Genomic DNA, 72,089 nt, shown 5'->3' with positions numbered 1-72,089 from the left:
CAGGAATTTAAACAAGGAACATTCTTGCTGGGAAGACAGTGCCAATCACTGCACCACCATGCAGCCCTCAGACCAAGATGATGGAGCGAAAACATGAAAGGCTCTTTCCCCAAAGGCAGAGCAAGTCAGAGGAATTTCATTCATGATGAATCTGTGAGCACAGAGGTTACAGCTACTGGAGGTTTTTCACTGGAGAGCATCAATGAGAACAGTTCATTTCAAAAGCTGGTCATATTGTTTGAGGATAAAGTGGGTAAAATGTCAATCTTTCCCTCTGATGGCTGTAAATAAGTATCTCTGTGAGGTCATGCCAGGTTAACAGGAAGATGCTTTGTTTTTATGTTGAAATATGTTTGAATTAGGAATCAGGTGATCAATCTCAACATCAAGCATCATTGAAAAGAAACTCTTGTGGTCCTTGAATCCAATCTGCTGAATACCAGTGGGTTGAAGTCACTCAGAAATGAGTTTTCCCTGCTCACGCTGGTGTTAATGGGAATATTACACCTTTTGATTGCTAGTTGGACAATTAAAGACATTAAAAAGTTATCTGGAGTCTAAGAAATTGGCATTTTTTTCTGCTGTTTTGACATTTTATTGAAAAAAAAAGTCTGTGAAAAAAATAATTAAAGTAATTGTAAGTCAATTCTTTTCTTTAGCACTGTTTATTAATTCTGGAGCAAAAATACTTCGAATATTGTTTGTGTGTATCTGGACATGTCTTCAAGTGATAAATGACAATAGAGGCAAAAGATTCATAAATACATTCTATATACCCCAGCCTTTAAAAACAATACTTCCACCTCTTTCCAGAAAAGAAAACCAGAGCAACTTTTGTTTAATGTGTTGCACTGTTTGTTGTTATAGCGGAAGGACATTTTAAGACTCAATCTGGTGCTGGAGTTCTAGTCAAAGCAAAGATGGTAGAATCAAGATTACACTGGCATCACCACAAGTGATGAACTTAGACTATGCAGCTGGGTCCAAAACCTCCCTAGCAACCACAGATGGCATTGTCACGCAGATCCATGGGCTGTAGACAAAAAAAGGTTTATCACATAACAAGCCAGGCAAAGGAACAGGAGTGAACTGCAAACAGATGTGATGTGGGTGCTCTTGTTAGGCTCTATATAGCAACACAAGAATGCAGAGCTATCTCAAGTTTCAGTTGCTCAGCTTCATATCTGTCTAACTTACTGAGAGTCGCTGAAAGGATCTTTGTGCATAGTTTGTATAGTTAGCTGATTGGGAAGCTTATGCTGTACAAACTATGAGTATGTTATTTTTACAGTTCAATTTGATGTAGGCTGCATTGTAAATGTCTTTAGTGATTACTTTCTTTAAAAAAACTCACATCAGCTTCTCTAATTGGATCTTTGTCTTTAATAACAATGTTCTTAAAGCCGCACCAGTTGCAAAAATCAGGGCCAATACACCACTATGTATTATTATGTATATAACAACACAAAAAGTGAGGAAATTGGTGTTTGGTAGATTACTCCTTTGTTGTAACAATGCTTCTTGGCAATACATCTTATACTGTTAGAAAGCCTGTTTATTTGACTTTTAAATGGAGCTGACTATGTGGGTTGTGCCCATGAAAAATTTTCCAAATCTTTTCTCTCAATGCCAAACAGCTTATTCTGCCATTGACTTTTATTTGTTGTTGTTTGGCTGTTTAGATGATTGAAATTTGAAGAAACAAGACATACTGGCAATTTAACAATTTATTCATTTATCAAGCAGGAGCTTCAGTAGTGTGTGGAAGAACCATACACAGCCACAACAGCCTGGCATCTCCTCCTCATGCTGGTCATCAGCCTGGTCACACACTGCTGTGGGATGGCATCACATTATTCAGTCAGCATTTGTCACAAGCCAGCCATTGTGGTTGTGTTGGTCACTCTGGCATTCCCAAGCTGATCTCACAAGTGTTCAATGGGGTTGAGGTCAGGGGTGGTGGCAGGCCATTCCATCCTCTCCACTCCCAAATTCTGGAGGTCAACTTTGATAAACTCCACTCTGTTGGGAAGAGCATTGTCATCTTGGAGGATGGTGATCTGCCCCAGACTGTTGCGGGATGGGATTGCCGCGGGTTGCAGAATCTCATCTCGATATCTCTCTGCATTGAGATTGCCTCCAATGATGACAAGCCTCATTTTTCTAGAGTGGGAGATGCTGTCCTGCAACATCACACTGTCTCCACCAAAAGATGTTTCTCTATTGGTGCAGCAATCAGCATAGCGTTCTTTGCATCTTCCATACACTTTGACCCTATATGAGTCTGCATGAGTACTGCCAAACCATCCTGCAAACCTTGAGTGAAAATCTACAGAAGACAGCCTACGGTTCCTAAGTGCTGGCAGGGTGAGGAAGTTGTCTTCTTGGGATGCCTACTTCACAGTGTGTCTCTGATATTCCCTGTTAAATGGAACTTGGCTTTCAGTTTGGAGATGGTACTAGGGCTAACTCCACTTAATGCCACATCTTGGTTTTGCTAAACACCATCATGAAGTTGCTCTATCGCCTGGGCCCTATTTAGATCAGTCAAACATGGCATGACAATTCTTGGAAGAGACACCTACTGACCACTGTAGCAGGGCTCATGCTCACAGGAGCTGACAATCAGGTCTGATAAGCACCTGATTGCAAGCTCCTGGGGTTTTCAGAGGCTCAAAACAAGAGTCAATAGCAACAGCAGAATCAGCTGTTTGGCATTAGCAGAGAAGCTCTGGCAAATTTTTCATGGGCACAACCCACACACTCAGCTCTGCTGCTCATCCCACAAATGCATGGTCCTTACAAATGTAGTGCCAAAGATCTACCACTACCAGCTATTGGAAGAATCCTGGCTGTGCCAAATTTCTTCCATTAGAGAATTATGGAGGCCCCTGTGCTCTTGGGAACCTTCAGTGCAGCAGAATTCTCTCTGTAGCCTTCCCAAGATCTGTGCCTTGAAAAAATCATGTCTCTGAGCTCTTCAGGCAGTTCATCTGACCTCATGGTTAGTTTTTGCTCTGATATGTATTGCCAGCTGTATGGCCTTCGATAGAGAGGTACAATACAAGGTGGACTTCAGTCAAGGTGTAGAAACATTTCAGCAAGAGAAATAGAAAACACCTGAGCTAAGTTTAAAGTGTTTTTGCAAAGAGTCAGAATACTTATGTAAGTGTGACATTTCAGTTTTTCATTATTAATTAGTTTGCAAACAAGAATTAAATTCTGTTTTTATTTTGTCATGATGGGATGCTGAGTGTTGACTACTGAGAATAAAGATGGGTTTTTTGCCTTCAGCATCAACTGCAACAAAACAAAATTGAACAATTGACGGGGGTCTGAATACTTTCTGAATGCACTGTACATAATGTATGTAAGAAAAATAGGAGAGCAGAATTGCCAGGAAATGCAAATGTCAGATGAGAACTGACAGAATTGCTGTTGAAATGTTGATGTGATTTAAACATTAAAAAAAAAAAAAATGCATACCATCTGAAGTAGGAGTGGCGTCCTGTGTTTTTCTGTCTTGATATTTTGGTGAAAGAAACATCCAGTTAGTTTTCTTCTCTGTTCAGGAGACATTCATTTTCTTTTATGCATGGAAGAATGTGGCATTCAAGAGAATTCAAAGAAAACTCAGACACTGGAATCTGTTATGTCAAAGCAGGAAACAGCAGGCAACAACAACATGATGAAATTCACATTTTTATGTGTGTGAACAATAACACACTGAATATAGCTTCCCTCAAAGTTGTTCTGAATGTTTTTCCCTTAAGCAAATCCTTGAAACATAAATCATTCATTTCTCCTCAATTACATAGCAAAGTGATGCTCTTCTGAGGCTATTATGCATTCCTTTGCCTACACATGACACTAATTATTAGTGTTTATATGAGTTTGTGTATCGTCATCCAGAGTGGTTTTAGGTATATTTTCTCAAGGCTAAGAGCAGGTATACTGTAGATGGAGGTGGATCAGGGATGATTCATTGTTGAGAGTCCTGGAGGTGTTGTTCTGTACGTGCCTTACCAAATACAACACTTGTTACAGGAGATGCCCACTTGATGCCCACAACACCACACTTGCACTCACACTTTTTAACCTCTATGCAGAGGTTTATCCGAGAACTGTATTCCTTCGAGTGTCTTTTACAAAGAGCACATACTATTATTTGCCAAGCCTGGCTATCCTTTGCAATCATGTATTATCCAGTTTCTACCTTTAATTTAGTTATGAAATATCCCACATTTGGTAGTGATCAAGTCTCTCTTTGTATGATTCACATGGACTGGCACATTCTCTCCTAACCCAGACACTTAGCCTCTCGTGGACATACAGCCTTCAGATCTCACAAATGTGTCATCTGAGTTCGCATGCATTCAGCCCTGTAGTCCTGAGTCCACACAATGGGATTCAGCCTTGGTGTGAGTGACTCATTCCTCATCTCTCTGCAAACTCAACCGACTGCAACTGCTCAGCTTTATTTTGTGGACCCAGAAGCAATAGCAGTGACTGAGAATTGTACTTTTGGGGTTTAAGGGGCAGCTTTTGTTAATAATATGATTTTTAGAATCAATTACTGAATCCTATATGAAAAGTCACTCCAACCAAGAAGAAAATCATTACAGCATCAACTTCAAAACATGCAGATTAAGCCTATAATTCTGTATAAAGGTGGGTGTAATGGTTTTATCTGCCATAAGCAGAAGTCATTATTTCCGTGTGTGCTTCAATGAGCTGAAAATTGACAGTGAGTCATACATCAAGTAAAGCTACAGCTATGCACATGTTTATCCGCTGCTGAGGCACCACAGCCACAAAAGATTGTAACTGCAGCTATGAAACCCAGTGTGATAAGTAAGGCTCTCCATATTAAAATTCATGCATTCTTGTAAACAGCACCACAGAAACAGGCACACTCATTTGTCTCATGTTGTAAAAGCATTAATCGTATATCAACAACCACATGCCCTGCAGTGCAGACACGAAACCACCGACACGCTAAACTGTAGATACAGCAGTCTGAGCTTACCAAAATGATTAAATAATTCCCCACCTGCAAATCAGTGATAAAAAAAGATTAACACAGCTATATATAGCATATAGGCTAAACTACAGGCTATCCTTCTGTTCTCATTGGCTGAGTCATTTCATTTGCTACTGGGACTGCTAGGCCCTGTTTTTCATATCTGAGAGTGGGTGTAGGGAGGCAGATGATCAGAGGCAGTATGTGTGAGGTCAGTAGTTAGTATCAGCTGATTACAAGTCTTACAGATTTATGTGTTATCCTACATATTATCTATTACAAAATAACTTATGTAAGGACAAATGTCATCAACAGAAGTTTTTTATATATTAAATAAAATGTTATTAATATATATTATATAGAAATATTCATGAGCCAAATAAAAAATAAACCGTGTTTAACTAGGGCTCTTTTGATACTCAACTAGTCACCGATCAATAAACTCTTACTTAACTGTTGGCTTTAATATTTACAATGCTCTTTGTTACTCAAAATATGCAGTTAAAGGTCTTAATTCATGCAATATTTCTGTCTTGAATTCAACTATATACTGTGAAACCCAATTAATAGACCTAACTTAAAAAAAATCATGCAAACTGATTGCCTTAAAAAATACAAGTAAACACTTTTTGAACTCATTAAAGTAAACCAGATACTGTGTTGCATTTACATTAGCTTTTATTGTGTTGTGCACTTGCACTTCAATTTAAGTAACTTAAGATAATTTGTAGTAAGCTGAACCTATGACTAAGTGAAAAGTACTAATAATACTAATCTTATACTTGTTTGCAGTTTCAAATAAATTCGGCTACATGTTCTTCATCCAGTGCAATGTTACCTTGAAGGTCACATGTTTTACACTTTAAAGACGAGTTTAAATTGGTCTCAGAAATCCCCAAAACATGCCTGTGAAGTATGTTGCTGAAAAAAACTCCAGCATATGATTTTTGTATGTCTAAAAACCCCTCTAGCCCTGCTCAGAATGAGCTGTTTCTGTCTGTAGCTTTAAATGTTACTGAGCTGCCTGACTCCACCCTTCTCATACCATCATGAGGGGAAAATCTGAGAACGGCTTGTTTTAGCACACATGTACTTTTCCATCATGTTCAGTATACCATCTTAAGTATATTATAGCTGCTCCCCATAGGTGTGACTTCTCTAACTGAGTAATGGACTTCACTGATGGTGCAAAACTGTCTAATACTCAAAGGAATTCTGGGAAAGCTCTTCAGGATTAAGATAACTGCCAAATAATTTTTAGCACAATTATATAAAAAAAGAAATACTTAAAGTGATTTTGTACTGTTAACTTAAAATCAAAAATATGTTTAGTAAATTTAGAAAGATAGAACAGATTCAGCCTTTTTTAATTTTGAAGTCAACATAAGTTAATTTGATCAGAGCACCTTTCAACATGAGTCTTAGAGTGGGAAATTAATCCAGAGAGTGCCAAGTTCCTTCAAGTTTTTCCAAGTTCAGTACATTTTCCTTGCATTATTTCCTTCGCCAAGGAGGTTATGTGATCGGGTGGGTTTGTGTGTTTGTTCGTTAGTTTGTTTGTTAGTTTGTTAGCAACATAACTCAAAAAGTTATGGACAGATTTTGATGAAATTTTCAGGAAATGTCAGAAATGGCATAAGGAAGAACTGATTAGATTTTGGGAGTGATCTGGATCACCGTCTGGATCCAGCAATTTTTTTTAAGGATTCTGCACTACTGGGAGATAGGGCTAATGATGGAAGTCTGCACTCTTACCACTTTACACCAGGAGATGGTGGACATGAGTAACTTCAATCCCAGCAGCAGTTTTTGGGTGTGTTTCTATTCAAAGTTTTGGAGTTTATAGAGTTTGAAAGACGCACACCTGGTCGAGGAGACGAATCGGGGCGTAACAGAGAGAAAGACAGTGAATTGTAGCGAGAATACTCACAATGCTGGGAGGAATAGAGGAATATTCACCCTCTGCCATGACTTCCAGTCGTCCAGTGAGACCATGGATGCATCTGTTGGCACACTTAGTGAAGCCAATGCTTTGCCTCACCGTGTTTCCACCCCACCGGGGAGGGAGTGATCAGCGAATGCTGTGGTGGGGGGTAAATGGGGACGGATCCAGGAATTTTTTGAAGGGTTCTTCACTATTGGGAGATAGGGCTAAGGAGCAGAAATAATAACTGTATGACTAACTTTGGGCCTCGCTGGCAATCTCTTTTCAGGAGTTTGTTTGGTTATAGCTCAGTGTGCAAGTGTGGTAGTGAGGACTTACACTGAAGGTACGTACATGTGGAAGCGAGAATGTGTAACTCCTTTATTTGCAACTTTGAGGCTGAAATGCTCAGGATTTATAAGTTTTATGCCCAGTGGTGTTACATCAGCCACGGCCATTAGGATATGTTTTGATTTGTTGCTTCAGAGTTGCTGCTTGCTTACACGAGCCATAGCAGCATAGTGAGAATGCTTCAACTCTTCTTTGGAGAATCATGATATGTCAACATACAAAAAAAAGTAAAACCGTACCTTTTTTAAAAGTAGTAAACCAACACAAAGTGAACAAATGGAGGAAAGAGGCGGATTTTCTAGACAGCTAAAGCCACCTTGTAACACAGCCTGTGTTCCTGGATATGAAAGACTGTGAATGTAATAGAATAACTGCAGCAACATGACAGCCATCATATATTTGCAGAAAAAAATCTGTGTGGTTTTATGTCAAAGGCAAAGTGAGAAGGCAGTAGCAATAATAATACTGTACAAATTATCACCTGCGCTACTTACAGACATTAGATGACAGAGAAGGGCATGTTGTCATGGACTTTTGACTGTGGTGCATTACCAATAAAAGCCTCTGGCATTTTAATTTCAAAAGCCATCTGAAGCTATTATTTTCATTGTCAACAAAGTCTCCTGGAAGCAATTGGGACCCTGTTTGACACCTCTTAAATATACTCCAGAGGTAGAGCAGTCATCTTTGCTGACATGGACAATCATTGCGTTTCGATTGAGACTACAATTACTGCAGTGTTCACCCTTCTATTAACACACGCAGAACTCTGAGTCAACCCTGCTGTAATTGCTATGCACATGAAAGTCTTGGATTTCTCACATACATCTGACAGTTTGCATACTGGTACATGTTGAGTTACACATTACACTGAGTACACACTGACTCACAGTTGTAACACAAAGGCTTCACATGCATGCAGCAACGAGACTGTGAGCATTGTGCTGTGAAAATATAGGCCATACACATCCGTCTCTAAAAATACAGCTAGACTTGATGTCAGAAAACAAATAGTAAGCTATCATTTCATACTGTTTCTCATTCATTCTCTCTCTGCAGTTGGGTTGTATGTATAATACAAAGGGCTGTCACTCCACTGCAGAAAACATACACTGTGATGGACCCTGGATGTCCGATTTACTTTGAACTTCATGCAACATGCTGGTGGTGTCCTACGCAGACCTCAGCACCCCAGATGAATGTAAACTAGCTTGGAGCATAGTGTTGATACAGCACACATTTCAGGGCTAAAACACTGTAAACACCACTGCCTAAGAGGAAGGGGGATGCAGGCCAGCAGGTTGCACAGTATGATGACACTCTACTAGCATTAGTGTTTATGTTTTACTCTGTGTGTCTTTGTGTATGACCTTTGTTTGAGCAATTCTGTCCAAATGTCAGCAAACAGCTCCTTTTCATATTAGAGTTTTTTCCATCTGTGTTTACCTTATATGTTATACAGCTTTATGAGAAATAAACAGCAGTTCTTGTAAAAAGCAAAATTAACTTTCAATTCATATCATGGAAATTAAAGCAGAATTCTCTTAGCAATAGAGGTGGGCATTTAATTTACGTAAATGCTTGACCAGTTTTCTTATGAACTGTGCCCGAGTGGTGCAGGGGCAGAGGTGCATCTGAACCCCTACACTCTTGGATAATGGGTCAGGTGAGAGGGCCTGCAAACTGTGGAGTGCCATTTCGTTGCTGTTGACACTGTGATCCTTGCAGAGACTGTAGATGTCCTTGTGGTGGCTCTTAACTTGCTGAGTGAGGAGGCTGAAATGTTGGCAATGCACCTCTCCTGGGCCAAAAGCACAATCCAGACATTTGGGGATGCCGTGGATGCTGCCATTGAATCTGTGTCTGTGACTGGTGATAATGTGGAAGTTGTAGAACAGTTCACCTACCTTGGCAGGCTTAGATCAACCGAAGACTTGGACTTGCACTGGCTGATGGGTTCCTTGAGTAAGACAGTGTGGCATTCCGAGTATCTGAACATGAGGACGAAAGTAGGAGTCTTTTGATCCTCCCTGTCCTACTATACTCTTGTGAGGCCTAGGCTTAGACTGATTGCCAAAGGTGCCAGCTGGACTCCTTTATGACAACATCTCTTTGGGTATCATTGGCAAAACCATGTGTCTAATGCTGACATGCTCAGGAGAGGCTGAGAAGGGTCAGCTACTCTTTGACAGGTACCTGCTATGCTTTCCTGGGCCTGATTCAGCTTACCCCATACTGGCTGCCCAGACCCTGACTGGCTGGTCCAGGTGCCATGGGCGTCATGTAGGGTACAGCTAAGAGGATACCTGGAGGGATGTTTGTTAGCCATCATGCCAGAGTAATACAGGACCAAGGCTGACACACTGATGTGCCAAACCAGCATATGTTCCCATACCTGACCTTACCTGAGCTGCTGGTGGTCCACTTTAATGTTATTCTTTATCACTTCAAATCCAAGATCTAAATGATGTAAGCTGTGATGGTAATGTTACCATGACTTAGTGGATGCACCTAAATTATAACCTTGCAAAGCAGATGGATACGCCCATTTCCTTGTTTCTCACTGGCGAATCCATCTTGCAAAGCTCCAGTCAGAACCATTTGGGCCCGGTAAAAAAGTGACAGGACCAATCAGCATAGAGGGGCAGTACTTTCAGTCGCAACAGAGTCGTGATGTAAGCAAGCAGCAACAAAAGGCCGGTGCAGTTATGGCAGAAGAGCTTAGCGTGGATGCTGCTCAAGCACCAGTTTAATCAGAACTTGATGACATTTCTTCGTTAAAAGAAGAACAAAGAACAGCAGTGAGTTGATTTCTTTTCAAAAATGACAAAAGTCATGTACTGACATGTCTATAGTCGCCATGGTTTGCGTTATTTCCTCAGTAGCTGTGCACGTGCACCTTGGTAGTGGCTACTTCACATGTTTTGTTGTTCTGATTGGCCCGTAAAGATGTGACAGACAGAACATTCATCCAATCACACTCTGAGTTTTTTTCAAAGCCTCTGCCCTCTCCCAAATGCTTAGTATTGAAGGTTTTCCAAATGTATGTGTGAAACAAATCCATCTGACGTGTCGGGTTACCTAAATTATATAAATATAAAAAAAAAAAATCCTGACAAAGCTCTAGTAGAGCTGGACGATGTATCATCTTTCAATCACGAGGGCATGTGAGCATGTGCAATGTTCACATTGCAAAAGCAAACGATATTAGTCCGTTGACCTGAAACCCGTAATGTTGCCACTTCTGTACTTTTGGATTTTAGCCGAAACTGTGGGTTTTCTCATTTCCCTGTCTAACCTACATTAAAGTCTGCCTTGAATCACCATCAGAAGCCAGAGAACAAATTATTGTAGATGCACAGTGTGAGTCTCCTGCATGTACTTCAGGCTACAGATGACGCTGCTGCCGTCACTACACCAGTCTGATGCTTCGGGCAGATGCTTAATTAGCAAGGCTTATCTTAGGTTTCCTGTTTGACGGCACCTCGTCCTGGTGCTCACTAATTCATGTTCCATTGTTTATTTTACACCTTCAATGTGTGGGCTGCAGTGAATGACGCTCACAGCAGATCAACCCTGTGAGCATCAGCCATACTAATGGGCCTGACTAAATGTAACTTTGAATGTCATAGAATGACATTTAAGGAACACAGTGGTGGGTTAATGACACAAGGTAGTGGAGGACCTAAAAACAGATTCAAACACAGAAGATGAGCTGAAAAAACTTTACTGAAGAAATTCAAAAATAGAACAGAACTGGATGCAGCCAGCCCTAAAAGTAACTTCTTGAACTTCTTGATTCAAGATCTTCATCAGGTGTGCTGCATCAACCAGCTGATTGGAGGCAGGAGTGCTGCCAGGGTAGTCAGGCTGGAATTGTGACACTTTATTTGTAAAGTTCATGGAAATAAAAAAAAAAAAAATCAAGTCGCTCCATTCACCTGCCCTGTGTGTACTTTCCTTCATCCTCCTTGTCTGTGTGTGTTACCGTCAGAGGGGCTGCAAAGTGTGATTTTTTTAAATAAAATATAGAACAAACAATAAAGGTCTAATTCTTGATTTGAATTTAATAAATTTACATTCAAAGGCATTTCATTTATCTGGTTTAATTTCCTTTTTTAATTGAAAAAAAAATGCAATTAAATCACATAGAGGAAAAAACGATTTCAAAGTCTGTTTTTTTCCATATTGTTCAGCCCTTCTCCGTATATGAAAGAGACACTGGAAGCACTAGGAAGAATGAGTGAGTCCTTATATGAAAATGAAAGCATATGCAGTTCGCCTTTTGTGATTTATGATGAAAGTTTGATAGGGACCTGAAGACAGGTTTGTACAACTTTACGAAAGCTTGCAATAATGAAACAGCTACACCAGAGGTGTACTGTACCTTGCATTCTTACCAGGCAGGTGCTTAAATCTGCCCCGGCACATGCTGGTTTCAGTCTCTCTGTACCTCATAGAGCATTGGTTCCCAACTTATTTTCCTTAGGGGCCCCCGTTTTATATCTAAGAAAAGCTAAGCCCCCCAAGACCCATTTAGAAAAGTTACACATTAGTTTAATAGTTTTCACTGACAGGATCCCAACAAAATACTCCTACAGTACATACACCTGTTCTTGACGAAAGAACTATATATAAACTATCCATTATCACACTCTGATAGAAAATAATAGAGGATCTGTTAATTTTAAAGAAGAAACTGTGCATTTTACTTTAAAAGTTAAAAAGTCAAAAATCCAATGTTTTCAGTTTGGTTATTTGTAAATTTTTGACTTCACACTGTTGTAAATGTACAATTTTGATAAACTTAAAATTTTAGAGTTTCTAGTGTAAAATTAATGGCTTTTTTTTAAACCTGAATTTTGCTATTTTTTTCTCATACATTTTCAAATTTTTGAAATTTCGAGTAGGTTTTCTTGTAAATTTGCAACTTTACAATCTATGAAAAAAAGAAAGTTTTTTTACCCCCAAAATGAGACTTTTTCCTCTCAAATATTAATTTACATCTTTATTTTTCTAATGGTTCAAGTTTGCCCTAATATGCCGTCGTTCATTATACTTCTAATCATGATTTTTTAAAAATAGATGGACGTCTCATTTTGACAGCATCAAAACAGACAAGGTCCTGGGTCCCCCCTGAGATCTTTGGCGCCCCCTCCTGGGTGCCTGGACCCCAGGTTGGGAATCACTGTCATAGGGAATAAATGCTCTTTCTGGCCCTTCAGACTAAGCTGCTCATTAATCATTTATAAATCAAAATGTTTCATTCACTTTTCACCACTAATATGGACACATTCAGGCCCAATACTGTGAGCACTTGCTGTGCTTTAAGCAGTGGTTCTCAACTGGTGGGCCAGGACCCAAAAGTGGGTCGCAGAGCACTTTTCTGTGGGTCACAAAGATGTTCCTGGAAGCAAAAGTTGCACCAAAAAGCACATAAAACTCATTCAAACATGCTTATTCCTCTGATGTGTCAACTAAAACAATGTTTTTCAAATCAGACTTAAATGAGCATTTCTAACTAGTGGCAATACAAAATACTTCACATTTATGCAGCCAATTTAAGTGTTATATTTTTTCCATGCTGAGCTGTGATGCTGGCTGTGTCTGCTATGTTAAATACAGCAAGCCAAACAAAGTTACTGTTTAAAATGTGTTTCTTTACATCCTTCTGGCTGATTTATGTATATTTACAGAAATGATTGTCTCCATGAGAAATAAACTGAGTCATATAGACTTTACATCGGCACAAATTACTGCAAAAGTTCTAACAAATATCTGAAGCGGGTTATCTTTTCTATTTTACATAACCATTAGAGATTTGTTTGTGTGTTTTTGTCCTTGATGCAAGCCCACAGTTAATCTGCTCAGCTAACTTTCCTGAGTCGGCTGCCACCCGCACCTCCTTGTACGGGGCTCAGTTTGCATTGCCCGTCTCAGCCAGTGAAAGGATCAACACAGGCTGGGCGGGATAATCCCCATTGTGCTAATCTGAGAGACGAGCCCCTGGGATGCCACAAAATTAACTTGCTGAAAAAGGTGAGCTTTGCTGCTCAGCATGAACCCTCCTGACCACAAAACATAAACAAACAGGCTTTTAGTTATCTTGCCATTCAAAATGCCCTCACTTCACCTCAGCAGCTGTGATCCAAATTGAAAGGGACAACCTTAGGCCTGGAAATAGGTGAGTCATTTAGGTTTTGTCTGTATTCTTCCCTCAAGGTATCAACATGACACACTAGCTTTAAGAAACATTAAGCTCACAAAAATAACTTCAGGAGGAGAGAATGCTTGAGAGAAGGGTCATGAATTTACTGCAGCACATTAGTGTGTTGATTTGATTTTGGCAGATGAAAATAATCTGCAGCAGAGAAAGATTTAGACAGGTTGCTTACAAAATTATTCATATGCAACAAACTTACATAACCTTAGCAAGAATGCAAGCTGAATAATTGTCCTATCCAGACAACTTTGTTTCTTGATGTGACTGAATATGTGCCTATGGCTGCAGGCAGGACCATTTCTTGCTTTGTGATGATGTTATTCATAAATTCAAGGGTCTTGCTTATTTTGCATTAATTAACACGCAGCAGAAAACTGCACCACCACAAAATAATCATGACCTAAAAATAAGAACAGACTGTAATTTTGTTTTTGGCACTGCACAGCAAACTAGACTGCATTACAATTTTAACATGGCTCCCAACACCCAAGTGTGAGCACTCAGTAATCCTTCATTATCACTCTGGTTCTTAACAACACTCAATTAACGAAGGGAGACTTTATTTTACAACAATTCAGGGGGTCTTTACAGGGGTCCATGGGAGGTTCATAGCCTCACACATGCTGCCCTGCACAGTCAGCAGATACATTTTCACGAGGAGGCTTTTTATCTGCTTTTGACACTATGATGAAGCCAAAGCACATCATTTTCTGCTCAGCAGCATTTAGTGATGAACTTCTGGAAAAAAGATGATTAAAACATGGCCTCATATATGTACAGTATTCTTCTTTTAATTCTGTTGTTGGGTTTTGATTTAACTTTCTTTTTTGATATTTGTTTTTTTTTGGATGGTTTACTCTTCTATTGATTTTATGAATCAATTATGGTCAGTATAATTTGTTTTCCCCAGAAATATCTATTTACTGTCAAAGAGAAAACATATTTCTAAAAAGTAATGTCAATTAAACAAAAATATGTAAGGTAAAATAAGTGACTGCAAATATTTACCGCCTTAACAAATGACTGACCTAATTCAACACAGTTCCAGCCAATTGATGCCAATAGTCTCACAATTAGTAAAACGGGGATCACCTGAGTGCAGTGAATGTGTCTCAAGTAATTGAAGTATAAAGACACCTGTGTCTGGAAGGTCCAGTCACTGGTTAATCAGTATTCCTGGCTACCATTACACCACTAAGACAAAAGAACACTCAGCAATTTATAGAAAAGGTTTTTGAAAAGTATAAGTCAGGAGATGCATACAGATAATTTTCAAAAGACACTGAACATCCCCCAGAATTCAATTTAATCCATCATCCAGAAATCGAAGGGAAATGGCACATGTGTAATTCTAACATTGAAAGAAAGAGACTGATGAAAGAGACCACCAGGACACCAATGACAACCCTAAAGAAGGAGTTACAAGCTTCAGCAACTGAGATGGGAGAGACTCTGCATACAACAACTGTTGTACTGGTTCTTCACCAGTCAAAGCTTTATGGGAGAGTGGCAAAGAAAGACACTGTTGAAGAAAAATCAGATCAAATCTTGACTACATTCCTCCATAAAGCATGTGAGAGACTCTATGGTCAAGCTAAAGAAAGTTCTTTAGTCGGATGAGACCAAAATGGTGCTTTTTGACCATCAGAAATGACACTGTTTGGAGGGAACCAAACACTGCACATAACAACAAACACATCCCAACTGTGCAGCACGGTGGTGGCAGCATCATGCTGTGGGGATGCTTCTAAGCAGCCAGCCCTGGAAGGGTTGTAAAGGGAGAGGATAAAATGAATGTAGCAAAATCTAAAAACAATCCTGGAGGACAATCTTATTCAGTCCGCAAGAGAACTAAAGCTTGGGAGAAGATTAATTCTCCAGCAACACAATGACCTAAAGCATACAGCGAAAGCTACACAGAACATTCTGGAGTGGCCAAGTCAAAGCCCAGACCTCAATCCAAAAGAGAATTTGTGAGCCCTGAATGTTTTGAATATATTTCCAAATGTTAACAAACTGCTGACTACTTTTCTGCTTCTCTTTCAGCACCACCTGACTCAGCCTCTCTTTGCACAGGACACATTTGCTGTTCTTCACAATAAAAATGGTGTGCATATACCAGGATCAGTAGCCTATTTGGTATCCGCTAATATGAGCTTGGAAATATCAGGATATCAGATAACGGCAAAAATCCAACACCATGCATCCCTTGATAATTTGTAAGCACCTAGGTTTAAATTAGGGCAAGGCAATTAATCAAAAATTGCTGCAATTTTCAAATCGCAGAGGGTGCAATATTTCTTTGACCTGTAATTTACGTCAAAATACCAGTTTAAAACTTGTGTTTTGCAGCAGAGATGTTATACATTACATAATCATGCAATCATACATGTGCTTTTTTTAGAATGGTCTACGAAAAATCCTACTTTCTTAATTTTTATACTTTTTTCTCATTTAATATGAGAATGACAATACAACAATACATATCCAGTTTGCAATGCAAGTCAGAATCATCACAATTAGGTATTTTTTTTCAAAATTGTTCAGCCCTGGTTTGGTTTATCATGTTGATTATAATATAGAATGATTTATTGCTTGTGTTTGTTTAAAAATACGTAAGATGGGGAGCTTAAGGAATAATTGCATTTCAAATCGCAATTACAACACTGGGTAAAATAATCCCAATTAGACTATTTTTCCAAATTGTTCAGCCCTATTTTAAATAATGGCAAAATAGATAATGCATCCATATTTTAGTGCTTTACCAGAAGATCTACTGTAATTGAAGCCATTTGTAATCCTGAAACAACTGGAAAGCAAGTGTTCCTGCTATTTTATGTCTAATTTTGCACATAAAATTGAAAATACAGTGTTCCCTTCAATCTCTTAATAGTATGGGTTATAGACAAAACGAAAATAGATCTGTTAAATATGCTGACATTTGTATCATTTCCTTATCTTTAACCCTTAATGATTTAAGAGACACTTAAAAGGGCCACTCTGAATGAAAATACTATTATGTCCTCTACAGGTTCAGATCTTCTCTTAGCAGAGTTTCATGCTGTTTCAGTTACTGTTCAGTGAATTTGTGCCACTATTGTTTGGCCAGAGACCTAAAAATCAAGTCCAATGTGCTTTTCTTGGTCTAAATATTTCTTTTGAGCCAGACTTTGCCACATAGAAAAAGCTGCTCCTTGTATCAGGAAACAGTTGGTGGTGTCCCACAGGAAGATGATTGTTTGAAGAGGTTGAGAGGTTTTTGACTTTTTGATGCAGAAAGGCATTCCCCATAAGACTGGATGTTGGGAACACACTTTGCTGCAGGTCCCACATGCCAGCCAATCATTTGACTACCACAGCATCCTACCTTAAATCAATAACAACAAAATAGTGAATCTCTGGCATCAAATATTCCGCCTATCTGGGGAAAAAGAAAATCAAATTCACAATATCTCAAAAAGCTTTTAAGCTGCTAGTTTCTCTCCAGAGGTGAAAAGACAGCAGGTGGTTTCTGCAGTATAAACAAAATCCATGCAGAGATCTAAATTCAAAATTAGGAATGAAACAAGTTTGTCTTTGTTAGAAAGCACAGTAAGGTGCCTTACCACTGGCAGGAATAGAGGCATACATCATTATTCATCCCCTTATTTGAATCCTCCAGATAAGCACTGACAAGAAAGAGGTATCAATTATGTTTAAGCCGAGACTCTGGTCGCTAAAGGTGTTAGATCAGTCTGGATAATGTAAGTGCAATACTGCAAACACACAGTTCTGAAACCAACTCATTTTCACCCTGAGACTGGGCATCCCACATTCAGCCGATGATTGGATTTGTGACATGCTCTCCACTTAGGTAAAAGGACTGTAATTATGGGCTTGACCTTTAGGGGCATTTTCAGTATTGAATCCTCTTAACAGCATTCAAAATTGAGAGTAAAGCTGTGATTGGTCAAGTTTTGTACATTACATGGGCTGCACTTCTATTTCCCAGGGTTAACTTGTCTTAGGCTGGTGAACAAGAGCACTTGAAGGGTTTTTTTGTTAAATGAAGCATTTATTTTTAGATCAGTTGAGACCTGGGATGAGACAGTTGTTATTATCTGCAGGTTTTTACATAAAATGAGAGAACGACAGATGGTCTAACAGATGAATCATGCTTCCCAAACTTCATTTTCTGACTCCAACTACATTTATTATGACTATTATAATATTATCATTATATATTATTATTTCAAGTCTTATAGTACGTTTAACAACTGTTCAACTTGGATTGCTATTATCACCTTTGCTTTTATGTCTCTCTTCACTGCCTATATTTTCAGTTAATGCTAGTATTACAATGATTAATGCTTCATCTATTAAAATCATCCTTCTATTATAATTAAAAGATTTGTTAATTCAATCTAAGAGCAACAGTACTCTACTGCTATATCTCACTACTATAATTGGCGGCATGTCTGTCCGTCTGTGTTGATTTGCACACCACACCATTGCTCCAAATGTCCTTGAAACCTCTCAGAAGACTTCCTGGGTGAACTGGTTCAAAGCTGGAGCCATGAAAAAATCATAAATATTTACAGATTTTCTATAAAATCCTAAAATGTTGCACCTAGTCATCAACTGGGAACAGCTGTTGCATTCCATTCACCTCAGAAGTTGGATGTTGGAGCTGGGAATGACATCTGTTACGCCCTGACATAACATAAAAGAGACCGATTTCACCCATCTCTCAAGCAGCCACAGGACTAAGTTCCAAGGTTTTAACAAAGAAACAATTTATTTACATAGGAGTTTTAAAAAACAACGAATGATAACGTGCAATTGAAGATAACCAAACTAGAAAAGGAGAGAGGTTCAACCTTGTCTGTAAAAACTAAAGGGTCTCTCTGTGTAGCAGTGAACCTGCTTTACCTATTAACACAACTCCACAAATAAACACTGGTTAAATTTAACAATAGGTGAGCTGAACTCTACAAGGTGGGAGGTGAATGGAACGGGGTTCGTCACATCCCCTCCTTATATTAAGGCTGAGCTCCACAGCAGCCTACCACCAGTCCGCATGCTATGGCACTCCTAATTAAGCAGATGGACAGGTAGCAAGCTTGCCACACTTATCAAGCACACACACACACACACAGCAGGCACAACCAACTCGAATGAAACAAAGATACAATATATACAACAAAAAAAACACACATTACGACCGCGGTCATAACATCACACCCAAGTTAAAAGTGTTCCATTTGATTTGAGCTAAAACAAGTAAGTGACAGAGCCAGTAGTCCCTATCTGCAGGCTCGCAGGGAGCAGTTTCATGACTGCAGATTCATTCAAATTGCTTGAGTTTACAAGACTTTGATAGGCAGGAATTTAAATTTAACTTGAAGTACTTTTTCGTGATGTTTTTTTTTTCATTTTATACAACTGTTTTACACCATTAAATTCTCTAACTCCTTTTCCAAACGTTTCTTTATTTTCCACTAAATACAACACAGAAACAACACTCTGTTTATCTCCCATCGCTGTTGTGAATGGTAGCAATAGCAGTAATTAGCAATCTGTGTTTAAATAAATGCTCATCAACAACGCACATGTGCACAAGCAGGATCCTATTTCTATGGTCCTGAAAGTGCTGCCTGCGAGCCTGCAGATACACCCTTCTAAACAGAGCCGGTGTTTTGTGCTACCTATCAAGATGTGCTACTTTGCCTTTGTGCACATTAGATTGGACTCAGCTATCGTTTTGTGCTGCTGTAGCAATTTTCGACAAAGCAGGAGAAATAGAACGCTGGAAAACACTTTGTTGAAACAGGCCAACAAGGAAACGTGTTGGGATGAGATGATACACCTGCCTGATTAAAGTAAGCTCTCTTTAAAGCAATTCTACATGCTCATATCAACACATGCTAATACAGGAAATGTGCCACACATTGCTGTTAGAATCCTTCTCTGAATGTAACAGTTTAATTGCTGCTTGGTCTTGGCTGAAATTGCTGATGCTTTATAAACATTTTTTAATGTAGGTCTGTCTTCATGTAGCCAGCATCACATGTCAGTTGGGCCATGTGATGCTTTGTTTAAGCTCCACAATAAAGTGCATGCAAAAACACCCCTTTCCATGCGTATTGCATTAAGGATCTCATGATGAGGATGGTAAAAGCATGGCATAACTAGAGTAAAGATCAGCCTACTGATGGAAGAGCTGATGAAAGAGCGGTACAGTTTTTATGATGCACAAACTTTCCAGAGATCAGGAAAATTTTCACCTCACTGCTTAGTAAAGCAATGTCAAAATAATAATTTACTGACCTTATTTGCATATCATTTGTTTTAAATCAAAATTTACAGAGATGCCGTTGCAGTCTAACTTACACTCATACAAAACTAACCGCTGAATTGTTCAATGGCAAGATTTTCTAAATAGAATACTGAGTGAAAAAAAATTTTCTTCTCTTTCTAAAAGATGGGCATTGTAGAAGTAGATAACACTTTACATTGTATTCTCCAAATTAGACTAATTTGAAGCTGATGAAGATGTCTGCAGCTGTTTTTCATCAAAATTATTTAATTAGTGCCAAAAAAGTTGTTGCAGTGATATTCAAAGCTTCTACTGAAACAATTTGTGCAACAAGCAGAGCCTATCACACACTGGCTTTACAAGAGAGAGGCCTGACTGAGTGATGGTTTATTGTTTACGGCAACTCAGCCCTTGAATTTTCTTTTCACGGTGCACTATTTACTGGAAAGCTGGGCATACACATTCACAAAGCACTGTGATGAGATTTGTGGCACTATTATTACCCGTGTAAATGAATTTTTCATGTTTAATCAACTAAACAGATTCAAACTAAAAAGAACCTGGCGCCTTTACAAGCAGCTGCTAGAGGGATACTGAATCAATGTGGTTAAGGATTTCAGTTATCAGGGGAGGATGAAGTTGCATGCAGAGAGCATTCGACTCACAGAGGCAGGCAGGCGGCAGACATCATTTAAGTGTAAAGTGTCTCTTTCTATGACAGTCTTTTTTCTGGGGGGGCCTGTTGGCAGGGGTCACTGTCCTCCCTGTGCACCACACTCACTGCCTGCGTGACTGATTCTGAGCTGCGGATCTGCACGGAAAGCTGTTTGGATATCTGTCAGCTCTCCCTCTCTCTCAGTGCTATCAAAGATGAAGGGTCATTTTTCTCCATCTCACCGTGACTTCCCTCAAGACATCTCCCTCCAAAATGTAGAGGGATGGCTTCCTCGCCTCCCTCCCGCCGGCTCAGAATAGATGGCTCATTTTTGACTCACAGTGGAAACAGTGTTTAGATTGTATATATGTATGCTATTTGTGTTGAATAGACAACAAAAGCGCTGAAACCCTGTTCTTGTTTGAGCCACAGTTTTATTATATTAAAGTAAAGTAAACTGAATAAATTCAAGGCCTTTTTATATAATTCCTCTTTACGTGTGTACCCGCCTGACGTAGATTTCTTTTCCTGCAATGCCTGGATGTGCAAACAGCTCGATGCTAAATCCCTCTGCATAAGCAGCGGAGCAGACATTGAGGATTTTATAGCTGTGCCCGCTGGCTTGTGAACATACTGAAACTTGTCTCCAACGTGGAGTTACAGAGCGCCCCAGACAATGCCAAATATTATAGCAGCTTCCTCTCCTCCAGTTGCCAGCATTCATCATCCTCAGCCACAGGACTCCTAAGCGTCTCTCCCTTTGGGTGAGAGATTGATGATGACCTCAGCTCAGTTTATTGAGTGTCCACCTACTCTTCTTGCCTTGTGAACACTAACCACGCAGCCTGACTCTCCTCCAGTCCGCCTCCTTCCTTTGGATGCTGTGAGGCGGACAGGTTTCTGCTGCTTGGACAGGTAGCCCACACCATGATGATATGAAAATGTGTCAGCTCCCAGGATGCACCGTGTGACTGTAAGCACCTGACGGACAGTGTGATGGGACCCTGTCTGATATACTCTGGTGATCTGTTTGTCTCAGAAACCATCATTTCAAATCCACAGTGAAAGGGTTCCCAGCCCCTCTGTCAGAATGAAGGCGCCAAAGGCAGAAAACTGCTACACACTTAAAGTTCCTATGAATTTAAAATAGTTCATTTAGCACTGATTGTCATCTATACGTCACCGTAGACAAAGTCAAGACAAAGAAGTGGTCTTAAAGGTATTATTGATAACATTTTTTCAAAGTATGCATCAAATATGTCAGCCTCAACTATCAGGGAAAAGTCAGCAATATTCTTGACTACCATGAACAAGCGGCTAAAAGTTAATCACTGTATGATGAAGACCGAACAATAATAACACAGCATGGTAGCGACTGAATTCTTTTCAGAGGGTGACAGATACCTGTCTCTTAAACTGGCCATGCTGAAATAATATTTAGTTAAACAGTTGTCTTTTTTTCTTTTTTAAGGATTCATTTTTGTGCCTGTATTTGATAGAAGAAGACAGTGGATAGAGTCGGAAACAGGGACGAGAGTGGAGGAGAGACATGTGTCAAAGGGCCTCAGGCCAGATTCAAACTGGGGCCGTCCATGTACATGGGGAGCCCCTTAAACCACTAGGCCACCTGCACCACACAGTTGTCATGTTAGTTAAAATTAAAATTATTTTGGAATTATTTTGCTCACATGTCAAACTATGCTGTAAAGGGCACTTAAACATTAAAGCAAATAGAGATAGAGATCATTGATTTTTATTGCTTATGATACCCTTATCGATATACCCTCTTTATCTTCTGAGTCCTTATTGATACCACTAACCATTCCTCTTAATTGTTTGTTGGGAAAGATAAATGACAAAACTTTTGTAAAACAGTGCCTGTAACAATATTCACTCTCTTGGATATTTTACCCTTTTATTGATTTTATAAATCAGTCGTGGTCAATATAATTTGGCTTTTTTACATAAATGTCAAGGCAAAAACATATTTCTACAAAGTGATATCAATTAAATAAAAACAAGTATGGTAAAATAACTGATTGCAAAAATATTCACCCCCTTTAAAGTGACCTAATTCAACAAAGAAATTCACAGAAATTGGTGCCAGTCTTCTCACAATAAGTGAAATAGGGATCACCTGAGTGCAGTGAATGTGTCTCAAGTGCTTGTAGTATAAAGGCATCTGTGTCTGGAAGGTCCCAACACTGGTTAATCAGTATCCTGGATACCATTACACCATGAAGACAAAACAACACTCCAAGCAACTCTGAGAAAAGGTTACTCAAAAGTATGTCAGGTGATGGATACAAAAAAATTCTGAGGCACTGAGCTTTCCCCGGAGTTAAGCTGTTTCCATAATCAAGAAATGGAGGGAATATGGCACATGTGTAAATCTGCCTAGATCAGTCCATCCTCACAAACTGAGTGACCGTGCAAGAAGGAGACAAGTGAGAGAGACCACCAAGACACCATGAATACTCTGAAGGAGTTACAAGCTTCTGCTGTTGAAATGGGAGAGACTCTGCACACAACCACTGTTGCCTGGGTTCTCCAGTCAAAGCGTTTGGAGAGTAGGATGTTGGGGATAAGTCATAGCAAATATTACCTAGAGTTTGCCAAAAGGCATGTGGGAGACTCTATAGTCAAGAAGAAGATGAGACCAGAATGGTGCTTTATGGCCATCAGACAAGACGCTATGTTTGGCAGACACCAAAAACTGCACAACGCCACAACCACACCATCCCCACTGTGAAGCATGGTGGTGACGGCATCATGGGAGAAGATTTATTTTCCAGCACGACAATGATCTGACGCATACAGCAAAAGCTACACAGAAATGGTTTAAAGACAAACAAGGCAAATGTTCTGGAGTAGTCGAGTCAAACCCAGACCTCAATCCAGTTGAGAATTTGTGACTGGACTTGAAAAGGGCTGTTCATGCCTGATCCCCATGCAACCTGACAGAGCTTGAGCAGTTTTGCAAAGAAGAATGGAGTAAAATTAGAGAATCCAGACGTGCAGACTGATTGAAACCTATCCACACAGACTCAGTGTTGTGATTGCAGCCAAAGGGGCATCTACTAAATACTGACTTCAACGGGATAAATATTTATGCAGTCACTAAGTTTGCCTTATGTATTTTTATTTTATGATATTGTTGTATAAATCTGTTTTCACTTTGACATTAAAGAGGCGTTTTGTAAAGAAAATAAAAGCCAAAGAAAAGCTAAATTAGATTGACCATGATTGATTTATAAAATCATTTAAAGGGTAAAACATTGAAGGGAGTGAATACTTTTCACAGGCCTTGTTAAGGTAGTATAAGCTGAGAAGAGCCCAAGTTAAAAAGTTAAAAGCATCAAGAAAAAGTGTTATGTCACAGAACCCACGAGACTCAGTGACGGTATCTTTAAGCTGCCTCAAGCTGCCTCTTGAGGAGTTTCAATACTTAAAAAAAATACATAAAAAAAAAACACTTACACTTAATTTCTTAGTCCTGAAGGTTACCACTTGGCTACCATTGACCCTGGCCAACAGAACCATTTATTCATACCTAGTCTCTTGCTTTTACTGCAAAACTCCTAACAAATGTGTAATCAAAAAGCACTTTGCGGGGAGTTTTAAAGGGCTTTTCCATCAAGCGTATTTTTTCTCTATTATATTCCACAAAGCACACATTCATTAATAAAAACATCATCAAATCTCACAGCAATGTCTTTTCTATGTTGCTTCATTTGTGAGAATGTCATGTTTGCACTCGGCTTATAGAAAATCAGCCTCAATAGAAACCCACCTGAAACAATCACACAAGTCAGCTTTACTGACATGGAATGATTGATTTCTTAAACAGACGTTATTGATCCTTATCTGGCATGTAAATGAAAGCCTCCTTGACATCGCACCTGACAGCCTGCACTGCTTCTGTAAGGGAGATGAGAGGGAATGTGCGGAAAAATGAAGGCCATCTGTCATGATGGTGCCATGTCCTCTGTATGCTGTGTCTGATGTAAACAACTCAATTCGTCAAGATATGACAAACCTTGGACTGTCGCAGCAGGCACAACACCCACTGAGACCCCCAGACTCCACAAAACAATACCTCTGACTGGCTCATGCTCAGTCAAATCTTTGTGCAGGCTTCACACATCTCTTCTGCCCTGATTGCTCTCAGGAAACAGAAGTTCAAAAGGCCAATGGACTCCGACTTCACAAATTACTTAGGCAGAGTGGCTGATACTTGACTTCAAGTATCCGTTCAGTTTATAATATCCTACTTTAGAGTGTGGTGAGAATAAATAAATGAGCCCTTATTATCCAACTTTGACCAGCATCGAAACTCCTCCTTCGCACATACACACAGACTGCAGGCATTCATCTCTTCTATCAAGTGTCCACAATCTAAATCAGGTACAAAAGCCATCAGGTGTGCTAAGAAAATATTTGCACAATTATTAATTTTTCAATGACTTGGACACAGAAAATATAGTCTTCTAGAAGAGGTTCACTACAGAGCAATAGACATGGCAAAGTCAACACATAGCTAAGCCACTGAAAAAATGGCTGGATAATTATGGGAGAAGCCAGAAAAAGCACTGGGCTTTATTTCAGTAACTCATATTTATTCTAATCTGCTTATCCAGTTCTCATGAAGGGAGTCGTCTCCAGTTCAGTCAGACAGCTCACATAAGGGATGCTTCAAATGTTTATTGCAGCAGCAGAACATAGTTTGTGTTTGGCGTCTAGACCCCAACTTTATTACTGCTAGTTGATTTATTTACATGCAGAATTTGAGGAATGACTGTTAAGTGTGCACTGTGTGTTAATGTATAAAAATTAAACAGTTCCCAATCACTTAAAGAGGGGGTATTATACTTTTCAGATTTTTAAAACATGAATATAAAGTCACAATGTTGGGTATCCATCCTCCACGTATGCAAATTTTCAAACAGCAAGATATACGTATGTGGCAGTAATCTTGGAATTAGAGTTAGGGTAGACTGTAAACTGATGAAAACGGTTCACTGGGAATCTCTCCGAGATCTTCCTGAGACGAGATTTCAATGGAGCAAACTGATGAGGTCATCACAATAGGATCTCCTGACTGGTTCGTCCGTGCTGCCGGCCTTGTACCACCCCCACAAGGCCTTTAAGCCATTTAGTAACACAGTAATTAAACACTAACCAAACAAATAGGTCCTGCTCTAGCCTAGCCCTGGGGTGTGTGTGTGTGTGTTAAAGAGACAGCAGCGTAAATGTAGCATTTCAGATGGAGGTTAGAATAAGGGTTTTTCAGGACGCCAGTGTGAGGAGTTTTTGGAGCTGTAAACCATGTGAAGCTACTAAAAAGGCTTTTTCACCATGAGTGAAGTTGTCCACTCATTTAGAGAAGTCCCGCTTGTACTACTGTACTACTGGTAAGATAATATCTCAACTCCCCTTATTGGAGCCTGCAGGCAGATGTTAGGGTGGCGTTGGTGTTAAAAGCAAAAGCACAGTACTAAGGCACAGCAGAGCTAGCAGTAACAGAGCAGAAGGAGAGACCAGAAATCATGCAGCCTTAAAGGACTACCAACTGGAAGGAGGTGGCTTACAGGGCTCATAGAAGACACAAATCTTTTAGGTTCATAAGAAGTAGTGTTTTAGAAGTGTTACGATCATTGCATAGAGAAAAAGATGATAAACAAATGAACCTTACTGGTCTGAATGTAAAAATCTTACAATTTTAGCCAAATTGACCTTTTTTTAATAACAAATATCAAGTTGTACACTCACTTGCGTACTTCTTAACATTGTGCTAAATTTGAACTTTTTTCTGCATTTTCATACATAAATATATTTTGCTCTGCAGAACCTTTTAGGCATGTTTGGGCCAAAAAATTGAAGCTGAAGTAAGCTGTAGATGTTGGGAGTAACCATCAGACGGGAAGAAGAACACAACCCTGGTCATGCTCTGGATGTCCTTGCATAGTTCCAGAGGCATGGGAAAATAATCTTTGTAAACCCACACCTTTAGGCCACAGTAAGGGATGGATGTGGCAAGTATGCAAGGCCTAGGGTAGGAATACCGCAGGTAGACTCCAGGTGTATTACCAGGGGTGAAAAAGGCCTGGACAAAAGATGCCATGGAGCTTGACCTTTGTTGCCCAGCAATACACGTGTGTGTCAACTTGTGTCAAGCTTAACACTGCCCCCCTCTTACAGCCCTGAGTTGTGGCCCATCGGGCCCCATGATGAATCCTTAGCACCCTACATACCTAAAACCAGAGGGGGAAAAAGTACCCGACTACTGTACTCAAGTAACAGTACAGTTCTGCTGGTTAAAATTTACCCAAGTAGAAGTTAAAGTACTGGTCTTAAATCTACTCAAGTAAAGGTAAAAAGTAGGTCACTTAAATTGTGCTCTAAGTACTGAGTACTGAGAAGCTACTTTTGATACCCAAGGGGCTTTTCACAGTAAAACATGACCTGTCCTTAATGTGCAAAACAAGAAAATATGGACCTCCAACCAGGTTATTTATTATAAGGTTTGACCTAATCTAAAGCACAGTGCAACCGGTGTTTTGGGAAGAAATATGGAATCAGTCTCTTGCTATGTGCATGTACTGCCCGTCATGTGTTGTGAAAGTGTGTTACTGGTCATTTTTAGGTTGTTGGTAGAAAGCTTGGACCTCCTTGTTGTGGCTTTTAGTGTTTTTTTTTTCACTTAGTACTTGATGCTTTTGAAGTATAATTAAATACAATACACTCAAAATATACTTAAGTAAAAGTAAAAGTAGAGATTTTAAAAACTACTCTAAATTCAAGAACACAAAGAAGCAACTCAATTATAGTAATTTGAGTAAATGTAGTTTGTTACTTTCTGCCCCTGCCTATAATTCATATACACGACTGCATTTCCAAAACCACACAACTTGCTTTTCATGTTCCCCTCCAAGCTCCAATTTAAAATGTTCATAGTTAATTCCTTTGTCTGTTGTATAACTGGCTCAAAATGATTACTTCTTTTCAGGTGGAAATGTTTTATTTCTTACCCAAATGATGTGGATTTCTTAACCTTCTAAATCCACATTTGTAATCCACAGTGTATTTTGACTATGCCTGATAAGAAGGCATGTCTCTGGATCGTCCTAAGCCCTAGATATCTAACTCTCCTGGCTCCACCCCTAGTCACGTGATTGGATAAGGACACATGCCCATGGGCGTGACATGGGGGGAAAAGGGCACTGATTACCTGAGCCTGCAGTAGGAAGGGGCTATTGGGAAGCCTGCAATGAAAAGTGTGTTTTTATTTGTTTTTTTTCTCATATTAATTAGTGCCATTATTGAATCAAAAGCAACTAAATGAATTGGTCAACAGGCAGAAATTTGTATCAAATAGAGTGAAATAAATGCTGGGGGGGGGGGGGGCTGCTGTGTCCAAACGGTATAGTCCAGCGATCTGAAATAATGCAAGTAAATTTAATTTAATATTGTAAAAATCTTGCTCTTAAATCCAGAAATTATGGTTCAAAAATGCATCTAAATGCACAGATATTTGTAAAAATGATGCAACATTCGTTGCTTGGCTACCCGGTTTAGGGGAGCCCTGTGTAATATTTTTTCCCGGGGCCCAAAATCCAAAGCTACGTCCCTGCACATGCTAAGTGTAAAATCTGCACAACTTGAGATGCATGAACTAGCTCACAGAGGTCGCTCCATATCATGGCAGATACCAATAAACCATGGAAAAACTCTGCCACAGTATCATTTTCACTGAGAAGATCCAATCCATCACTGCTGCTTTACTGTCCCTTATTCATCCAGTTCTATTCAATGTGTGAACAAATGTGTGTTGCTGGTTTAAAAGTCAAGTCACCTTCAGTGAAAGTCATCCAAAAAGCACAAGTAGTGGAGCAGATAGAGTTTATATATTTAGATCTGAGCACACGTATGCAAGAGATTTGGGAAGTAACAATAAAATTTAAACCCTCTACCCCATGTCATAATGTTTAAAAAACTGCTATAATATTCCACTTTAATTGCCAACAACAAACTTTCCACTTTTACTGGTCCCCTTAAACTCTTCATTTATTGCCTGTCTTTGTCTTCTCAACAAACTCTCTACATCAGGGAAAATATGAGGATGATTCAATGAGCAATTAACTTCACTTGATGGTACAGTTATTTACCTCGACAGATGGAGGAAGATATTTTTGTATCTTTAACAACTCAAATTTATCTTAAGGCTTTCATTCACTAGGTGAAATCCTTCAAGCGCTTTTTATGTAAAAATAAAGCGTTTCATGATGATAACACACTAAAAATGGACAGACTTTATGTGGCACTTTATGTACTGACTTGAAGTGTATTACCCTGTTGTTCTCTAAAGCTTTACTGTGTTTAGGAAATAGAAAACTTAACATGTTTCCTGATATCTTCACTGATGTTCTGTGAGTCACACAGTGTATACACTCAGTATCACAGGGGTAATTATACACATTTTCATGATGACATACTTATGGTGTTTCACAGACATAATTCAGTGAGCCAGAATTCTATGTGAAAACAGATTCCATATTTTATTTTTAATCTGCTCAGGCAGCTCATGTTAGACCTGGAAGTGAACTACATCTCCATACAGATTACATCTAAAACTGTCCTTTGCATGATACAGCATCAGGCACACTGACTGGCTGCTGTCTGCACCCAGATTGTTTATAGCTCATGCTTATGGACTATTAGCATAGGTCAGCCAACACATTCGAATGAATGGGGACATCTCTGGTGACTGAAACCCCTCCATCATAGCTGAAATGTCCAATCAAAAACAGCAAGGGAGCCGTGTAAAAGATGGGCTTGTTTTAACTGCCTGTAGATAAACTGTGCCACTGCAATGCATTATTTGGCTCTCCTTCACATAAAACTAATTCTGATCGATAATTCTTTGAGTCATAACCTGAAATTAAAATATTCCTCTCTGTACAATGGGGATGTGCAAGTTTTGTCAACTAATTATAAAATGTTTTCACCCTCGTTTGTCAGCACCAGGAGTCTGTTAAATCCATCCATCCATGGTTTGCTGGGCAAATCAACCCAGGCATTTCTCTCCACAGCAGCACTTTCCAGCTCCTTCTAGGGGATCAAGAGGCGTTGCCAGACCAGACAGGATATATAATCCCACCGGTGCATTCTGGGTCTTCCCTGTGGTCTCCTCCCAGCTGGACGTGCCTTGAAGACTTCCAAAGGGAGGCGTCCAAGAGACATCCTGGTCAGATGCCCAGACCACCTCAACCAGCTCCTTTCAGTGTAAAGGAACAGCAGCTCTACTCCTTGTTCTCTCTGGATGTCTGAACTCCTCACCCTATCAAGCCATCCTCCACAGAAAATTGATCTCTGTGTCCGGGATTGTATTCTTTCCGTCATTACCCAGAGTTCATTACCATAGGTGAGGCTTGGGAGGTAGATTGACCAGTAAACCAAAAGCTTCTTCATCACAATGGACCAACACAACTCCCACAGTATGCAGTACTGCTGATGCTGCACCAATCCACCTGTCAATCTCCCTCTCCCTTTAACCCTCACTTGTAACAAGACGGGCCGTAGACCTGTTTAATCATCATTCATCTTGTATGAACATTTCTACCAGTACTGCAATCAAGAAAATGTAGATTGTATGTAGGCCAGAGACCTGCTTACCTCCCAGTGCAGATGGATCGACCAGACTCCATGGCTGTCATCAGGTGATCCATTTTGCAAAGCTCCAATCCAAGAAATTTGTGCTGAACTGAAAACAATTTGAACCATTTCAGGGGAATACTGTAATGCGGTAGCTGGAGGGGTCCTGGGTGCTGAACTGGCCTGCCTGTAGTCCAGACCTTTCCTGGAAAACATTTGGAGCATCATCAATGAAAATCCACCAAAGAAGACCTAGGACTGTTGAGCAGCTAGAGTCCTACATCAGAGAAGAATGAGGCAACATTCCTCTCCCAAAACTCCAGCAGCTGGTCTCCTCACTTTACAGACATTTACAGACTGTTAAAGGGGACATATTTTACCCTTTAAAGACAAGTTTATATTGGTCTCAGAGGTCCCATAAAATGCCTGTGAAGTTTGTTTCTGAAAAACACTGCAGTATTGGAATTTTGCATGGTTGAAAACCACTCTGTTTCAGCCCTGCTCAGAATGAGCTGTTTCTGTGGCTTTAAATGTTACTGATCCGTCTGACTCCACCCCTATCAGGAAATGGATGTGGCACTCCTGATGTTACAATGTTACAGATGCTTCCATCCAAAGTTAAGGATCTGACCAGGATTTGAACCATCAATCTCCCAGAACAAAATCAGCAGGGTAACCCACTGAGCTATCCAGCATCTCAGCTGGAAGCTGAGAGGAAGACCAGGAGAAGAGGGTGGGACTTTCTTCCTAGCGGGGAGGACCAACTGAACCTGGGGGTGGTGCTAACTCCCCACATGACATCATGAAGTGAAAATCTGAAAACGGCTTGTTTCTGCACACATTTTCTGAAAGGTGGAGAAAGAGAAGGGGGAAGGAAAGGGATTTTTCTGGTAATTGAGAAGACTGTGGACAGGCAAGGGGCACATATTTTTGTTAGAAAAGCCTGAAAAAAAGGGATTTTTGCATAATATAAAGAAGAGAGGATGCTACAAAAACAGCAAACATGACCCTGTCCCTACTTTTTTGAGACGTGTTGCTGCCATCAAATTTAGAATGAACCCATAGTTTTGGTAAAATGGTAAAACGTCTATGTTTCAACATCTGATGTTCTGTTTATGTTCTATAACATAATAAGGTTTATCAGATTTATAAATCCTTGCTTTCTGTTTTCATTTACATTTTACACAGCCCCAACTTTTTTGAAAATGTGGGTTTTCTCTTGTCTTATCTTAAATTATATTATATCGTATTATAAGCCTACTCCTCTATGTTTTGTTTCATGTGTAATGTGTATAAAATTGCAGTGCGAGCTGCTGTTTCAAGGGCTAAACAGAGCAATGGACAGACTTGCTGTACTCATAGATCCATTAAACCATTTTTTGGGCAGTAATTCCAATAATGATATTTGTATTTTGTAAAACACTGTCGACATTGGCATCTGTTATAGCATACATGAACACACTGCTCAAAAGTTTCATCCTTCAGAAAAGTACTGAACATATTTGAGCATATTCTGCACTAGAAAAACTCTAATGACCTTGAATTACCGCTCTGTGAAAATGCTTGAAAAAGTAAAAGGTGTACCTTTGATTATATGCTCCTGAAAACCTCTAGAGCACTATTCAAAGTGACAGTCTTTTATACACCATCCTCTTACAAATAGCAGAGCTGGGGTTTTTGCTGCATGAGCTGAGGTTTTCTTCCCTTTGGAAGGGCACTAACTGTAAAATTACAGCCACTAAGAGGGTATCACTTGAACAATTTCCATCTTAATTGTGTGAAAATGAAACCGTTTCTTCTCTCAGAAGTGGGGGAGTGTTTGTATTGTACAATTCAGTCATCATCCGATTGAATAACTTCACTCAGTAACTCCTCATTGGATTGGATGGCCTATTTTCAAGCCTGTAACACTCATTCTCCTCCCCTCTTAAACATGTGATATGATCACACAGCCTCAAGCATGTTTTAATGAGTTGCTGCACAAAAATAACTCCACTTTTGCTCTCCATGGTGTGTATAGATTTATTAACTGAAAAATAAATTGTCTTGATTCTGTTTAGCTTTGCCTCACAATCATTCCGAGGCACTTCATTTGATGTCTTTACAAACATACAGTAACATATTATCAGGCTTTGAATCATTCAAAGAGAGAAAAATCCCCCTCTTGGTGTTTGTGCAGCCCCAAGCAGTGCGAATGAGCAGTGCCTCGTATCCACAGACGATTTCTGCTGCTTTAGATCAAGTTCCCAATCACACCTATGTCTGATCAGTTCACACTCCCGCCATCATGTCGACACTCACGCCATTTCCTCTGTCAATTTATACCTCCTGAAAGGTAAGTGGATTGAATCTGCAAAACAGCATTCAACTTGGATGGTGCCAGAAAAGACCAGCTTAATCAGAGGCCCGACTTTTGTTCCAGCTTCTGGGTAACAAATTGTCACTCATTCAGCAGCACAGTGCAATTTCACTGCATCAGCAGCAATACTGCACACTGTCCAAATGAGGGATTGCCAAATGTTTTCACATCAAGAAACCCATTTAGATACACATTAGACTAAAGACCCCCATTTCATTAGCGCTTGTTCCAAAGCAGGCCATCTGATATAATCTTTGTTAGAGTTTTGGTTCAGAATTATTTAACTGTGTCTACAGAATTATTTAACTGTGTGCATGGTGCATGGAGCAGGCAATGATGTGGGCAGTCTGAATTGATAATCAGGAACAATTATAATTTTGCATAATCATTTCCATGATTTTAGGGGCACCAAATAATTACCGAATCAGATTGCTTTTTTTTTCTGATTGGTATAACGCCAGAATCCTCTCAAATGCTTATTGAAAACAGATGTCACTCTAGGACTCACAAGTCCCTAGAAACAAACCAAGAAGGTTTTTTTCTCGTCTTTTCAAAAAATAGATTGCTTATTCCAAAAAAAATCCCTCTTAATTAAAAATTAGGGATTTTCTGATGTTGGGGACATAATTCTCTCATTTTAATAAACACAAATTATCAGAAAAAATTGTCAAGTAAGCATCAGTATCAGTTTACATGTCAGAGATGAATGGCTTTGGAGTAAAATCCTATGGCTGACTTTGATAAGTCCTTTAAAATAATGTTATTGCTGGTTTTATCTTAAAAAGCAACTATTTTTAGGTGTGTATAGTACTTTTACACAGTGTTTGCAGGGTATCAGTTAACCAGATGGTCAGATTTAGAAAAAGTGTTTACCATATGTTCACACTGAAAGAAATAAAAGGCTGTATATCTTATACACCCAACTTAAACACATCTGTTCTCTTGGCAGAAATTCATAAAACAGCTTGTCCAAGTTTACTCGCATATAAAGTGGGTCAACATATCAATTACAAAGGAAAAGTATTGCAGTGCTGAAATAAGATACACAATTTAATTTACCTCTTACCTTCTACATCCTGAGTAGAAATGAAAAAGCTCCTAAATTTGCTCTTATGCATCAAAGCTAACTATTTAAACTATGGCAGGGGTTCAAATCTAATTAGTAGGTAACAAGATTTTAAAAACCAACTAACAGACCTTTGGAGTTTAGCATGAAGGGAGTGAAGCTTTCCCAAGCTTCTTCTGTCAACTCAAACACTGCTGCAGCACAAGAGAGATACTGCAACATTTTTATTTTAATTCATATATACTAATAAATTAGTTGACTCTGTCATCCAAAAACTGTCAGCATCTTTCAGTTGATGTTTGTTTTGGGGTGTTTCCCCCTCAGTCTCCTCTTTAGCAGGTCTATCTCAGGCTATCTTTGGTTGCAAGACCGTGACAACGGCTGTCTGTCTCACAGTGTGCCATAGGACCACCGTTTAGAGCCACGACCAAAGAAGTCTCCAGGATTGGTCATTCGTCAGGGACAGACTTTTTGCCTTTGATAAACTCATTTGTTGTTTTGGCTGTGTGTTTTGGGCCACTATCTTACTACATGATGAAGGATCTGCTGATCAGTTTGGCTGTATCTTTCTTTAAATTGGCTTCTGACTTCTGAGTTCATCTGCTGCTGCCATCATGTATTACATCATCAATGTAGATCAATAAGCCCATCTTAGAAGAACCCATGCAAGTCCAAGCCATGACATTACCTCCACTGTGTTTCACAGTTGAGATTGTATGTTTGGGAACATAAGCAGGTGTCTCTCCAAACTGTTCTCCAGACTTTAGCTCTTCCATCACTTTGGCAAAGGTTCATCTTTGTCTCATCAGTCCAAAAAACTTTGTCCCAGAATGTTTGAGGCTTGTCTCTGTACTTTTTGGTAAATTCCAGCCTGGCCTTCCTGTTCTTCTTGCTAATCAGTGGTGCGTCTTCTGGTGTAGCCTCTGTACTTTTGTTCATGAAGTGTTCTGTGAACAGTAGACGGTGATACCTTCACCCCTGCCCTCTGGAGGGCAGGGCCAAACAGTTGTTTTAGGGTCTTTCTTTACAGCTTTCACAATGTTTCTGTCATCAACTGCTGTTTTCCTTGGTCTACCATGGGGTTCTTGAACCCATAGCTCCAGAGCCGCATGCGGCTCTTTTGTCCCTCTCTAGTGGCTCCCTGGGGCTTGTTGAAACCAGTAAAAAAAAATTTTAAATAAACAAATACATTTTAACTGAGTTTATCAATGTCGTAGTGTGAAATTATATTCTCCAAATGTGAAAAAATGGAAGATAACATAATGAAAAGTATACATTTATTTTTTGATCATTCCAGCAACTTGAATGTGCATCATCACCTACATCTACGCGCCACACCAAACTCATACGCCAAACATGTCTACTGGTGTCTTTACTAGTTATGGATTGGAAGTCAAGAAAAAGAAAAATTTCGGATGAAAACATGGAATTTCAGAGTGACTGGACAGATGTTTTGCTTTTAGCATACATACAGCAGGCCCGCCAAAATGTTAGATATGTAGTGAGAAACTATCAAACACCAAACAAAGCAATGTCAAATGGCATAAGCTTACCATAAGCACACCACTTCTACAGTCAAATATCCTGCTGGTGGGGACAGACAGAGAGCGGTGTTGGAGCTGCTGCAGAGAGCACAACACATTTAAGGAAGTTTTACAAAGTGGATTAATTCTCCAAACTCTGTCACTGCTGCAAGTTTTATCGCTACAAGTTTTATAAAGAAACTTATATTAAAATATTAAAATATCCGAACACCTGTTCTCAGACTTCAAAAACAAAATGGAGATAATTCAGAAAATCAAAGACATGCCTCCCTCAGTGAGGACCATAAAAATGGAAACAAATATCACAACCAATCAGATCAAGGACATTAACTCAGCTCCTTCATATTCACATGCCTGTGATGAATCAAGGGACATTAACAGTATTGAGCACACAGTGCTGCTGTGCAGGTATGTGAACTCTGAGCTGATACCAATCAGAGGCCAAACACACATGGACGACATTTGCAAGGCTGTAATGAACTGTTTAAAAGCCAAATAAGCACCAGCCACATGGTGTCTGTGGCCACGGATGGTGCACTAAGTATGAGAGGGACACATAAGGGCTTTGTGACGTTACTACAAAAATCACAAGCATCGAAAGCTGCTCATCTTTCACTGCATCCTGCACCAAAAAGCCTTGTGCGCTGACTTTACCGCCAGAGTGTATGGAAGTGATGGACCTTGTCATTCAGATGGCAACCAGAATAAAGGCAAAAGGTTTAACCTGTTAAGCCCAAGCCTCTTTTATTAGGCTACTGCTCGAAATTTCAAGCCCATCTTTAAATGAGTATAACTCTGTAACCACAATGTCTATTTGAATGATCAAAGTACCATTATGAAGAGGGCACTTGTGAAATTTATTCAGAAGGGTAAATATGTGCCCTCTTGTGGTGAGATGTAATCCCCAGTGTTGGGAGTACAGTAACTCCATTACTTTTTATGGTGACTACTGGTGTAACGTGTTTCTTTTAAAAATCATTAATGCCGTTACAATTACCGAGAGTTTAAATCACTCGTTACTTGCTACTTTGACAGCCGACAACTCGTTGATGAAGGTTCGAAAACATACGGGTCAGCAGACGATGTGACAGGACCATAAGCACATCAGCATCCTGTAAGAAAGAATGCAGTCGCGGCACTGAGACACACCAAAAACATCCACTGAAACACGCACACACATCATGGCAGAGCACTCGAGCGTGAGCTCTCTGTCTTGTATACAAGCATTACTTTTCACCTCGGAATAAATGGCATAAAAGAACAGTAAAAGGAAGGTTTACCACCACCAAGAACAGCTATTCTAACCTCACGAAGTATCAAGTTAAACAACACGCTTCAGCTAAACTAGTTTCCAGAGAACCAGATGCTACAAACACCGCCAGCCCAGATACAGCTCAGTTTAGCACAGCAGACAGAGGAGGAGCCACTCCATGCAAACAACCAAGGCTGGATTTTAAATCACCGCCAGCTGCAGTGTGTCACTCAGGAAGCACTTAACAGACTGATAGCAAGGTATGTTGTTGAAGACATACTGATATAAGCTGTAGAGTCTGCTGCCTTTTAGAGAACTAATGAGCAAAAACCCCAGATAAGACGGGAGTCGGAGCATCATGCAGAAAGACATTTACAGAGCAGCTGGGATTTAATCTGTACCCTGTCAAAAGAGTACAGCTACTTTAGACTTGTTAAACAGTGTAAAAATGTTTTAACAGTGTCAAAAGTTGAGAAACATTTCTACTGTGTTCTAGTGTTTCACAATAATGAGGACTGAAGCAAAAAAGTAACATTTGAGTTACTTTTTAAAGTAACTAGTTACTTTTGCAATGCAGTAACTCAGATTACTAACTCACTTAACTAGTTACAATTTTTTAGTAACTTGTCCAACACTGGTAATCACACCTAATCAATCAGTTGTGAAAATGACCATGGGCACATAAATAAGTGAATCTTGCTCCATTTGAAGATACAGGTATTTCCCTTTTCCTTGATATAGATGTAGTGGGTAAGATCCATATTTAGAAAACCCTTTGCAAAGCCACTCCATCTGCCTTCTGGGTTCCTGCAGGTAATACATGTGGATCTTGACTTGATAGATTCCTCTGCAATATTACCGTACTACATTTCAACACACATCCATATGTTCAGTAGACAGGACTCTAGGGGGTGCTGTTTCACCATTTCAGAAAAAAACTGCAGCTATAATTCAAGACGGTGACGGTCATGTGACATTCACTTACATTAATTATGCATGTTAGTTTTGTAATATCAAGTCAGAGCCAGCCACATATTTCTAACACCTCCTCCAGTGGGCAATTTGTTCGTTTATAAGAAGGGAGAATGACCCACTGGGAGCACATTATGTCAGATAAATGATCTATAAGTCAGGAAGACAAGACTAACATATTCAACTAAACAACCCCTCTGTCCCTGGCTCCCTCAAGGGGATGGAGATGAGGGATGCAGGGTTTTTAGAGGAATACTGAGAAGGCAGTAGGAAAAGTGGCCTGCCAGAGGGTAATAGTTTGGCCATTAAAGGCAAAGTGTGGTGCTCCCTGCACATTAAAATAACCCTATTCTATGATATAAACAGATCTCGATTATTGTTGAGTTGAGCCAAAACACTTTGTAAGTAGTTACTGGCACAACATGGGTAGAAAACTGTTTTTTATTGTTGTTGTCAAAGTAAATTATTTATATTATGAAAAACAAAGAACTGCATAATCACTGCTGATTTGTATCAAGGTGTTTGATAAAGACATAAATCACTCCAATCAACCAAAGTACCAGGAAGAATAACAGTGAATCAGGCCTAATTAACACAAATAAAGGCCTTTAATGCAGTAACTGTGTCATAAATAATACAATATTTGTGTTAAATGCAGTAAAACCAAAATTTTAAATTGTATTGACCTTTCTAGTGCTATTATTTTTGCTCTCCTTCTCTGAATGAAAATAGATTGAGCCTTTGTGTTTTTTGCTTTTGGCCAAATCAATAATATAATGGATAAACAGCAAGTTTCTAACCTTCTTAGGATCAATATCCATTAAAATAATTTTATATTTTTTCAGGCCACACATTTAAGGGCAAGGGCTGGACATTTAAGAAAGCTACAGGAGGCGTGTGTGAGTCAGCACTGTTAATAGATTTTTGGCCTGTGATCAAAATGTTCAGCATGACAGCCGCCTTGCAGTGACAGGGTGCTTTTTTTTTTCCAACCTGAAAATTTGGCGCCTCTCTTTCTCCATTAAGCCACCTTTTAGTAAGGCAATAAAATGCACCTTGTGCAAAGAGCAGTGGATGATCCAATAAAGTCTTAGAAGGTCTTGTAAAGATGTAATATCTTTTTTAGAGAGTCAAATCTGCAAGAAAGTGAAGTCCTGAGGGGCTGTGTGGTATAACTTAAAACTGACATGCATCAGAAATCCAGATTTATACTCATACAAGAGTTTGTTTAAACACAATGCTGAATATAACATCCTTTTATTTAATTTCTGTGGCCAAAATTATACAATTAAATATAATAAATGAGCTAAAACAGGATTTTCTAACAACCAAGCAATTCTGATAAACTTTTTCTTTAATTCATCATCATCATGTGTTGAGGTAAAAAAGCTTTAACAAACAGAAAGTAACACCTGACTCATCTCATGCATGCAGATGGCCGAGGATAGCATGGCCAGCATGAACATAGAACACAGAAACATAGAACAGTTGCTATTTGGAGGCATTTTGGAAACTTAAATATATAATCAGTTTTAATACAGCGTAGGGATTTTTGTGGGGGAATTATTTTTCTTTGCGATTGCAGACATGGAATTATTTTTTGCACAAATGGAAGACTTGAAAAGTGATGTCATTATTCTACTAGACTCAGACATTTTAATGCAATTATCTCTTTTGCTGTCGATAAAATGTGTTTGGTAAAGGTTCTTTACAGATGACATCACGCAGCAGCAGAGAACTCTCTTTGGGTTGCCAGAAGTGACTTCTGCATGGAGAAACGCTACAAAAAGGGTCATTTTTTGAGGTGTTTATGACTGTCAAGCATTCAAAGTGTGAAAATGTAAACTTTATTCTTAAGCTATTTTTCTGTCCTAAAAGTAGTGGAATATCCAGGCAAAAAAAAAAAAAAGTTTTATAAAAAGTCACAATGAAACGGCAGCAGGCAGGAATTAAACAAACAAAAAAAACAGCCTCAGTCAAAAGCCTGGACGAGCCGTTCATTTATGGTTCATTTTCACAAAGCAGACTGGTTGGGGTAAACACAGTTTTCCCTGTTTCAGCTCATTAAACTCTTACCTGTGTTTTTTAGTTGATGTACATCTCACCAATCTCCAGTCTCACTCACTGTGATGTGAAATCTCTCTCTTTTAGGGGATCCAGATCATTTGAGTCAGAGTTGGTTGTTTGGCTTTAAAATGTGGATTAAATATTGACAAAGGATGGAGGAAAGGAAACTGGCACTCAAACAGGAACTAGCTACCGTGGCTAACATTAAGCTTCGTAGCACAGGCTTGTTCATGAACAGCACATCATTACTCGATCACTTACCCCACAAGAACTATTCAGTTGATAGCCCATTACTGTTTCAATTTAAAGCATGCTCATGAAATGATGAGCATTTTTATATGTTAAAGGGGCTTAGCTAGCCCCTTAAGTTTACGGTGAAATCCTTGTGTAATTTATCATTGCTCCCCAGCTGTTCTTCTAAGCAGACTGCAATATCACCATTGGCCATGAAGAAAAAACCCCTTTTATTGTGCCAATGAGTGCAATATACTGTATAGTCCACTAAACACTACACTATAATTTTCAGACAAACCACTGACCTTTTTATAGCCATGAGTGTCTACTACACAGCAAATCTGTGCTGTGGACCTGAAAGATCTTTGACATATTATTCAGATTAAGTTTAATGTGTGCCTCAGTTAGCAGCAGGAGTTTGGTGCTGATTCCTTGCTTTCTCCAGCTCCCTTCTTAACATGTGTTATGTCACCACCCCTCATGGGTGTTCTGGCTTCAAATTACTCAATGGGATGAGGTGGACATGCACTGTCCATATAAATATTGAATGTTTGCTGGGTTCTGTATTATTATTATTATTATTCTTATTAATATTATTATTATTTAGGGTTGTCAAAAGATTAGAATTATTAATTGCAATTAACTGCAGAGTTTTGGTAGTTTAATCACACAATTAATCACACAATTTGTATTGCATTTTAAAATTCCACCATTTCATTTATTTATGTATTTTTTGTCAATTTGTATTTTGATACAGTCTTAAATTAAGGACAATAGAAAGGAGCAATAAAGCATGTGATTCATTGTGATAAAAAAATGAGTGCACTGATTGTGGACATTAATTAATCGGGATTAACTTGAATTATCTTGACAGCCCTACTCCTACTATTACTATTATTATTATTATTATTATTATTATTATTAATAATAATAATAATAATAATAATAATAGTTTTTTATCATACAATTAAAAATGACTACAGGTCAAGATCTATGCAATGTTGAAATGTTTTTAGACCATACTTGATAAAACTCTTAAAAAGAAGAAGTATTTTTACATAGGGATGATGTTATCAAATGCATTACATCTGCATATTGTACCTGACTGCTTCCGCTCTCCTTGTATGTCAACTGTAGACATATGTATAGAGTTCCTCCTTTGTAACATATAATACTGACACATGAGAAACCCCATGACCCTTCCTGCAGAAAAAGAAAGCTGTGAAGTATTGGTAAGGCGGTGTGTTCATATAGTATTATTCTCCAAGTATAAATATTGAATGTTTCTCCACATACCATTCCTCTGAATTCATTTCCATCTCTTGCAGCAATGTTCCCCCAAATGGCTCTAGGGTAAATGAATTCCCGTTTTACAGTGACCCACTGCAAAAGCAGAGTGAGAGCAGCTAGGCTGATTTGACAGTAATCAGCTGATTAGCATACATCACTCGCCATACCATACACCACTTATAGTGAGTTAATAAGAATTTCCAGATCGCCTCCTGCCGACAATGTGTCAGCCGCTGCCGTAACAACTACACCCAACACAGCAGCAAACTAACGTTTTTTTTCAGACAAAAAGCAGTTATTATCTCCCATTACGCAGAAAGGCGAGCGAGCGAGCTTAGCCTGAAACCCCCCACAAGCACAGCCTTCTTCGAAGGGGGCTAAAAAAGAAACAGAATTAAAAAAGCAGGTCTCGCATGCATTGTTTCTCCAGAATGGATGTTATTGTCCTATTGTTGATAAGAGAGTCTGGTAGACAGAATGTGAATATATCTTTAGTGATATTTTGAGCAAGGAGAGTGCCTTTCAAAGGGGAATGCAGTTACTAGGCAACAAGCAGAAGAACCAATTGAGGACTAAAGTGAAAAAAAGTTTCTCTCTCCCTCTCTCAATCATGCTCTCTCTCTCTCTCTCTCTCTCTCTCTCCCCTATCTCCTACCGTCTCTCTGCCTTACACATGTGTAAGTTGGTGCTTTGCCTGCAACCAAAATCCCCTCTGAATGGGGTTTGACCGCAGATAGGGGACTTAACCCATTTCTTACGCTCACGTGTAGGATTTATGTCCCATTGAAACTGAAAGGGAAAGCTTGGATAGCAGAAAGGGTAGACAAGTGTTGTTGCAAATCCGTGTTGGTATGCTTCTGATGGTACCCTGGTTCCCCTTTCTCTATCCCCTTTAAAGAGGCGTGGGGGTGAGAAAGCATAAACACAGATGATGTAGAGGCAACTTTTGCCAATAAAAGAAATGAAGAAAAAAAAAGCAACCCTCACAAGAAGTTCCACCAGTATCATAAATACCAGATTTACAGGGTGTCATTTTTTTAATCTCCTATTAAAGCTACTTCTGTTTTTTTCTTTTGCAGCACACAGTCAATTAGCCACGCAATATGGGCACAGTAATTGAACACAGTGGCGTGATGACACAGTCTTCATTCATTCGTATCTGGACATTGTTTTTCTGTTGTCTCACTTGTCATGTGGAGAATTTAAATATAAACTGATGATCATCTCCAACAAAACTGCTTACATTAGAGCCATTTTAATGACAAATGCTGCACACGTAGGCGATTTCACCCCGTAGACAATTATAACTAACACTACCTTACATGACTAATGCTCCACATCCATTAGAGGAGAAACAAAGGGAGAAGGTGTGGGGTCTAATTTCTGCACTGCTGATGAACTATGTGGAAATAAAAAGGCCACAATGGGGGGTGAGTTCGAGAATATCTCGGTTAATTTCCTGCTTTTGTTATGTTTGCACATCCTCCTCTGAGCGAGTCACACCGGGTACACCTGCAGCGACAGGTATCGACTGGTTGGAAGAATAAACACTGAATGACTGACTGACTGCTGGGAAGGGATAATAGCTCCTGCAGCATCCTTTGAGTGTTCCTTCCTCCAGCTGCAGAAGCTGAATCTGCCTGAGTAACAAGATAAAATCCTGATTTTTTTAAATGTACATGTGGAGCTTATATAAACCAACCCATCTTTTTATATTTCGACGTTTGATTTGAGCAAAATCTCTGTGATCTCCTCTAAAATGTTTTTTGGGAGGCTTGTGTGAAACTAAATTTGTCATTGGACAAAAAATGATCAAATTATAAGTCCTTTCAAGAAGAGGAGTCTGCACAAAAAGCAACCCGCATATATGAAAAGATTAGTCTTGAGCCAAGAAAGACAAATCTTTCCTATTGGCTGGACTCAGACAACATGTGGGGACTAAAATAATATGTTGTTTTTAAAATGGAGCCCTGACTCACAGCAGATTGAACACTTGTGATCCTAGTTTCACTGGCTGCTCGACAACAAGGAGGCTAAAGCTGAAGCCTTACATGTTTTTGCCGTCTGCAGAACAAGCAATATAAAATGTGTCTTTCATTTTGCCCCGAGCAAAACAAGGAGGTATATTTTTAACCTACGTCTAGTCACTTTCGAATATAGATATCTGTTGACACAGCTTTGCCATGCAGCATCCATCCATGCTCTTGAATAGAACTGGAATAGATCATTTTAAAAATTAAATACATCTATACAATTAGGTTTGTATGATGAGACTTGGGAGAGTGAGTCAAAGCGCGCCTTAGGTTGAAGCAGTGAGTCACGTTTACAGACACCATCGTGCTAAATGTCAGGAATTTGGGTTGGCCTTGTGTGACTGCAGTCCTTTTTATATGAAAATGTGAGAGAATTTAGCTTTGTGTATGTGTTTTTTAGCTTTGTGAATGTGTTTTAAGTGGTAAACCTTGAGCCTATGAGCAGATTCTACTCATTATGCACATTAAATAAGGTTAGCTTCACAGAATAAGAGATTTCTGTAGACACAGGCCAGAATGGTTCATTTGTGAATTCTGCCTTACTACAGGAAAAATTATAGCATTCATTTATATTCAGAATGCATTCAGACAACCTTCACTTCTTCCATTTGATGATACAGTTGATCTTTTTGATACTCCTTAATTAACCATCAGTACTCGATACTGACAACATGGAAACAGAATTTTAGATTTTTTCTTTGCAAATGTATTAAAAATCAAAGGTGAACTGTCACTTTGACATTCAGACCTGTTACAAAAACACTTGAAATTTAGCTTGGGTGCCTCCCATTTCCCTCGATCATTGCTGAGATGTTTCTGCAGCTTCATATGAGTCCACTTGGTAAATTAAATTGGTTTGACATAATTTGGAAAGGCACACACTGAATCTACAGAAGCAAAAAAAAAAAAAAAAAACAAGCCATGAGGTCAAATGCTGCTTGCAGAGCTCTGAGACAGGATAGTTTAAAGGCACAGATGTGGGGAAGACCACAGAGAAAATTCTTCTGCACTGAATGTCCCCAAGAGCGTAGTGGCTTCCATAACTCTCATATGGAAGAAGTTTGGCACAACAAGGACTGTTCTTAGAACCAGTCACCTGGCCAAACTGGCCAATTGTGGGAAAAGCGGGGCGACCAAGAACCCTGAGGGTCACTCTGACTGAGCTCCAGAGATCCTGTGTGGAGATGGGACAAAGTTCAAGAGGGACAATCATCTCTTAACCTTCCACTGATCTGGGATTTATGGCAGAGTGGCTAGATTTAAGCATCTCATCAGAGCAAAACACATGAAAACCTGCTCGGCTTTTACAAGAAGTATTTTCCAAACTTCAAGTGGGCTTCATGTGTTTTACACTGATGAGAGGCTTCTGTATAGCCAGTCTGTAAAAAACACAGATCAGTGGAGGGCTGCAGTGTAGGCAATCAAGGCCTTTCAACCTTGACTGCTCAGTTTGGCCGGATGACCAGCTCTTGGAAGAGTCCTGGTTGTGCCAAACTTCCTCCTTTTGATAATTATGGAGGCCACTGTGCTTTTGGGAATATGGGTGAGGGAATCATTTTTAAGCCTTCCCCAGATCTGTGGCAACAATCTTGTCTCTGAGCTCAGCAGGCAGTTCCTTTGACCTCATGGTTTGGTTTTTGCTCTGATAGGCATTGTCAGCTGTGAGACCTTCTATGGAGAGATGTGTGCCTTTCCAATCAATTTGAATTACCACAGGTGGACTCCAATCAAGGTGTAGAAACATCTCAGCAAAGACTGAGAAAATGTGATGAAGATAAGTGGAATTTCAAATGAGCATTAAAACAAATGATTTAGATAGCATCAGGCTGCAACAAAAGAAAAAGTGAAGGGGGTCTGAATACTCTCTGAACGCACTGTATTCTTACCTGAGGTTTGATTGGACTTGACTGGACATAAATGCCTTAATATTTATGACATAAACTTGTTATGTCCTCTGCAGCTGAACCTCACTGATTACAATCTGAGAGAGTTGCTTCAGGCCACGCCAGTGTTTTTAGAAGGATTGTTTTTGTATGAATTTGTTGCAAGCAAAGGGAGAAAATCTTCATTTTTACTTGCAGTCAGATGAACAGCCTCCTACTTTCTTCCTTTATGCAGTGTCTGGGGCACAGCAGAGGTACAAGGTAGACTGTGCAGAATTCTTTGAGACTCTAAGCAATGACATCCGTGGTCACAAGACCAAGATCTTTCTCTTGGCAGGTTTTTATGTCTTTCCATGTACATATTTAGGTTGTGGCTAAAGGCTGACAAAACCTGACCTGAACATAGCCTACAGTAGTGGGTATTTTGGATCTGTGTCAAGGCTGGGGCATTCATTATACACCAGAGGCTCTATCCTGAACTTGTCAGACACAATCATAAAATTCAAGTAAACTCAGAGAAACCAGGCAAGAACACATACTATCTTTTGAGGACTGATTTTTCTTCATCTTACAGCCAACAAAGGGCCCACATTGTGCTACACACAGTGCACAAACTCAAGTATAGAAGCAAGTATGTTTATTTCATTTATGGGCAAAATATCTGACCCTTATTTAAAGCAGCATGAAAACTCCAGATAAAAATCTTATTTGAAGATGAAAGGTCACGTGAAATATTGTATGTCAAGACACTATGTAAATAAAATTTGCATGCCACAAAATGGCTTGTGAGCTAAAAAATATTTAATAACTACATTTTGGCACCGCTTTTCCAGACATTCTGGTTTTATTTTGGATGCTTAAATTATTTCACAAAGACCAAAAGCTATCAGGTCAAAGTTATTAGTAGTCAGACAACTAGAAAAGCGCTATATAAGCTCAGGTCCATTTACCATTTAGCAGGAGAAGCTGGTGAGTGACAGGTTAACAGAGGAAGAATGAGGAGGTGGTCAAATCCACATTTTAAGCAGTGCTAATTTTGTCGCCTTAAACTATAACTAAAAATGTTCATTGGCAGATTTTATTCCATGAGAAAGACTAGACCAAGAGTAACCAAAAATGGATCTTTGATGACTAAAACTGACAAAAAGTAAGTTTAGTTTTTTCAAGATGACTAAAACTTTACTAAAACGTAAATCAGTTTTCGTCTGACGTTCAAAATCCATGATATTTTTCCACTGTGGGTTAATCTGTCCAAAAACAATGCATCTATATCTTTTTTGCCTCTTAGCTGTAGAAAGGAGGGACCCCAGGTTTTGCAGGGTGCATAGAGCACACTACTATGACTTAGTACCAGATTTAGGCAAGAGAATAAATGCTTGGACTAAAAGTAAAGACTCAAATTTGAGGAATTTTAATGGACTAAAACTTGACAAAAACTAAAAAGGTTAAAAATGACTAAAATGTGACTTAAACTAAAAGACATTTCATCTAAAGACTAAGACTAAAACTACAATAAAAATAGCTGTCAAAATTAACACTTGTTAAAAGTAAAAGTCTTGAATTCACACTGTATCCCTTCATACAAGTCGGCCTGTGCCAGTGTTTTCATTAATATTGATTTAGAGTACACTTGTTATTGATCATAGCAAAAACTGGAGTGTTGAATTCTCAGTGTTAAACATTTCAGTTTTGATTTTAACTCTCAAAGTGTAATTTCAACTCCTTTCAGAGTTAAATGGCTTCAGTGTTGGAGTTATCTGACTGTGTTGATTCATTCAGTGTTAATCAAACTTTGTAGAGTCAGTTGATCCCAGCTGCGCCTACTGTCATTTCAAATCTTGGGGGCAAAGTTTTCCCATCATGCCCTTGTGCAGGGTGTTTAGACGTGTTTTAGATGTATTTAGATGTTGCCTGTTGTACAGTGAGCACTGCTGGTATTTACTTCCGTGTGTTTCTTGAATTTTGATGCTAAACACTGCTGCACCATGAGTGTAGTTGTCCAGTAAGTTGGCCATTTCCTAACTGTGGTAACGGTTTACTCATAATAATGGAGAGACTGCAGACTTTCAATCCAGGGCATGTTTTAGCTTTGAGTCTGTTTGATAGAGTCATGGATGCTATAAGAGACCTCACATTGCTACAGATGTTAATTGGTAGGTGGCGATCAATATTTATGATGGGTTTAAAAAGTGTTTTATTTCACTGTGCAAACAATTGAATTAAAAGTACCTCAGATTACACCTAAAATGAAAACAAATAACATGATTTTGTGTTAAAAGTAGACTTTAAAGCTTAAAAAAAAACAACAGTGAGTGTTTATTTAACTGAAATGAACACGCAGAGAGTACATTTTTCATTACTACTTACTGTGAAGGTTAGCACATAAAGAGCTGATTAATATGAAATCTAGATCAACACTTTCATGTCAAAGGTAACACTAGGAGTGTTTTTTTCTTTATAGAGATAAACTTGATTAACACAACTAAGAGTAGTACAGTATAGCAGTGTCTAAAATCAAATTTTACTAAAGATGAAATGACTTTGAAAATTTAACACTGAGTTTAACTTTAATTCTCTGTAGAGTGGGACCATAAGTTCACTGACACAATGTCAAAGTTGACTCTTTGTGTTAAAGTTACACTCCTGATTTTATTATGTAGAGTAAAATGTTCCCTGTGAATAGTTGTACTATTATACTGATTTCACTGTTGCATTAAATGTTGGCAATGTCAGAAATGTTTATGTTTTTTTAAGATTTTGTGTTGTTGGTTTAGAAAAAAGCTATTATATTTTTTAAGGTACAGCACTAACTAATGGGTTAATATGAAATTGTGTTTACTGACAATATTCCCGTACATATACTGAATTATTCAGTAATTTCCTTACTGTAAGCATTTATAATACATTTTCAGCCTTTTAAAACTTGAAGCTATAGTTAATAACAGAGATTCTTTAGTTATTGCTTGCCTTTTATGAGTAAGAATATGGCGTCTACCTTACCCACCTCTGACCACAAGGTAAGAAACACACTATTAGACGTGTCTATGCCACATAACTCTGGGCTATGTGAAAGATTGGGAATACATTTTTTTTGGTAGCTCTAATATTAAGGGTGCAAGGGAATGGTGTCTACATTTACACTGTATTCTTACACTGTGACCTATTGTGAGGGGCCAGTTTGAGCCAAAAATGCTAGGGCCAAATCCTCTTCCCTGTCCTGCCTTGATACCAACAGTCAAACATGGTGGTGGTAGTCTGATGGTCTAGGGATGCTTTGCTGCTTCAGGACCTGGATGACTTGCTGTGAATGATGAAACCATGAATTCTGCTCTCTACCAGAGGGAGAATGTCTGGCCATCACTGTGTAACCTCAAGCTCAAGCACACTTTGGTCATGCAGCAGGACGCTGACCCCAACTGAACTTAGTCCACGTCTGATTTGGTTAAATAAACAAAATGACAGTTTTGGAGTGGCCTGGTCATATCTGGACTTAGATCTGATTGAGATGCTGTGACATGACCTTTTCCATGCTGGAAAACACTCCAGCTAAAACAGTTATGTAAGTTATTAGGTTTAGGTGGGACCCTTTCACATATGTAGGTTTGGATGGCCTTTTTTCCTTTGATAGATGAAATCATCATTTAAAAACTGTATTTTGTATTTACACAGGTTATCACTGTCTAATAATAAGATGTATTTCATGATCTCTAAGATTGAAGGGTAACAAATATGCAAAAAATAAGAAATTAGAAGGGGGGTAAATACTCTTTCACAGCACTATTAGAGGAAGCAGTATGATAAAAACACTTCACCAAATAAATTAATTCCTTCTATACTCGTTTATTTGAAGTTGAATTGACCATTTTACTACTTATCTGACTGTAAGGTTCTGTTTTTATTCATATTTTTAAATGGAGTTTGATAAAGACTTTTTCATTCCAACATTTCTGAAAGAAACACACCATTCACAATATTCCTATGCACACTTAAACTCAGATTCATACTGAGATAGGCCTTTATCGATCATCTTTACACATGACACAGACATCCATATGCAGTTTAAAAACAAATGCATCAAAATGTGAAAAATAAATCAATAACTGAATAATTCTTTTCTCCCTGTGATGTTTTAAGAATCATGTTTAAATATGTGAAATCATGAGCTGTACAATATTTTTTTCTTTTTGTTTATTGTGTTTAAAGTCAAAGGTGACATGGAGGGGTCTAAGAGTAGAGGCTATCAGAGGTTGCGGCTTCTGAATGCCTGCCAAACAGACACAGGAACCCCCACCAGGAATTATTCTCCCCTTCCTGCTTGGCCTCCTACAGTGGAGTCTCTGGTCGATCAAGTCCACCCTTCAGGTTGTCTGATGTTTCAGCGTGTTGTTTTTCCTTCTCCTCTACGGTCTGTTTGATGGCGTTCACAGACTCCAGAAGAGAGGCCTTTTCTTTCTGCCTGTCCGGCCGTTCTTGATCCATGATCTGCTGGGCCTGCTGCAGGGAGGCCTTGAGGCTGACGCTCTCTCAGAGGAAACTTGACCTGTCCTCGCCCCACTGGCGTTGTTGGTTGGCCAGGTCTTTTACAGCCTGTGCCAGTTCCTCCTTTATTTTTGATGTTGTGTTGTTCTGTTCCAGCAGGAGGGCTGCTTTTTCCTCCTCCCACTGTTGTCGTTGTTGTTCCTGGCCCTCCTTTGCCAGGTTGAGAGCCATCTGCAATCTCAAAGTTTCTTGGCGATGTTCTTCCAGGAGAGAGGACAGCTCCCCCTCCCACTGGCGCTTTAGGCTCTCCACCGTCTCCTGAGCCTGGTCCTGAGCTGCTTTAATCTGGACCTTTCCTCCCTTTCAGAGACCAGGAACTTGGACTTGTCTTTTTCCCAATGGCTCTTGATGTTGTTGAGCTCCTGTTGGAGATCATTTAAAGCCCCTTCCAATCTGCTGGTTGTCTCTTTTTGTTCTGAGAGGAGGCAGGACCTTTCCTACTTCCACAGGTCTCGTTGTTTTTTCTGGTCCCTTTTGCCCTGGTCCAGCGAACCCTTTAACTTGGAGATCTTCTCCTCATGCTTTAACTTGAGGGAGGATCTCTTGTTCTCCCACTGGCAGCTCTGTTTGGCTAGGTCTTTTTGAGCCTGACTCAGGATCTCGGTTTCACTGGAAACCTGGGCCAAAAGAGACCTTACCTCCACCAGTTGTTGGCTCTTGTTTTGGAGATCTTCTTCATTCGAAGCAACCACATTGATGCTGGCCAGGAGACAGGACTTTTCTGCTTCCCATTCACAGCTCTTATTCATTATTTCCTCTTTGGCCTGCTTTAGGTCATCTTTAAGGGTGCAGACCTCGGCCATCAGATGAGCCTTATAATCTTTCCTAACCAGGATATGTGATTCTTCTTCCTGGACAGGACCTTTTCAGGCACTGGTTCAGGAACCAGTACCTCTTTAGGCACTGGTTCTTCCTCTTTCTGCTGAGATGGCTCAGACTCATACCTCTTCTTTTTCTTGTTCTTCTCCTTGAGTTCAGTGCTACCAGTCACCAGAATCGCTGACTCACTGGTTGCAGTGACAAATAGAATGCAATGATTTGCAAATCTTAAAAACCATAATTAATTCACAATAGAACATAAAAAACACATCAGATGTTAAAACTGAAAAATTTTAACATTTCACATAAAAGCTCATTTTGAGTTTAAGTGCAGAAAAAGACATTTAAAAATGAGGGACAGGGCAACAAAAGGCTAGAAAAGTAAGAGGTGCTAATGAAAAACAGCTGAAGGAGCATTTTTCAGCTGATCAGATTATTAGTAACAGGCTAATAACATGACTGAATTTAAAAGGTGCATCTTAAAAAGATAGAAGCTGTGTCCGAAATCACTCCCTATTCACTGTATAGTGCACTTTATAGTAAATATCCCAGTCGTCTTTATGGAGCATTTGTATATCTTCCTTTATCTGGCTATTTTACATGAGTTGCCTTCTTACCTGTGTTCTCTACTGTGTTAAAAACTGTTGGTAGCTGAAACCTTCATTCTCCTGGACTCAACATGAATAGAATTCCTTGAATTCATTCTGTCTTTGGGAAAAGATATTTTAAAATTTTTTCCTGTCATCTTTGTCTGAGCTGCAAGGTCATTTTGAGCATAAGCATTGTGTTATTTTGGGACATTTTAAACCAGAATTAGGGGACATTTGACCAGTATGCACGTTTAATGTCTATGTAACCTTGTTGTTATGTTCTGTGTCTGTCTTAAAGGGGACATATTTTACTGTTTTAAGACAAGTTGATATTGTCCTCAGAGGTCCCCAGAGCATGTCTGTGAAGTTTGTTGATAAAAAAAAACACTCCAGTATTGGATTTTTGTATGTCTAAAAACCTCTCTGTTTCAGCCCTGCTCAGAAGCAGCTGTTTCTGTGTCTGTGGATTTAAATGTTACTGAGCAACCTAACTCCGCCCCTCTCAGGAACTGGATGTGGCTTAGGGGTGGAACCATAAACATTATATATGTAGATGCCTCATTACTGTATTTGCCCACTGCCAGGCATGTCAACGTGTCCACCATATTGCCAGAGGCAAGACCATTCCATTAACAAATGCAAGTTTATAGGGGATGAAGGGTTTTGTTATTGTTTGAAATGTTATTCCACGCGATCTTGTCAGCCCCACCCAGCACAGGAGTGAGGCATCTTGCCCAGGAATGCCTCTGGCAAAATGGCGGCGGTGTTGACGTACGGCCCACTGGCCAATGCGGCGTCTACGTATATTATGTCTATGGGCGGAAATTTCTTCCAAGTGGGGAGGGCCAACTGATATATCCCCTTTAAATGTGGAGCTTGATGTGCTGCTGTCTTTACCATGACTTGTGAGAGGAGATCTTTGTATGTCAATGGTAATATCCCCGGTTATATAAGGGTTAAAAAAAGAAAAAAAACAACAACTTGTTACTAGTTTATTCAACAGAAGTTTATGTTAAAGACCTCCAGAATTAATGCAAATCCTACAAACTTTATTTTTAGTTATTTTCACTGAGTGCTGCTTCATATTTGACAATAAAATGCAGCACATTGTCAAAGCATGGGTCAATTATGTATGCTTTATCCAGTGTGGGCTCTTAACAGGTTGGTTACACAACAACCGGCAGCAGGTGTGACGAATATTTCATCTGCATGCAGAGTAGGAGCCAAACAAGTTTTTTTTAATGTTTTCATGCAAAAAGATTTACCAGCAATTGAAGTACAGCAAGCAAGAGGGTCATTTGTGCAACAGGTGGAACAACCACTTTAGCACAACCAGCTGCTTGATTTAGTGATTCATATTTTAAACCTAAAGCATTTCTAAAACATACGGTGAAGCACATTCACAGCCACCTATTTGAACACTAAAGGTGGCTGAAAATATGGAGCTTAAAAACTGTCATCCGAGTAAAAACACTTGTTTTCAATTCAAAACAGCTCTCAGTTAGAGCATGTGCGCTGAGTGCCTCACGTCCTCCATCAATGTAATGTGAGGCATTTCATTCACATGTAAATGACTGTCTGGCTTTTAATTGTGCCACATCCACACACAGATTAAGTAAGTCATGGTTTGGTTTTAAATCAGTTTATGGGGTATTGCAAGAGGCTGATTAGATATTTGCTTCATGAGCAGCTGAGCAGGTATACCTAATTAGATGGCTAAATATATTTGTTTTTGTTTAGTCTTAGTCTTTTTAATACAGAAAATTCCTGGTCACTTGACAATATTTGACTGGAAAAACATCAAAATGTTGCTGTAGATTTTCTAAATAGATAAATAAAGAGAGTTAATTAAATACAGTCTGTAATTCCCAATCCTTAAAATCAATGAACTCTGAACATTTTTAATGCACAGGATGAAAGTAATCTCTCTTCTCTCCATAAATCCCCGACTCCTCAGCTGAGAGAAAATAAAGTCCTCAAGGTATTCTTGTTTGCCAAATCCCTGTTTTGCCAAAAATCAGGCTCTATTTGTGTGCAGCATGTGCAGGAAATAAACCCCCCTAATCGTGAGGCGTTGTCAGTCATGCTGTCAATCATCAGGATGAAAAACAGAGTTATTCCAGATAAAGCTGCAGTGGCTGTATACAGAAAAGTCGTTTAGCACTCTCCATTATCTTCAATTTCAAATTCCTGGCAAAAGAAACACACAGAGAAAAACTGATTTCTGAGAAAAAATACTGGAAAAAGATGTTGAAAACCAATAAGGTATGAATGCCATTGCTGTACTGCTGCCCAATTACTTCAGATACTTAGTGTTCCCAGACTAAACATCCTCAGTTCCCCGTTCAGATGGAGCAATAACTTTCGGTGATGAGTCTAATCAGCCTGTCGAGATTATTCTGGCCGCTCTTTGTAACATCCATCTCAAACACACCTGCCGCTCCTGATTGAGACCTGTCTTGCCTGCCAAAGTAGCCATTTCCTTGATTTGTTTTCAGTCAGTGTTCAGCTATAGACTAATGGATCCGTATCAGATTGAGCAGTTTGCTAATGCCTGTGCAAGCAGACTGCAAGCCGAAGATCAAAGAAGAGGGAGCTGCTGGAAAAGTGTCTCATCTGTGTTCTCCTAACGTGAATACTTTCATGCTAAGGGCTAAAGGATGATTTGGGGAATATCTTTGAGTGTTCCCGGTGCTCAAGAGAGTTTCCCAAAAGCACCAATTGTTCTGAGAGATAGCATGCTGTTGTGAATCTGTTGAGTATTCCTTTTTGGAAAGCTTAAATTGCCCTTGAAATTTGTGGCACACTCTGGTAACACGTCTCTCTGAGAGGGAGGTTTTGTGGCTGTTTGCGAATGTAAGCCAGGCTTGTCTCTAATGAGGATAATTTGGCTCAATACTTAGAAAACAAAGTCTTTCAGAAAGCCTAGGACTAAGCCATGACTTCATTGATAGCAACCTACATTTTTAAACTTTTTTAAAGATTAATGTCTAGTTTTTTCATGAATTTATTTAAACTTTGCATAAAAAGTAAGGACATTTGTGTTTGGTAGATTATTTCTTTGTTGTTACAACGCTTCTTGTTGGAAAGCCTGTTTACTTCCCCACATTTGTAAGGAACATGCATTTGTGGGATGAGCAGCAGAGCTGAGTATGTGGGTTGCACCCATGAAAAATTTGCCAAGTCTTCTCTTTCAATGCCAAACAGTTTATTCTGCCACAGACTCATGTTTCGTGTTGTCTGGTGGATTGGAGTCAAGTCTGAAGAAATGAGACATACTGGCGATTTAGCAATTTATTCATAGAACAAGCAGGAGCCTCAGCAGTGTGTGGAAGAATCATACAAAACCACAACAGCCAGGGTCCTCCACCAGCCTGGTCACACAGTGCTGTGGGATGGCATCCCATTCTTCGACAAGCATTTGTTGCAAGTCGACCAGTGTGGTTGTGTTGGTCACTCTGGCACAAACAGCACCCCATAAGTATTCAGTGGAGTTGAGGTCAAGATTGTTAGCAGGCCATTCCATCCTCTCAACTCCAGAGAGCCATCGGCCATATCATCCTGCCAACCTTGACTGCAAATCTGTAGAAGACAGTCTGCTGCTCCCAAATGCTGACAGGGTGAGGGAAACAGTTCTCCTGGGGTGTGGTCTTCTTTGGACACCCACGTTGTAGCCTGTCTCCCCTTAAATCGAACTTGGATACCGGTTTGGAGATAGTAGGGCCCACTCCAAATAATGCAACTTGGTGTTGCAGAACAGCAGCTTGAAGTTGCCCTATCTCATGGGCCCTATCCAGATCAGTCAAAGTATCATGCTGATTTTTGGATCAAACACCTTCTGACCACTGTGGCAGGACCCATGCTCACAGGTGCTGACAATCAGTTGCCAATGAAGCATCTGATCATCAGCACCTTGGGGTTTCAGAAGCTCAGAACAGGAGTCAATAGCAAACAGCTCAATAGAAAGAGCTGTTTGGCATTGGCAGAGAAGATTTGGCAAATGTTTCATGGATGCAACCCAAATACTCAGCTTTGCTGCTCATCCCATGAATAAATGATCTCAGAAAGACATCTTGAGTCTGCAAACACTCCAAGCACACTATTCTGAAGTAATCTATGTAAGGTCACAATTTTACCCAAATTTCACACTAATCCTAACATGAAATGGTTGCATGTGTAGAGGGAAAATTGAAAACTGTTTATGATACAGTGGCAGTTTTAAATAAAATGATAAGAACATTTCTGTAATAGCTTGACTACAAACACTTTTTTGGCTCTACTGTGAAAAAAAAGAACTGCTAGCAGGAATGAAATATCACATTGTTCACATAGAAATGGTGAATTATTAACATGCCAAAAGGATAGAATTAAGCACAGTAATTATTGCTCATTTTCTGTGATTTCACAAAGTTCCTGTACAGAAAGTTTCTGATGGTTGAAAATGGGTTTTATTTCTGGTATTTCTTGTGTTGTAAATACTTGATATCCAGTGTCTCTAAATGTTGGATTTATGTAACATACAAAATAAATAAAAAAATAATCATCCATCCAAGAGAAATTTGCTAGTTAATCAATTCAGTGTCCAAGAGGCAACCTAATTATTTGACAGTCCTTCCTAAATATATATTTTTTTCCATTGTTTCCTCCATTCAAAGGCTTCTGACATCCTGTTCAACTCTTATCTTCATTCCTTACTCCTTATGTTTTGTCATCTTAGCTCTCTCAGACAGCGGCTGCTTCTTGTTTACAACTAGTGCAAGAGATTTTATCAAAGCCTGGTTTTTATTTCACTGAGACACTGTGAGGTTGAAGGTTGATCCAACTCTCACATTTAAATAGAAGACATTGAAAGAACCTGAAACACAAATGTGTACTCCAGACAGCAATTTTTAAATCTTTATATGCACAGTATGTCAACCGCTCTCAAAAACATTCAGCTTGGTTCATCCAACCAGCCAAGCTTGCTTGCTGAACCAGCACCACTTTGACAAAAAGGGGGTGTCATTTCTCCACCTGTCACAAGTCTGTTTTTTTCATCGTAATGTCAAGCTGATCAGGTCCGAGCTCTTTCACTTGAAGCTTGTCTTCTAATGTCCTCCTCTTGAAAGACCTTATTCTTAAAGACCTGAGTTTTTGGATTTAGCTTTCTTGCAGGAAGTCTGGGATATACCGCCACGCTGTATGATCTACTCTGTTTTCCTCAGTTAATGCAACAGATTTCATCTACTGCTCCCTGCTGGCAAATTGTTAGCAGTTCATCCATTTCTGTGCCGTTTCTCTAATTATATACATGCATATTAATGAGTTTATTTGTTGGTGGTACAAAGTTATTAACTGATTTGCTGCTTTTGAGGAAAAAAACAAGAATGTGGCTTGAGCCCTATGAGCTCCTGCTGATGTGCTAAAACACCAGAACACCACATCTTGAAATGTGTCTAGGACAGACAGCAGGTGAGGTGGGTTGGAGCAGTGATCTGTCAAGTATTCAAACTATTACAAAACATGTTGCAAGATAATCTTTACTTACAATGACTAATACAGTTTGAAAGAAGAGAAGAAAAGAAGTCAAACAATGCTCATACTAATCTTCCACATTCTTGCACCTTTATTTTTGCATTCATAGAGAATGTAGAACATATAAAGGTGAAAGAAAAAAGGTCCAGGAAACTGAATTCCTCCTGAAAGCATCCGGAGTAAAATTGTGATTTTTCATCTGAAATGAATGCCCTTTCATCAGAGGGTGACGCATTTGATGCATTGAGTGTGATTGAAGGGTCAGGCATGGGCTGTTGCCTGCAGCATTAGCTGCTTCTGGCCACAGTCGGCATGAGTTGGCTTTTCCTCATCAATGGTTTCATAGCAGTAAGGAAACTGGGGCAGAGACAAGACTGTTTTCCATACTGGCAAGACTCCTGAATTAGATTTCGCAGGCATCTGCTTGCTGGGAGAGCTCAATATGTCTCCAAGCTGGGGCACAGAGCACGGACAGCAGCAGTCCAGCCAACCACAGCAGCATGTGCATGTTTAGAGATGATGATCAATGCGTGCTTAAAATCAAACAACACAATGAAAGGAAAAGAGCTCTGCAGTGTTAAGATGACGAAAGAGCTTCTCATGAGGAATCAGTGCAGACATGTGGTGGCTGCACCTGCTGCAGCCACTTTGATGAATATCTGGCTGTCACTGCAGCCAGCCCACGGGAAAACATAATTACAACGCTTTAATTTCCTCCATCTTGAGTGTACAACTGTGTCCCGGAGAGGCCCAGCGTTGGTCTGGATTCATCACATGCTTATTACTACAGGTCACAGCTCCTGCCCACACTGCTATGCCATAATTCAACCCCCCTCCTACCTCTCCTGATCAAGGGCAATGACTGCTTGAATTCACTCGTCAGTCTCTATAATCTTATACTGTGATGAAGTGATGCAAGTAATTTACACTTTTGGCTTCGAATCATTAAAGCAATGTGGTTTTTTTTAAATCCTATGTGTATTTACGGTGTCTTCACAACCTAGACGAAGCAGCATGAGAAACAACATGGACTTAACTATTGGACTGTCTTAAACTATTGGATAACCTGTTTTATTTTATTTCAAAGGAGCCACATTTGTAAGGAACATGCATTTGTAGGATGAGCAGCAGAGCTGAGTATGTGGGTTTCACCCATGCAAAATCTGCCAAATGTTTTATGCCAATGCCAAACAGCTTATTCTGCCATTAATCCTTTTTTGTGTTGTTTTGTGGATTGGATGGTTGAAGTCTGAAGAAATGAGACATTGGCAGTTTAACAATTTTGGGTAATCAGTACCCCCCGTGCTACACCCATGGTTCAACCCACATATTTAGCTCTGCTGCTCATCCCACAAATAAATGTTCCTCACAAGTGTGGCACCATCAAAAAGGAAATAAAAGCTTTCTCATGGTATCAGAATTATTGCCAAGATTCGTTGTAACAACAGAAAAATAATCCATCAAACACAAATTTCTTTTATTGTGCCAAGATCATATATAAAAAAAGAGTATGTTTATAAGATGGATTTTTGGCCAGATCATCAACATTCCTTGTTTGCTCTCTTTTCAAATTTCCCTCTTCTCTCTTTTTTTTTGCATCTCCTTTTCTCTCTTCTTGCCTCTCTTTCCTTTTCTGAATTTCGCTCTGTTCCTTTAAAACTCCAACACAGCTTCATCAGATGGCTAGAGTCTAGTTCTGCTCAAGGTTTCTGCCTCATAAAAGGCATTAAATTTTCCAGTTGCTAGGGAAAACTACAAACCACTACCATATGTGGGTATGCCCTGTAGTTTCTGTGGCTTTAATAACTGAAAAAACAAACAAAAAAACAACAACAACAAAAAAAAAAACAAAAAACAAAAAACAAACAAAAAAAAAAAAACAAAATAGGGAAAAGACCACATGCTACACATGCCTGACACCTCCATATTACTTAAACCGTCCCTGCACACTAGATTTGAAAGGCTGACAGTGATAGGTTATGTTACATGTGAAAAGCTGATTGTGATTTGAAAACACATTTCAAATCATTCTGCAAAAGTTCTGCTATTATGAAGAAACTATTGACCTTTCAAAATTCCATTAAGTCTTGTTTTATCCTCTTAAACAGCCTCCAGCCAGGTCAAACAGTTTGTTTCCAGATATTTCAGTTCAACTAATAACCTTGTAGCTCCCTGAAAGCTTTATACTGACATTTGTCCATTTAACCTTTCAGAAAGTTTAAAGGCTCTCAAAGTTGTGAAAGTGAATTTTGTATGCAGGACCTCTATATGAATCATCTGTAAACTCCGACCATCTGGGACTTTATGCACATTGAAGTAAATGCACAGAGTTATGCACACATTCATAGGCACATGCAAATACCATCGTTAAAGAGTGATTTAGTTTTTAACACCTCTGCTTTAATAGTCTTCATATGTCATTGATTGGAAAAGCACACACTTACAAGCTCTGCCAAACATATTGGTGTAATCGATGCAGCGAATCCTTGGGGTGTCAGAAACTTGTAACCAAGACTCAGACCATCTGCTTCCTCAACAGTAAATGTCAAATGAATGAATAAATATGCTAAATGGTGGAGGAACACTGTTTGTCAACATGACAACACCCACACAACCAGTGCAGGAGTTATGAGCCAGAGTCTGTGTGTGTGAAGATTATAAAAACCTCACTCAAGGATGACCAGTGTGATTGGTATAAGCTCTGCCCTTTAATGACACGGTTATTTAAAAAAATAACTTTAACAAAAAAAACCCAATAAATTTAATAAAGACATTCCTTTTGGCAACATGTATGTATTTAGATCATTTAATTAAGTAAATTTAATGATACACAGTATTAAGATCCTATCAAAGAAAAACTGCAGAAGTACATGCTGATAGTTTCTATTCATCAAAAACAAGTAATTTATCTACACCATCCTGGAGTGTAACTTTGTTTCATTTTTCCCATAGAAATAATTTCCAGTCTTGAAAAAACAAAGCCAATCTAGAAGATCAATAAACTGCAGTTCCTCAAGTAACCACCTGAGGCTTTCTCCAAAGACTGTCCTTATGCTTCTACTAAACAATGCCCATTTTTTTACAGTAGGAAAGAAATAAAATTTCAGCATGGTTCAAAAAATGAATTTAGTCACTGAGTTGCTTATTTCCTATTGGGTCACACTGTGCAGAGATTCATTCATCCATCCATCCATTTTCTATACCGCTTATCCTGTTGGGGGTCATGGGGGGGCTGGAGCCTATCCCAGCTGGCATTAGGCGAGAGGCGGGATACACTCTGGACTGGTCACCAGTCAATCATAGGGCTGACATATAGAAACAGACAACCAAGCATGCTCACACCAAGGTTGTTATAGTTTACTAGAACTAACTAAATAACTAAAACTAAAATTCAAAAATCATTTTAATTAACTGAAACTAAATAAAAACTAAGCTTTACCAAAAAAGTAAAAACTAACTAAAACTGTATTGTGCGCTTACAAAAGTAACTAAAATAAAATTAAAATGGAGAAAAAATATCCTTAATTTTTGGTTGACACACCCATACTGACTGGCATGGACACCCAAGTCTGGGGAGTGTAAAATAGCCTGATCTGATTGGTGAAGACTTCACATAGTGGTAGTTTTATGTCTGTAGTTGTATTCAAACATCATCTTTAAATAAATAAAATGATAAGTGATGAGTGGCCTGTTTTAATATGTTTTTAAAAATACATGACGCTCACTCAACCCCGACATCTATCCAGAAAAAACTAAAACTAACACTAAAACTAATAAAACTAAATTAAAACGAAGCATTTTTGCAAAATAAAAACTAAACTAAACTAACAAACCAGGAGTCAAAACTAATAAAAACTAAACTGAAATCAAACACAGAAAGGGAAAACGAAATAAAAAAGAAAACTAATGAAAATTCCAAAACTATTATAACCTTGGCTCACACCCACACCTACGGCCAATTTAGAGTCCCCAATCAACCTAATGAGCATGTTTTTGGTGGTGGGAGGAAGCCGGAGTACCCGGAGAAAACCCACGCATGCATGGGGAGATCATGCAAACTCGGCACAGAAAGGCCCTGACCAGGAAGCAAACTTGCTTCTTGCTGTGAAGCAACAGCACCAACCCCTGCATCACTGTGCAGCCCCTGCAGAGATTCATTTTTCAATAATTTGTCTGTTTTTGGTCATATTACCACTAGGAGTTAAGGGAAAAAAGGCTTGATTCTGGGTGGGGCTTCGTTGCCTGACAGGTGGGTACATTGTAGCTGTTTGCCAGGAGCCTAAATGCCCTCCTCAGCTTCACCTCTCTGATTAAAAGTAAGCTTGAGACTGCATTTCCAACATGTGCTTCATAACACCCCTCTAAAAACCATTAGGTGACATCAGTGAGACTATATCCCTGTTTCTTACAGTCAATAGTTGATCCATGTAGTTAGAACTGAAACATAATTGTCCATCAATTACACAGCTGTGTGGATTGGCAACAGGATTTAAAGACATGTTAACAGATCTGACTTCTGACTTCCTCAATATCACCTACAATAAGACTGGCCTTACACTAGAGGACTTTACTAAAACTTCTGAAAGACTTTATGAAGACTAACATCTGAGACTCTCTCACATCTGAAGATAATTTGTCAGCATGTTGCTGAGTTTTTAGTCTCAGAGTAAGATTTCCCAAAGACTGGGAGTCACTAACTACAACACTACAATACAGTTCCTTTTGAGATTGTTTCCCATCATGCACCTGGTGAAATTCAACATTATTTTGGGTGGAGAATAAGATGTAGGAGTTGGAGGTCGCATATAAAGTAAGTTAATACCTCTTAAAACATGATGTTTTTAAATCATTAACATCAAGTAGAAACAAAAGGAAAGTTAAACACCGAAAAACACTTCAGAAAAAAGTACCACATGAAAACGTGGCAATTCAACCAATCAACAATCACAGGAATATTTACATATGCTTGAAAATTGAGAAGAAAGATTTTTGATACTTAAAATATGATATGGGATGCTCTGCTCTTCTAAGTAGCTAAAACATCACCTACCTTATTTTGTCATAGCCTAATGTTAGCATGTGGATGTTGGTCCTTAGGGCATGATGGAGTGAATAACGCATCTCATTTATTGCTTTGTGCATAACAAGCATTTTGTTTATGTCAGAAGGTCAGCTAATATTAGCTGCCATCACTGGTATCAGATTTAATCAATCATTTAAATGATTTTAGATTAGAATCAACTGATTATCATTGTCAGTTATACTGACACTCCCTAGTGTAGCTGTGTCTTTATCCTTCACTGACGTCAAGGTTATAAAATAAATCAAATCATGAGATGAAAGTTAGTCAAGCTGTGGGCAATTATCACATTTTTCAAATGGGAAGGATCCTGGTGTCAAGAGACCTTTTCTTGTCTTGTAAAAGTACCCAGGGAGGCGGGGCTTGACAAAAGGTTCGTATCAACAGGCAGTCCAGCAAGTGAGAATAGAAAATATAGTATCACACCAGTGCTCATTTAAGTTCTGCTGCAAAGTCAAATATAGATTTCTTTCTCTTTATTTTAAGTTCTTGTTGGTTTGTCATATTTCTTAAAGATTTTTCAATATTTGTTCCACTTTCTTGGCAGCCAAAGCCTGACATGTTTTCCACCTCATCTTTCATATATTGATTAAAACTTGAACTTTTTTTTAACCCAAGGGAACAGTCCTACAAGATTGTTTCTTTACCTCTGTAGCCCTCCACATCAAAACCTTGAAAGAAAACAATAATCTTCATTACAACTTTAATCAACTTGTCATCCATTCAGCCTGCTGGACATAGCAGCTGATCCTAAAATAACATCACATTACTGAACGCAAAGGCAGAGAAATGTGATGACCAGTCAGTGTGCAATGTTAAACTGAGAACAGCATGTCTGGACAGAAAATCTATCACATATCAACACATTTTATGCTCTCTGGTTGGTCTGAAAATAAATTAATCTGAACATTTAATTATACAGTGTTTACACTGCGAATGCATCATTGATCTTCTCTCACTTCAAACAAAAGGTTACTTTATCACTTCTTTTCTCTGTACTGACTAAAAGTGTTGTTCTCCCACTTGTCAATTTTAAAATCTTTATAAAACAAATAATGTAAAAAAACTTGCTTATTTTAAAAATAAGTCAGATAATCAGGGTGCTGGTACATACAGCATCACTGTGGCGTGTTAACATCTATCTACACTGCCACCATGCTAAATAGCTGTACAGCCTCAAAAATCCAATTCAAACATTGTTTTTACTTTTTCTTCTAAGTGCCAGTCATGTTTCTCTTTTAAATATGCCAGATTTTGTAAGCGTACCTTATTGAGAAGGACAGAATGCTGCTCACATGTGCTGACAGCCATGCACAGTTAAGACAAGCTATGGTACAGTTTGATTTACAAATATATCTGAACTGAACATGATAGAAGAGGGCTTTGTAGTACAGTGCACGTCTTTCAGTAACTGTCATTTTGGTTAGGTAAGTTGGTGTACCTTGAGTGACATAAATTCTAAGATTAAAGTATGTAAGAGAAATAAAGAAAAATGGCAGTGGATGAAGAACATGTAAGTTTACAAAAAATGCTCAAACATGTTCTTTTGGATTGGATTTAAACAGCAATTTAATGTGTAGGAAAGTTTCCATAGTGATGTTTATGTGGAAAAAAAAAGTTATGTTAGCCCAACGTAAAAGTACAGGTAAAACTGAGACAATATATTTTCAAATGGCTAAGTACCTGCTACTATACAAATACTGGAGTCTACTCAAAAATGTAACTTTCACTTCACAAAAACTTTGATGTAATCAGTTTCAACAACATATTATGAGTGCATGTAACGTGTTCGGTTTTACAGTGCAGTATGCAGGAGAATGATGAGTTAAAATAATTTCATTAACAGTAAAACAAACCAAAAAAAGTTTTCTAGACATGACGACTCTTCTTTGTTTTTGTTCTTCGTCTCGAGCCTTGCGAAATTCTCTCTATTTAATATCCCAACAGCTGGCTCAAATATATTAAATATGTCACTAAATCAATCATTCTTAACAAAAGCTTGTGATTATATCCCCTGGGAATAAAACAGCATGTGTATATCATGATAATACTTCCCCCAGTGTTTGATATGCAGGTGCATTTGCACTGCTTGCTAGTGGTGGCATCTTCGCTAATGATTAGCTATGCAGTCTCAACAGGTGAGTTTTGTGCTGCTGTTGTACGTAATTACTTTCCTATAAAGTGTAAAGAACGGCATATATTTCGTAAGTTATCTTTCCTTCATATTAAGTCCACGACTTGATTTCTGAGAGAGCGAGAAAGTAACTGTAAGACGTTTCGTGACGCTCAGTGTAATACACATAGCTACCTAGCTAGCACCTACCGCTAATATAACTCTTGATGAAAGATAACAGGTCAACACGAGTTGCTCGTGATTAAAGACGCTGACCCATGATAACAAGGATCCACACCACTAGTTATGTCAGTTAGTAATATTTGGTTTCATGATGTGTTACTTATCAATCTAGTCTTCGAGATGAATGAGTTTGTGCCATTGGTAGGATCAGTACCCATGGGTCATTTCCATTAAATTTGCATCCTAATGCTGTCTTACTTATTTTGTTAAAAACTATCATTTAACAGCAACGACCAATTTAAGTTAGCTCCCCTTTCCAGTCCACAAGCTGGATTGTAACAAGAGCTAAAAATGTTTCTGACATTTTGCTCAAGACAAAATTCCTGGTTGAATAAAACATATCTCTATCAACTCAAAAACGATGATAAAGACAGAAACTAATCAGTGTGTGCCACCAGGAGCAACATAGTTCATTTAAAGTATTTTGTTTAATCAACCATGTTAAATAAAAAGGTAAGTACAAGAATGAGATAAGCATTATCTGATCAGGCTCTGAATCCACCTGACATTTTCTTTTGCAGCCAAAGCAGTATTTATTTTAAACTTTCAATACTCTTTGCATTTATTAATTGTAACAGAAAACTCGCCTTGAACTTATCAGTAGAGATGCCAGCACTTAATTCTTCTTTAAAGTCACTCTGCTGTTTAAGGTTATGTAGCTTTTAAGATTTCTAAGGGAAATGGGCCAAGTAAACACAAGATACTTGTACCTTGTTAAAGGGATAAGAGCTCAGTGAAGGAATCCCCAGTTAAGCCCTTAGTATTGACCCCCTCAAGTCCACTGGGCAGACCAATGTGCAGCCAGAAGCCAGCACTTCACCTTGTGGAGTGACCGCTTTGCTTGTGTTTTAGATGAATGAACAGTGATCCCTAGTGCCCTAGAGTCACCCCATGCTTCACAGCCCCATGCTATCTCTCACCACCCACCATGCCAGCATGCAGACATTCCTTTTCTTACCTAACCTACCACATGGCCATTATTGCCATCTTCAACAGACCCAGACTCTGTACATGCTATCTCCAGGTAGTGACAATGCTGAGACTACCTATTTTAGCATGACTCATAGTTGCCACCACAATACAAGCATATCTGACACCAACATTACACATGAAACTGCAAAGAGAACACAAAAGAAAGATAGAGAAGAGTGTGTAGAGAGCTAAGTAAGAAGGGAGGGGAGGCAGAGATGGGTAAGGTACCCTGACTGGGGTAGTGCTCATCCCCACAGGGCTGTGCCAGGGTAACCCTGTATAACTTTGAGAATCTGTCATTGTGTTTTGATCACATTCATTATATTTTACCTCTAGGCGTTACTGTTTATATGAAGTCATCACCTTGGTCATGGTTAACCAAGTACTAATTATATCAGTGAATGACTATGAATTCTGCCTGTATGATTTTCATTCTGTTTTCTTCTCTGTAAACGTTTGTAAGGGTTGCTCAATTATGGCCAAAATTAAAACCATGGTTGTTTTAATTGCTATTGAGATCACTATTACAAAACATGATTTCTTATCGATTTTACACTCATCTGCATCTCATCTATCACTGAAACTAGACTTCATGAAATGTCCAGCCCTACTGTATCCAATCTGCAAGTGTTGTAATATGGTGCCGTACTTTAAGGGCCTGTATCCATTGCCGCTGTCTTTTGTGCTGCCAGTGCTTAAAAAAATAATCTAGTGTAGTTTAGCGTTTTCAAGCTGAACGTCCTGGGTGAAAAAATGTTTTCTGTGCCAGCTGTTTTTTTGCCACTGCACAAACGACTTTGGCCTCTATTTTCGTAGACCAGGCGCAGGCACGGCGCACCTGCCCTGCGTCGCGCCTACGGCGCGCCAACGGGGTGTGTCCAGGGCATTTTGCAATTTTCGTGCACGGCACAGTCTGGCGCGGCACGGCGCACCCATGCATCCGTCCCTCCCACCGGCGCAAGTGGCAAAGAGGGAGGAGAGAAGGCGTGAGTGGGTTTAACACAGCTGAGTGTAATCTTCACCAATCAAATGAACGCCTCTCCTCGCCTTTAAATGCGCTGCAGGCAAGGCGCAGTGCCAATTTCACCTCGCCACCACCATGGACGAAGACAGCAGCAGCAGCTCCAGGCAGCCAAACTTCTCCCAGGAGGAAACTGATGTGCTGGTCCGGGAGGTCCAAGCTCACAGTACCAGAATATACGGTAATGCTAACAGACCTCCAGGGGCTGATGATGTAAAAACTGCCTGGGAGGAAGTTACTAATATTGTCAATCAAGTTTGCCCAGATATTCTGAGAACCGCTGCCCAATGTAAAAAATGGTTCAATGATGTAAGGAGAAGGGCCAAAAAAAAGCTGTCAGAGCAAAGAAGGCACACAGTGGCCACCGGGCTGTGCATCAGAGGGCACGATGTGCATCACCGTGTGGACGACCTCGTGAGACAGATGTGATCTGTTCCTGTGTCATGAATAGGAGTACAAAATTAAGTGACAATTACATTAAACACAGCAGCAGGCTAATCCAGGCATCATGCTTGTGATCTACCTGCATTCCTGCTCTGTCATCACCAAATAGGAGAACCTTTGGTGATATATTCTCTCCCGGTATCTCCTCCTCATCCTCCTTGCAATAATGTACTCCATCTTTTTAGATTACGTTAAAGATAAAGATTAAAACAGAGAAATATGGGCAATCACAGGTAAATCCTTTAGAAACCGACTGACTTACATTTATTTAGCAAGCGTCTCTCTCTTTTTTCTTTTCTTTTGAATTTCATGAGATGAGAGAAGCTGAATATATACTCCGTATCGGATGCCGTGGCTGTTTGTGGTTGGCTGAGAGATGTGAACTCGTTAGTTTTTATCACTCCCAGCTGCCATCAGGTTGAGTTTCAATTACGCGTGACAAACATCTTTGATCTGACATCAGATGTGACGGGACAATTTATATAGATACAAATGTATATGCTGGTTCAGATGGTTACATTAAATAGTAGTTGCTGTGATTTTTTATTGCATTGAAATGTGCCTGACACTCTGGAAACCTGCCTGTGAGGTTTTGGTGACGTGTGCGCACTGCATGCCTGTCAGCCAAATTACCACTACACCAGCCGCGCTTCGCCTGCACTGAGAATGGACAAGGTTGGAGGTGGCGGGCTTTCAGTGCACCTTCAGCGCAGTGTTTTGGCATGAAATTGTCACTGCGCCAAGCTGAATCTGTCAACACCTCCCCCTGGTGCGCCGCCACAGCCATCTCGGCGCAGCCCGGTCTACCAAATTGCCAAATTGGCCGCGCACGGTGGTGCGCTGGACGAAATTACCACTGCGCGGGGTGCGCCACACTCCGCCACTCTGCGCCACCTTGCGCTGCACCACGAAATTAGAGCCCTTAGTGTCACTTCTGTCAAACTGACCAAAAAATGACAAGACTTATGATACCAGTTTTGTCAACAATAATGTGCGTCAAAAGAAACTGGGCTGACTCTTATTTTTGAGGGTAATTTCCAGGGATCCATTAGGTTTTCTTGGTGAAAAATCCTTGCATAAAGGTAAATATCTAATGCAAGGTGCTATTCAGATCAGACATTACTATTACCACCAAGGGAAGCAGCAGTTTTTTAGCCTGCTAACAATTAAGTCTCATGAGAAGCACTCTGAAACTGAGTGCTAAAGCGTCAGTTTTATCAGAACTTGATATTTCTTTGTTAAAAGAAGAACAAAGAACAGCATTGTTTTCTTTTCAAAAACAACAGAAGTCATGTACTGACATGTCTACAGTCGCCATGGTTCACGTTATGCAGTTCTCTAGGAAGTTGAATCCTCAGTAGAAGCTATGTCATTGTTTTGTTGCTCTGATTGGTCCATAAAGATGTGACAAACAGAGCATTCATCCAAACCCCCCAAGTTTTTTTTTTTTTTCAAAGCCTCTGCCTTTTCTTAAATGCTGTGTATGAGAGGTTTACCAGATGGATGTGTGAAACGCATCCATCTGGCATACCAGGTTATATTTTGTTCACAGTAGGACATAAACAACATATCAACTGGTAAAACTGACACCTCGTACTATTTCATGAAACATATTTGCTCATTTTGAAATCTGGATGGGGTAACAAAAGGCTGAAAAAGAAAGTGGTAAAAAATTGAAAAACATCTGGAGGAGCATTTTGTAACTAATTGGGTAAATTGGCAACAGATCAGTAATGTGACTGGGTATAAAAGAAGCATTCTAGAGATAGTCTCAGAAGTCAAGATGGACAAAGGTTCACCAATCTGTGAAAAACAAAAAATGTGGAACAACGTCAGGAAAACATAACATAAAATTTTAAAGACTTTGAATATCCCACTAACTACAGTTCACAATATCATCGAATGATTCAGAGAATCTGGAAAGATCTCTGTGCTCATGACCAAAGGTCAATATTGGATGCTTTTGATCTTTGGCCCTCAGATGGTGGGCATTCAAAACAGGCATCATTATGTACTGAAAATTATTGCATACAACACTCCACCTTCCTTCAAACATGAAAACAAATCACATAATTGGGGTGCAAAAAAGATAACTAGATTTTTCCAGCAGAACTCTCAGCCGAGTTGGATTAATTTTTCAACTTTGAAACGTGGAGCACAAACTGGTCGCAACTGAGGTTTAGTGCAAAAAGGCTGTGTTAAGTCACTTGATCGGGCTTGACTTTTAAAGAAAATTCTCAGAAGGTGATTGGACAAACATGTCTGTCATATTCATTATGGGCTAATCAGAGCAAGATGACAAAATGTGGTAGCATGCATGTGCAGCTCCGCACAAACTAACAGGTAAACACTGCTGTAGTATTCGAACAGTGGATTATGTTATGGATAAAACTTATGTGGTGGTCGGGAGAAGAGCAAAAATGTCTTCACCCCCAAGAGAAGCTTTCAGTGTGACTCTCTACCCTTGTACCCTTCTCACAGCTGCTTTTCCACAGCTACGTTTGAGCTAATTGCCACAGTATGCACCAACTTGCAGTATAACTTCACCCTGCGGTAGAGATCACAAACTAATGCTGAGACAGGTCCGAGAGGAGCAAAAGCATCTTTTACATCATGAATAGTTTTCAGTGTGGCGCTGTGTTCTTGTTTGAATATAAATGTGGCCTAGGGGAGCAGGTGGCCTAGTGGTTAAAGGCGCTCCCCATGTACACGGGCGGCCGGGGTTCGAATCCTCTATCTAACAAAGGCACAAAAAATGCCCCAAAATAAATCTATCAAAAAAAAAAAAAAAAAAAAAAAACTGCTGCTACACAATAGCCACATCCAAGCTAACTGCTATACTGGCAGAAGTCATTGCTAACGGCTTCCAGTCCATCTAAACTCCACCCATAACTACTGCATCATTCTCCACCATTTTCAGTTCAACCCAAATGTTGTAGATTGGAGCTTTGCAAGATGGATTTCCCAGATGACGGAGGTGGAGGCTGGCAAATCCGTCTGCTTTGCAAGGTGCTGCTGTCTTACACCAAAAATTGTACCGTCTCAAATCCTCATCAGACAGGACCATTCTGTGTTTGCATGTCTCCTCGTGTTTGCCCTGGTCCTCTCTGAGTACTTCAACTTCCTCCCACAGTCCACAGACATGCTCTTTAAGTTAGTAGGTGTCTCTAAATATTCCGTCAGTATGACTGTTGTGTGCTAGTTGTTTTCCAGCTTTTCCATGATTTATCTTCGTTGTTAACATCCATCATGAAATAGAAATAGACTTTTACCTTTTTTTTAAAAGAAGTGTGCCTTGGTTTATTTCACCTTTTTAAAGGTTCATTGTTGGTTTTAAATTGTCCACTGGTCATAATGTGAGTGTGCTTGGTTGTTTGTCTAAATTTAGCACAAAAAGTAGATTTTATTTGCTAGATAATTTCTTCGTTGTAACAATGCTTCTTTGCAATAAAACATTATTCTGTTAGAAAGAGTATTTATTTACTTTTTAAATGGTACCACATTTGCAAGGAACATGCATTTGTGGGATGAGCAGCAGTGCTGAATATGTGGGTTGCACCCCTGAAAAATCTGACAAATCTGCTCTGCCAATGCCGAACAGCTTATTCTGCTGTTGCTTTTGTCTCTTGCTTTGAGCTTCTGCTACACCCAGAAGAAGATTTCAGCACCTGTGAGCATGGGCCCTGCTACAGTGGTCAGTAGGTGTCTGCTCCAAGAATCAGCATGACACCTTGACCGCTGGGTGTCTGCAAAACCAAGTTGCAGCATTATTTACAGTGAGCCCTAGTACCATCTCCAAACTGAAGGCCAAGGTCCATATCATGGGAGATGTCAGAGTTGATGTGTTTCGGTCAGGGCCTTTCTGTGCCAAGTTGCATGTTCTTCCCATGCATGTTTTGGCTCTCTCCTGGTACTCCAACTTCCTCCCATCACCAAAAACTTACTAGGTTAGGTTCAGTGGTGACTCAAAATTGGCCTTAGGTGCGAGTGCCTGGTTGTCTGTCTCTATATTTCAGCCCTGCAATTGACTGGGGACCAGTCCAGGGTGTATCCCACTTCTTGCCAAATGGCAGCTGGGACAGGCTCCAGCCCCTGCTATGCCTAACGGGATAAGCAGTGCAGAAAATGGATGGTTTCTCACAACATCAGATATGATTTTAAAGATGTGAACATTTCACAATGAGGCAAAAAACTAAGCAGAAGGTGATGGATGGGATCTCTAGCCTAATGTTTATGATCTTAAAATCACATTAATGTAGCGTGCAAACATGCACTTTCTTTTTTGCTGTGGGATTCCTTGGCCAGTTCTTGAATGTGTGCATAATGGACACTGCTGGTCTATATTAATACCCGAGCATGATTGTCAATGCCATTCAAAGTTGCATAAGTAAATGTTTAAAAATCCAACTCTGTTGCATAAAAGCACCAGGTGTGCGATAGCGTGAGTTTCCCTCCTCCGTCTCGTCTGCTGATTGCTTCTTATGAATGACACCCACACTTTGGTTCATCTCCACTTAGTGAAGTGTGTCAGCTGGCCCTCATTTGAAATCACTGGGCAATCCTCCTGAAGCACAAGGAGATGACGGTGTCAAGGAGTGGAGATCTGTGCCTCTGTTTGATGAAAGGAGCGCTTCCTATCAAACGCTATCTGAGATTATTGCCGATGACACATCAGCAGGGTCAATAGGAGAAAAGTGTCCTCTGTGGGCAAATTGACTCACATCATCAAGAGCCGTGTCGAAGCGACGCTCCACATGTTGCGACATTGATGATGTGAGGACGGTTCACCTTGGATTTGTCTCTTGGTGTAAACTAATGTGGGCATCTCAGAGGCTCAGATGTGAGCAGATTATTTCAAGAGAAAAATTACATCCACACATAGAATCACTTTTATTCCTGTGAATGTGTGCGTGACAGTAACACCAGACAGGAATGTAGGCTTAAAGTAGTGTGATAAAAATAACAAAAGCCATATTGTACTACTCATAATCTTATCTTTAGATCTTTAATCCTTGTTATCAAAAGATTAGAATAAATTTAAGTATCAAGATTTAAAATGTGTGAAATAAAAACCTATATCTGAGGCAGCTGTCTGGTCAAAACAGGCTGAAAAAGCAGATTGGAGGAAGTAAAATCCATGTGCCCCAAATAGAGATGAAATAACTGTTTTCAAAGTCTTGTGCAGCCAAATCAGGGCATGACTAAGAGCTTGGAAGGGGTTTGTAGGTGTTGGCCAGTTTGCAGGAGGATGAGTCAGCAGAAGGGCACTCAGGTCAAGCATGCAGACACCTGTGCTCCATTTTACAAGTTTGAGCTGAAATACTGTAGGTGAGATACTGAAGAAGTTACCACACTTTATCTTTACCCAGAACTCCAATATTAGATTCAAACATGCATACATTTAATCACCTCACTGTTTAATTGTCATTACTGTTGAAAATGTTTAACCTCAACCACCAGAAAGATAACCATGACATATTTCACTTGGCAACACCATTCTGGGGGATGTGCATTCTGTCACAGTCAGAGGAACCAAACAAAAAACTACTAGATCTGGACTAAAGCACCTGGACACTTTGTCCTGTGAAGCCATACTGTTGTAATGGATATGCTATGTGTTTATGTGGTTTAGCTAGTTTTACTGAAATATATAATGGCTTTCCCGAAAGAGATGTTTTTTTTTGGGTGGGAGCACACTCTGCTCTAAAATCTCATGTAGTTAATGTACTAACTTAAAGGGATACTTCAACATTTTGGCAAATTAGCCCATTGCCATAATCCCTATAGTCTTAGTAATAGATTTAGTACCTTTAGTTGTCGGTGCAAGCTATTTTTAGATCGGCAGGGCTGAGATACGAGCTGCTTTACCAATGCTATGGAGACATATGGTATTTCCGGCTATCCCTCATCAAACTCATCAAATACA

The sequence above is a fragment of the Cheilinus undulatus genome, linkage group 10 (assembly GCF_018320785.1).
Source record: "Cheilinus undulatus linkage group 10, ASM1832078v1, whole genome shotgun sequence".
Lineage (NCBI taxonomy): Eukaryota > Metazoa > Chordata > Actinopteri > Labriformes > Labridae > Cheilinus > Cheilinus undulatus.
The sequence above is the reverse complement of the archived record's forward strand: the minus strand, read 5'-3'. Positions refer to the sequence as shown.